This window comes from Rhinoderma darwinii, chromosome 10, assembly GCF_050947455.1.
Source record: "Rhinoderma darwinii isolate aRhiDar2 chromosome 10, aRhiDar2.hap1, whole genome shotgun sequence".
Taxonomy (NCBI): Eukaryota; Metazoa; Chordata; class Amphibia; order Anura; family Rhinodermatidae; genus Rhinoderma; species Rhinoderma darwinii.
Genome location: NC_134696.1, coordinates 17,916,677 through 17,968,996, shown reverse-complemented (window position 1 = coordinate 17,968,996; position 52,320 = coordinate 17,916,677). Strand labels below are relative to the sequence as shown.

The window sequence follows — 52,320 nt, the reverse complement described above, 5'->3', positions numbered from 1 at the left end:
TACTTATCCTGTACTGATCCTGAGTTACAGCCTGTATTATACTCCAGAGCTGCACTCACTATTCTGCTGGTGGAGTCACTGTGTACATACATTACATTATTTATCCTGTACTGATCCTGAGTTACAGCCTGTATTATACTCCAGAGCTGCACTCACTATTCTGCTGGTGGAGTCACTGTGTACATACATTATATTACTTATCCTGTACTGATCCCGAGTTACCTCCTGTATTATACTCCAGAGCTGCACTCACTATTCTGCTGGTGGAGTCACTGTGTACGTACATTACATTACTTATCCTGTACTGATCCGGAGTGACATCCTGTATTATACTCCAGAGCTGCACTCTCTATTCTGCTGGTGGAGTCACTGTGTGCATACATTACTTATCCTGTACTAATCCTGAGTTACATCCTGTATTATACTCCAGAGCTGCACTCACTATTCTGCTGGTGCAGTCACTGTGTACATACATTACTGATCCTGATTTATATCTTGTGCTATAATTCTGCGGGCTTCAGAGATTAAATCTTCCAGCATCCAATGCGGATTCATTGTCTGTACAGAGCTTGCTCTGGTGTTTTGTATTCTGGAAAGTGTTATCTTTGCACTAGACACTGAAGTGATGTTGTTCTTATACATATTAGATGAAAGTTGTCCGCTGATGTCCAGGTAAAGGATTAGGCCTGTGTGATTTCAGCATGCCGATCATTTGTTCCCGCGGGAGGTGTCTTCTTCCTCTCAGACGAGCCAAGTGTGCATGTATATGGGAGAGTCGGGAGGAATAGCTTTCGACTGAACAAGCATTTGGCCTACAGCTATCTACGGGCAGCTTATCTGTTACCTCCTACACTATAAGGGCTCACTTAAGATGCTAGGGGTGTGCTTGACGACCAGCTTGTTGAATTCAGTGACCGCCACCAGAATTGTGAATGCAGCACTGAACGGAAGCCAAGATAGTAGGTTAAAGAAAAACTCAATTTTCCTATTCTTGATGCCTGTGATGCAACCACAACTGTGTGCATGCGCTCGAAGGACATGTTCATATGAACATAGATCAGGGCCATCATTTCTTGCAAAGCTAATCCGGTTTCCCTTGCAGACCAATTGGCTTAGAGGGACAGATTTTTCAACATATAGGGTGCGCCATCTTATGCCCCTCCACCCCCAGGAAGTTGGGGTCCGTTCCTTCACATTTTGTTTTTTATAAGGCGATCTTATAGGAGAGTAATGTAAACTCTGATATTGCCAAATTTGGGGTCTAGAGGGATGGGTGACCACTCCAGTGGATTGTCACCCATCCCACTGTCTCATTATACATTTTTTTTAGAGCCTGCAGAGACTTAGGACCCTCTACAAATTCCCTCCACTATTTGGGTTAAAGGGAACCTGTCACCAGCATTTTACCAATCAAACCAGCAATACCTGGTGAAAAATCATTGTTATGTAACCTATAATTATTTTCTAAGTAGCGCTGTACCATTTAACTTTTTAGTGCTAATGAGCAGAAAAGAGTCAAATCCTCATTTGCAAAGAGTCACATCTTCATTCCTCCAGCGTTTCTCAGTTGCCTCCACCGCCTCCTTTTTAATTGACCGCTCCTCTCCCTCCACAGCACATGAAATCCTGTGGATGTCTACGACCGCGGCGCATGCGCATTGGACGGTTTCAGGGACGAACGAAACCGGCAAGGGTAGTGTAACTCAGATGAAGCCCTTGTGTGATATTTTAAACGAGCTGTCCGGGCCGAACAGGCGGTGGCGGTGGGCGTGGGCAGGCTCTAGAAGCCACACAATAGAGTGAACATTTACCACCATAAAAGGCGCAAAGATTTTAAAGAGCGATATTTACAGGCAGTGGAGGAATTTAGGACCGGGAATAACGGAAATAAACTGGACCGCTGCAGCCATTGAGCGGTGAGGAGAGTTCAACAGATATGTTGATGACCGGTTCCCCTTAAAGCGTCAACCTGAGAGAGGCGCCGATCCGGTTTATGGTCACCTTAGCAGCCTGTGTGTGTGTGTGTGTGTGTGTGTGTGTCACACACCACCCCCCCCCCCTCAAATATTGTATACCATGTACTGCATAGACCTAGGAATATATAGAAACCTGTATGGAAGCTGATGGTGCTATTATTTCCTGAGCCTAAAGTTAGATCTGTGTAATCTGGGCCGGTAGCGATCCATCCTCCACACGTTGTCACCTGTCAGCAGTGAGTTATCATTCCCAGAGGAGTAATGAAGGAGAAGATGAGGCCCGTGTCCAGTAAGAGATTCATTGATCTGGGGTCTAGACATGTGGGATGTAATGATTCTGAGGTTATCAACGTCCCGGGTGCCGTGTTCTACAGATGTAAAGAAATTCTCCGGCCACAACTGATCTTAACATCTGCAGGCAGTAAAAAGCCTTAAATTGGCTTATTTATATGGCCTGTCCAGGTTAGAAAATGAAATTTCCATACACTCTATTAGGGAATTCTGACTTAATAGAGGGGGGTCCTGTGTTCAGAATCCTCATCTTTTGACCGGAGTGGAGAGCGGTTACAAAGAGTGTCTCTATCTCTGGAGGACTTGTCCTGTCCTGCATTACCCAGACAGCCCTTTGATGTGAAGGAGCACCGTGTAATGCTAAATTTCCCCTGTGGTGGCGCTGCAGAAAAACTGTACACTAATGCCTCATGCACATGACCGTTGTGCCACTCGGGCCATTCTTGACAGCATCCAAGTAGCACCTGATAGTCTTCACGGACCCGTTTACTTTAGCGGGTCAATCGGGTCCGTGAAAAATGGTCCGAGTCAACGATCCGAGGAAAGATAGAACATGTCCCATCTTTCCTCGGATCACTGATGGGACTCGGACGGCGCACAGGGTCTTGTCCATGAGGCGTTACAGCCAGGTTCCCCATACAGATTAGACAATCACTGAGGGTCCCAGCAGGAGGACACTTCTAATGAGTAAATAAAGGTAAAAAAAAAATAATAATCCAACAATTTTATGGGATGCTAAAATCTACACGAATTAGGGAGGTCCTCGTATTATAATGAACAGCGGTGTTGGAGATTGATTCATAGATGAACTAAACGTTGGGGAAAAAGGGTAATTCCCGCGGGTCCTCCACAAGGTAGGCTCCAGGTGTGTGGTCCCATAGGCAGCACAGCCACAGTGGATACTCCTCTGTACGTTCGGTTTGGCAAGCATAGAGCATGCATTGGCTGCTGCCTCTGAGCCCAAGTGACCCTGGCATTTTCCCAGTGCTGACGTCAGCCCCCGGCCTCCCCCAAGTACATAGGTTTGCCCCGCTTTCTATTTGGTCACAACTGCAGGGACTGAATGCAGCTTTTCTTAACTTACCTTTCACTTACCCGCTCAGGTGCCCCAACATGCGATGGAGGGTGCCCATAGAGGGCGATGGAAAGTTCCTCAGTGAGTGAGAGAGATATATTACAATGTTATTTTTATATTATATGGGCACAGTGTGGTGGTATTATTTGTGCATTATATGACAGTATTATATGGGCACTATATGGCGTGGCTGTGGGGTTTCCACCAACCTTAATATGGAGCTGCCTCGTTGGCATGAACGCTCTTCACGCATTCCTTTGAAAGCCCTCTGCTGGCAGCCATACATATATATGGCCTCTACCCCGCCGACCTCAGCTGGTGTTGGCCTCATGAACAGGGCAGATCTTGAGACTGACACCTAAACCTCCCTCGGGCTGGGTCTCGTGAGTAGTTGTACAGTCTTTGGCAGGTCGCCGGTGACTTGGGTGCACACCCTAATAATGGGAATGACCGCACTCGACTATTCTCCGTTTCGTTCTTTTATAGGAAATTTAAGTTAATGAGGTTTTATTTTAGCCAATTATTGTAAATGTGAGGCATACGCTCCACCACTGTATGTGATCCACAGGGTTAAGCGCACGCTGGAGGAGCAGCTTATGCAGAACCTATTGGATCATTTGTCTTCCCTGCAGACCTGAGGCGCAGACCCTGTGAACAGGATTTATATGATAATGGGTCTGAAGTGTAGAAATCATGTCAGTGACGGATGCGGGATACCACGAAGATCAATGAAGCCTATATATAACATGGACGTCAGGCATTGATGAACAATTATGGGGGGAATATGTCCGATATCTCCCTGGACCTCATTGAAATGCAGTCTATCAAATTCCAGATGATAATAAAGTTGTTCCAAAAGCTATAGACATGCATTGTGCATATGATTTCTCCTGCAGTGTGTATACAGCAAGAAACGGTATAAAGACGACCAAAAAGAACAAAAAAAACGTATCCTATCCCGTTGGAAATCTAATGTCGTCCATAAACCAATACATAGGTTTTAACCCTACATGAAACCAGATGCAGCTGTATATGATGATGTCACAGGATCCGGTGAGGTAGCCCCAAGTAGTGTGATTACATCATTGTACTATATCTCATTGCCTGCGCCAACACTGCCCATTCTAAAGACCCCCAGCTATAGGGGCCCAGACACAAGCTTATGCCACTGCGGTTCTTAAAAGGGTCTTCTATGTGGTTTTATTGTCCTAGAAAATGTACCGTAAATATTGTCCAAGATATGACAGTGTCTGCATCCGTGCCGCATTCTAGAAAGGACCTCGTTGCAGAGAGGAATAAGGTTAAAGAGGAAATACTGTAATGGGAAGTAGATGTAAAGGATCCATACTACCTGCAAAATAGTCATAGAGTTTAACCAAGTGAGGAAAATGTCATTTTATTATCCATAGGTGCAATAATATAGTAGTTATATTCTTGTATATAGGGGCAGTATTATAATAGTTATATTCTTGTATATAGGGGGCAGTATTATAGTAGTTATATTCTTGTATATATGGGGCAGTATTATAGTAGTTATATTCTTGTATATGGGGGGCAGTATTATAGTAGTTATATTCTTGAATATATGGGGCAGTATTATAGTAGTTATATTCTTGTATATATGGGGCAGTATTATAGTAGTTATATTCTTGTATATGGGGGGCAGTATTATAGTAGTTATATTCTTGTATATAGAAGCAGTATTATAATAGTTATATTCTTGTATATAGGGGGCAGTATTATAGTAGTTATATTCTTGTATATAGGAGCAGTATTATAGTAGTTATATTCTTGTACATAGGGGGCAGTATTATAGTAGTTATATTCTTGTATATAGGAGCAGTATTATAGTAGTTATATTCTTGTATATAGGGGCAGTATTATAGTAGTTATATTCTTGTATATAGGGGACAGTATTATAGTAGTTATATTCTTGTAAATAGGAGGTAGTATTATAGTAGTTATATTCTTGTATAGAGGAGCAGTATTATAGTAGTTATATTCTTGTATATAGGGGCAGTATTATAGTAGTTATATTCTTGTATATAGGGAGCAGTATTATAGTAGTTATATTCTTGTATATAGGGGGCAGTATTATAGTAGTTATATTCTTGTATATAGGGGCAGTATTATAGTAGTTATATTCTTGTATATAGGGGGCAGTATTATAGTAGTTATATTCTTGTATAAAGGGGCAGTATTATAGTAGTTATATTCTTGTATATAGGGGGCAGTATTATAGTAGTTATATTCTTGTATATAGGGGCAGTATTATAGTAGTCATATTCTTGTATATAGGGGGCAGTATTATAGTAGTTATATTCTTGTATATAGGAGCAGTATTATAGTAGTTATATTCTTGTACATAGGGGGAGTATTATAGTAGTTATATTCTTGTATATAGGGGTAGTATTATAGTAGTTATATTCTTTTGTATATAGGAGCAGTATTATAGTAGTTATATTCTTGTATATAGGAGCAGTATTATAGTAGTTATATTCTTGTATATAGGGGGCAGTATTATATTAGTTATATGCTTGTATATAGGGGCAGTATTACAGTAATTATATTCTTGTATATAGGGGCAGTATTATAGTAGTTATATTCTTGTACATAGGGGGAGTATTATAGTAGTTATAGTCTTGTATATAGGAGGCAGTATTATAGTAGTTATATTCTTGTATATAGGAGGTAGTATTATAGTAGTTATATTCTTGTATATAGGAGACAGTATTATAGTAGTTATATTCTTGTATATAGGGGCAGTATTATAGTAGTTATATTCTTGTATATAGGGGGCAGTATTATAGTAGTTATATTCTTGTATATAGGGAGCAGTATTATAGTAGTCATATTCTTGTATATAGGGGGCAGTATTATAGTAGTTATATTCTTGTAAATAGGAGGTAGTATTATAGTAGTTATATTCTTGTATATAGGAGCAGTATTATAGTAGTTATATTCTTGTACATAGGGGGAGTATTATAGTAGTTATATTCTTGTATATAGGGGTAGTATTATAGTAGTTATATTCTTGTATATAGGGGGCAGTATTATATTAGTTATATGCTTGTATATAGGGGGCAGTATTACAGTAGTTATATTCTTGTATATGGGGGCAGTATTATAGTAGTTATATTCTTGTACATAGGGGGAGTATTATAGTAGTTATATTCTTGTACATAGGGGGCAGTATTATAGTAGTTATATTCTTGTATATAGGGGCAGTATTATAGTAGTTATATTCTTGTATATAGGAGGCAGTATTATAGTAGTTATATTTTTGTATATAGGAGGCAGTATTATAGTAGTTATATTCTTGTATATAGGGGCAGTATTATAGTAGTTATATTCTTGTATATAGGGGTCAGTATCATAGTAGTTATATTCTTGTATATAGGGGGCAGTATTATAGTAGTTATATTCTTGTACATAGGGGTCAGTATTATAGTAGTTATATTCTTGTACATAGGGGTCAGTATTATAGTAGTTATATTCTTGTATATAGGGGCAGTATTATAGTAGTTATATTCTTGTACATAGGGGGCAGTATTATAGTAGTTATATTCTTGTATATAGGGGCAGTATTATAGTAGTTATATTCTTGTACATAGGGGCAGTATTATAGTAGTTATATTCTTGTATATAGGGGGCAGTATTATAGTAGTTATATTCTTGTATATAGGGGGCAGTATTATAGTAGTTATATTCTTGTATATAGCGGCAGTATTACAGTAGTTATATTCTTGTACATAGGGGGCAGTATTATAGTAGTTATATTCTTGTATATAGGGGCAGTATTATAGTAGTTATATTCTTGTATATAGGGGCAGTATTATAGTAGTTATATTCTTGTATATAGGGGGCAGTATTATAGTAGTTATATTCTTGTATATAGGGGGCAGTATTATAGTAGTTATATTCTTGTATATAGGAGGCAGTATTATAGTAGTTATATTCTTGGATATAGGGGCAGTATTATAGTAGTTATATTCTTGGATATAGGGGCAGTATTATAGTAATTATATTCTTGTATATAGGGGCAGTATTATAGTAGTTATATTCTTGTATATAGGGGGCAGTATTATAGTAGTTATATTCTTGTATATAGGGAGCAGTATTATAGTAGTTATATTCTTGTATATAGGGGGCAGTATTATAGTAGTTATATTCTTGTATATAGGGGGCAGTATTATAGTAGTTATATTCTTGTATATAGGAGGCAGTATTATAGTAGTTATATTCTTGTATATATGGGGCTGTATTATAGTAGTTATATTCTTGGATATAGGGGCAGTATTATAGTAGATATATTCTTGTGATACAGGAGGCAGTATAAGTACCGTACGAATATTCTTGTAGATAGAAGAGAGTATTATAAATGTTATATATTTCTGTCTATGGATGGAACTATTATAGTGAGATCACTTATTTGAGCAAAATTAAATTGAGCCATTGTTCTCCTCCAGCCACCAGGTCTCTGACCATTGTCTAGTTGCCCAAATGCTTTGGTACTCTCCATTAAGTAGTAGAAAAATAAAGGAGAAATAATGTGGGCGGGGCCTTGATACAGAGGGACCAATTTTAATGGGACATGAGCATTTTTTTAATTTGTGATGTATCATTTTAAACCCCTACCAGGGCGATATTTTCATGTTTGTCCTATTTGTCGTTATAATTTTAATATTTATTCACCATACGCATCTTGAAATAATTTGATATTCCACATATTATTGTCATTATTACTTTTATTAAATCGCTTCCATTGAAGAAAAGAAAACTTATACCAAATATAAGCAGAACAGAAAATACTCTTTTGAAATTTAAAAGAAACTATTTTGCAGAGTTCGTTTTTATATCCGTTATTCCGTCGTGTGTTGAGATGAGGCGTCATTGTAAATACAGGGGTGTATAAATAAGCAGAACTCCTATAGATATTTCCCAATCTTCACATTCAGACACAGTATTTCCAGAAACATTCAGATAAATTCCCTGCTCTCTTCTTATAAGGTTTGCGCTCTTTTCTTTGAAGTCGACTCAATAGTGATATCTGTGGCTTCTTGTCAAACAACTCCTGAAATAAAAAAAATGTTTTTATTATTCTGAATTTCACCTTTGCCATGCCCAAGATGTTGCCCCCGGCTGAGTATTAGAATTTGTGCAAGCTGCCAAAATAAGTGGGGATACTGCCCCCTATATACAAGAATATAACTACTATAATACTGCTCCTATATACAAGAATATAACTACTATAATACTGCCCCCTATATACAAGAATATAACTACTATAATACTGCTCCTATATACAAGAATATAACTACTATAATACTGCCCCCTATATAAAAGAATATAACTACTATAACACTGCCCCCTATATACAAGAATATAACTACTATAATACTGCCCCCTATATACAAGAATAGAACTACTATAATACTGCCCCCTATATACAAGAATAGAACTACTATAATACTGCTCCTATATACAAGAATATAACTACTATAATACTGCCTCCTATATATAAGACTATAACTACTATAATACTGCTCCTATGTACAAGAATATAACTACCATAATACTGCCCCCTATATACAAGAATATAACTACTATAATACTGCCCCCTATATACAAGAATATAACTACTATAATACTGCCCCCTATGTACAAGAATATAACTAATATAATACTGGTCCTATATACAAGAATATAACTACTATAATACTGCCCCCTATATACAAGAATAGAACTACTATAATACTGCCCCCTATATACAAGAATATAACTACTATAATACTGCTCCTATATACAAGAATATAACTACTATAATACTGCCTCCTATATATAAGACTATAACTACTATAATACTGCTCCTATGTACAAGAATATAACTACTATAATACTGCCCCTATATACAAGAATATAACTACTATAATACTGCCCCCTATATACAAGAATATAACTACTATAATACTGCCCCCTATGTACAAGAATATAACTAATATAATACTGCTCCTATATACAAGAATATAACTACTATAATACTGCTCCTATATACAAGAATATAACTACTATAATACTGCCCCTATATACAAGAATATAACTACTATAATACTGACCCCTATATACAAGAATATAACTACTATAATACTGACCCCTATATACACGAATATAACTACTATAATACTGCTCCTATATACAAGAATATAACTACTATAATACTGCCCCTATATACAAGAATATAACTACTATAATACTGCCCCCTATATACAAGAATATAACTAGTATAATACTGTCCCCTATATACAAGAATATAACTACTACAATACTGCCCCTATGTACAAGAATATAACTACTATAATACTGCCCCCTATATACAAGAATATAACTACTATAATACTGTCCCCTATATACAAGAATATAACTACTATAATACTGCCCCTATATACAAGAATATAACTACTATAATACTGCCCCTATGTACAAGAATATAACTACTATAATACTGCTCCTATGTACAAGAATATAACTACTATAATACTGCTCCTATATACACGAATATAACTACTATAATACTGCTCCTATATACAAGAATATAACTACTATAATACTGTCCCCTATATACAAGAATATAACTAGTATAATACTGTCCCCTATATACAAGAATATAACTACTATAATACTGCCCCCTATATACAAGAATATAACTAACTATAATACTGCCCCTATATACAAGAATATAACTACTATAATACTGCCCCCTACATACAAGAATATAACTACTATAATACTGCCCCTATGTACAAGAATATAACTACTATAATACTGCCCCCTATATACAAGAATATAACTACTATAATACTGCCCCTATGTACAAGAATATAACTACTATAATACTGCCCCCTATGTACAAGAATATAACTACTATAATACTGCTCCTATTTACACGAATATAACTACTATAATACTGCTCCTATATACAAGAATATAACTACTATAATACTGCTCCTATGTACAAGAATATAACTACTATAAGGGCGGGTTCACACATAGCGGAATTTCACTTAAATTCCGCTGCGGACACTCCGCAGCGTTAATCCGCAGCGGAGCCGTTTCTCCATTGACTTTCACTTTAATTTAGCAGTGTTCGTTTACACGATGCGTACAATTCCGCTGCGGAGCATAGGCTGCGGAGCGGAATTTGGTGTCCGCAGCATGCTCTGTCTTTTGCGGAGCAGTGGCGGACTGGTTGCGGACTCATGGCGGAATTTCTCCATTGACTTCAATGGAGATTCAAAGTTCCGCAATGAAGTCCGCAGCTGTCATGCACATGTCATGTGTGCTGCGGATACGTCTTGCTTTTTTAACTTGACATTTCTTCATTCTGGCTGGACCTATGTATTTCTAGGTCTACAGCCAGACTGAGGAAGTCAATGGGGCTCCCGTAATGACGGGAGCGTTGCTAGGAGACGTCAGTAAATAGTCACTGTCCAGGGTGCTGAAAGAGTTAAGCGATCGGCAGTAACTGTTTCTGCACCCGGGACAGTGACTACCGATCCCAATATACATGTATCTGTAAAAAAAAATGAAGTTCGTACTTACCGAGAACTCCTTGCTTCTGTCTCCAGTCCGGCCTCCCAGGATGACGTTTCATCCCATGTGACGGCTGCAGCCAATCACAGGCCAAGCACAGGCTGCAGCGGTCACATGGACTGGCGCGTCATCCAGGGAGGTCGGGCTGGATGCCGAAAGAGGGACGCGTCACCAAGACAACGGCCGGTAAGTATGAAAGTCGTTTACTTTCACTAGGGAAAGTGCTGTCCCTTCTCTCTATCCTGCACTGATAGGGAGAAGGGAAGCACTTTTCCCGCAGTCCGCAGCAGCTAGTCCGCATCAATTTTCTGCACATTTTGTGCAGATCCGCAGCCGTAATCCGCAACCCGGATTAGGTGCGGCATTGATGCGGACAGTTGCGGAGGAATTCCGCCATGTGTGGGCATGCCCTTATACTGCTCCTATATACACACGAATATAACTACTATAATACTGCTCCTATATACAAGAATATAACTACTATAATACTGTCCCCTATATACAAGAATATAACTACTATAATACTGCCCCTATATACAAGAATATAACTACTATAATACTGCCCCTATATACAAGAATATAACTACTATAATACTGCCCCCTATATACAAGAATATAACTACTATAATACTGCTCCTATGTACAAGAATATAACTACTATAATACTGCTCCTATATACACGAATATAACTACTATAATACTGCTCCTATATACAAGAATATAACTACTATAATACTGTCCCCTATATACAAGAATATAACTAGTATAATACTGTCCCCTATGTACAAGAATATAACTACTATAATACTTGTCAGTTTATCAGTTTATACAGTGACTGGAACTTACCTCTTTTATGACATCGTCCATATTATAAGTTCCAAGACTGATGCCTAATAAAAAGAGAAATATATTTATCCTGCGACAATTCAGTAAAAGTACAAATGATTCAGTTTTTTTATATGTAGGTCTGTTTGCCTAGTTCTATTTGTTTGTATGAGAAAAACTATGCTGTACACTCAGCTGGGGACTTGTACTAATGTAACTACATAATACATTTTGTGGACAGCGCTGCAGAATATGTTGGAGCTTTATAACATGAGATAATAGTTTGTATTATATTTTATATGTTTCCAGGATCAGGTTTATTCTGATTACCAAAAGTATAAACAAATCACATGGCTCACTCTGACTTCTAATGTGGAAAGTTGGTGGAGATTCCTCATGATGCATCTATGCCAGCATCTGTAGAATTAGGGGTCTCGCAGATGGACACAGGGACTGCTCCACCTAACCACTAAACATCAGGGACTACTCCACCAAATCACTGAATATTAGGTATTGCTCCTTTAAACCACTCAATAATGAGGACCTCTCTACTAAACAGGGCTGCCCCAACAAGCCCCTGAAAACCAGACCCTCCTCCACCAAACTACTAAATACTTGGACGTCTTCGCCAAAACACTGACTATCAGAGACTGCTCCAACAAAAAATTGTGCACCACAAACTTCTCCATTAAATCACTGAAGACCAGAGGCAGCTCCACCAAATCACTGAAAACCAGAGGCAGCTCCACCAAACTACTGAAGAGCAGAGACAGCTCCACCAAACCACTGAAGACCAGAGACAGCTCCACCAAAACACTGAAGAGCAGAGACAGCTCCACCAAACCACTGAAGACCAGAGACAGCTCCACTAAACCACTGAAGACTAGAGACAACTCCACCAAACCACTGAAGACCAGAGACAGCTCCACCAAACCACTGAAGACCAGAGACAGCTCCACCAAACCACTGAAGAGCAGAGACAGCTCCACCAAACCACTGAAGACCAGAGACAGCTCCACTAAACCACTGAAGACTAGAGACAACTCCACCAAACCACTGAAGACCTGAGGCAGCTTCACCAAACTACTGAAGACTAGAGACAACTCCACCAAACCACTGAAGACCAGAGACAGCTCCACCAAACCACTGAAAAGCAGAGACAACTCCACCAAACCACTGAAGGCTAGGGACTTCTCAACTGGACCTTGGAATACCTGGAGCTTCTTCCTCAAATTACTGAACACGAGGGACTGCTTAACTAATGACTTTCATTTCTACTTCGGTGTATGTGTGCCTTCCCCTTTTGGAAAGCGACATTCACTTGAATCGTTTCGTGTACTGTACCTTCTTTGCTGAAAATGTCATCTGTATTAATATCTGTGTCTCTGCCCTTGTCCAGAAATGAAGGCAGATTCTGTAATAAGTGAGTGTCGACCCAACTGCTCACATCTCCAAAATCCATCTTTGAATCTGTCAAAAGGAAAACGGAATAATAAACGACTGTAAAGCAAGCATCGCCGCAAAATAATAATAAGCTAAGACATAAGTGCGGAGAAAATGTGCGCAAAACCTGCGATAACCAATGGCAACCAATCAAATATCAGCTTTCTAAACCAGTACAAAATAGAACTAGAAATGGTGCATCAGCAGAATACGACCCAGAATGAATGAAATTATAATTCTTAAAGGAATACTTCTACAGTGAGTGAGGGGGCGGAGCATGACACAAAGGTTCAAAGAACATCAAAGAGAGAATTTCTTTGTCATGCTCCTCCTCCTTTAGTTTGTGACTGTGGTTTCACAAAGTGACCAAGAAGATTAAGAAATGATCCATGCAGCAACAAATAATAAAGCGAAGATAGAAGCGTAAAATTATTTTGATAGTGAATGACAATCTTTATACAAATGTACGAGGTTGATAACAAAGAGCAGTAGTTAGCCATTATGTTTTATATATGAAGTTTAATCATTGCATAATTAAAAAGTTTTGCAATTTTCTAATAGACGTTGTGCATCAGTTCCTTACAGCTTTAAAGATCTCTTCTTGCTGTCAGTGAATGGAAACATTCCTATTTACTTCCAGAGGTTAAGAACAACAAAAGTTAAATACAAAACAATATAATAGAAGAAATGCAACATATAGTGTAAGGAGCAGAAAACAAGAAACGTAAAGGTGTGTCATGTGACCACACACATGATGGAGGTACTGCCAGGTGCGGTCTATGTGCAGTCACATGACATGAACATTGAGGGACACCGCACCTGTGGCTATATTGTTCCTTCACAAATCAAGAGGGAGGAATTTTGGCTACATGACCCCTCCCGCCACTATTTATAATGAAGGATGACTTTGCTGTTGCAGTGAATGAGTCACAATTATTAGTACGTCTGAGTTAATGGGGTCGAGGATGTGATAGAACTTAATCAGTTTTATTAGATGATACTTCATTCAGTTTCCCTTTTGTCTGATAACAGAAAGCAATAGCATATAGTAACCTTTGTAAAAATGTAGAAAATTTAAAGGGGTTTTCCTACAAACAAAACGTATCAGCTACACCTAGGACAGGTGATAAATGTTAAAACACCCGGACCCCCACGAGCACTAGTCGCCCGTTCCTCTCATTCGATGGCTTCCATAACTCCTATATGGTTGTATGGAGAGAAAATGTGTTTGTGCTACCACCGCGTCATACAATCTGGGGAACCCCTTCAAATCTGCCGGGAGATTTATGGGTATGTGTCTGCAGGGGGTTTCCTCCAGGTACCCACTCCACCCACACTCCAAAGACGTAGTCATAGGTTAGTTGGCTTCCCCTTAATATGATCCCATGTGTGTGTAGGAAATTAGATTGTGACCTCTATTGGGGAACGGGACTAATGTGAGTGGTGACAATCTCTGTACAGCGCTGCGGAATATGTTGGTGTCATATAGGCAATAAAAATAAATATGTGAAATCTGCCTGATTTTGAATGCAAAAAATAAATACTTAATTAAATTAATAAAAAATTATAATACAGTAAAGAAAAAAGTAATTTGGCATCAAAAGGGACATAATTGGATTATCAAATATTCTGGATTACTTGACCGTCATAGGAAAGTATATAAAACACTTCAATAAGGGGGGAGAACCTCCTGGATGACCCCCCCCCCCCCCCCCCCCCAAGAAAACATGTTCTGTACTGGAAACAATTATTGGATTACAGAATAAAGGATTTTTTTTTTTAATTATTATTATTATTATTATTATCATAATTATATATATATTCTTCACTTATTATTATTATTATTAGTATATATTATTTTTTTCTATATATATTCTCCACTTATTATTTTTATTATTATCATAATTATATATATATTCTACACTTATTATTAGTATATATTATTTTTTTCTATATATATTCTTCACTTATTATTATTATTATTATTATTATATATTATTTTTTTCTATATATATTCTCCACTTATTATTTTTATTATTATCATAATTATATATATATTCTACACTTATTATTAGTATATATTATTTTTTTCTATATATATTCTCCACTTATTATTATTTTTATTATTATTAATAATATTAGTTACATTTGTACGATGCTAATTATTGGATTATGGATGTTTGAAAGTATTTATTACAGAGCATATGAATAAATCAGATAAATGCAGAAATGAATTTAAAAAAATTCAAGATCAATAGTTAGAAATAAATATAAAAAATAACATAAAAAACTTAATAAATATATAAAATAAAAAAGAATAATATGTTAATAATTCAGCAAATAATAAATACAGAAATGTAAAATTTGAATGCAAGTTTTACAGTAAAATATTTTTAGCAACTTTGTTGCTATGCTGTTTCCTACCATTTATTGTCAAGAGAAAAAAATCTAAACTAGTAATAAAAAAAAAAAAGGAAAGTGACTTTGTTATTCCAACTCCTTAAATTATCCATCACTTATACAGTCTGGAATATTCACTTGATTTCTTATTACTGTAATATCTTAAAAAAGTAAGTACCCTCAGCATAAAAAAAAAATAATGAAAATTACGTGAATATATTCCTTAAATACGAGGCTAATGGAGATATTTAATTCCAGACTATAAAGCAATTTATTTTCGGCATTTAAAACGTCCTTGACCCTTCTGTAGGATTAATCATTAGGAATTGGCTGCAGGATATCAAGACGTTTAGTGGTTTAACCTTCATTTGGGGGAAAGGTATAATAAAGATATAATTATTCTTACCTGGTATTCGGAAGGAGATCTCATTGGGGTCCAGGATCGGAAGTGATCGGAGTGGGCTGAAGACAATGGCAAGGATGAGCCCGCAGGACAGGAGCTTGTGCATGGCTGCTGGACCCGGGAGCTGATATAGCAGGAGGCAGCTTCTCTGATTCTCCTTTGGTTGCCAGGTTTATCATTAAAGCGTCAAATCTTATATAGCGTTGTATGACGACATAGGAAACATCGCTCCCCTCCAAGAAGACAGATGACGAGCCAATGGTTCCATCCCCACTGAATTCCTAATGCGAGACACTTTGCATTGATGTCATTCTTCAAGGTTCATAGGCAAGAAATTGACTGTCTCCCAGGCCCTCGCTACAAACTGTTACAGCAAATGTGGCATAGCCAATGAAAGAAAGTAACTCAAGGAGTTAGGAAAGGGTCAACTCTTGGTGGAGGAGATGACCGAGGCAACGAGGCCGGTGATTTATGGGCTCGCACCTAATTTGACGTAAGACACCGGGGCTTTGAAAGGTGGATTTTTTACTGAGGTGGATGGATGAGGTGTCAGGTGGTGTTTGGGGGGGGGGTGTCATATACACCGAGAAGATGAAATGGTTGTCGATCACGTTTGGTGGATCCGATGAACATGTAATTAATAGATTTTACTTTTTTTTACGCTTTTGGAATAATCAACCGGTGTATAAAATGATACTGATTAACCCTTTCTTTCCTACAAAGACCAGAATAAAGTTTAGGCAGGGGTGTTAGCAGGCTCGAATTATAGGGTGAGAACAAGGAGTAGACACGTTCCCCCCCACCACCTTGGGGACCTCCATCACCCAGTTCCCTCCAGTAATTCTAAGACACTCCCAGCAGCAAGACTTGGATGTTTGGAAAGAATTAAAGTGCACCTTCAACAATACACAAATTTTAAGATGTTAAAGGGGATCTCCCTACTTGTTAGAAGGGTCCCCTGATGATAAGCAGATCACAAAGTGTCCCCCTGATGGGACCCCCGGCGATCAGCTGTAATCTGTGGGGGAACCTGACAGTAAGTGTTCAGTTTCCCTGCAGCCACCACCACAGGAGAAATGAAGCATTACACAGTGTCCATTCCTATGAATGTGTTGTTTGTGTAATGTAAGAAAGGACAGGTCCTCCAGAGCGAGTGATGTTGTTCTTTGTGATCACTTTCCACTCCGGCCAAGAAATGAGGATCCTGAACAGAGGACCCCCCCCCCCGCTATTAGCTCAGAATTCCCTAATAGGGTGTATGGAAATGGGTTTTCTAAACTGGACAACTCCTTTCATATGTGTGGACAGCACTGTTCTTCGTGTATATACAGTGAAGGAAATAAGTATTTGATCCCTTGCTGATTTTGTAAGTTTGCCCACTGTCAAAGACATGAACAGTCTAGAATTTTTAGGCTAGGTTAATTTTACCAGTGAGAGATAGATTATATATATAAAAAAAAAAGAAAATCACATAGTCAAAATTATATATATTTATTTGCATTGTGCACAGAGAAATAAGTATTTGATCCCTTTGGCAAACAAGACTTAATACTTGGTGGCAAAACCCTTGTTGGCAAGCACAGCAGTCAGACGTTTTTTGTAGTTGATGATGAGGTTTGCACACATGTTAGATGCAATTTTGGCCCACTCCTCTTTGCAGATCATCTGTAAATCATTAAGATTTCGAGGCTGTCGCTTGGCAACTCGGATCTTCAGCTCCCTCCATAAGTTTTCGATGGGATTAAGGTCTGGAGACTGGCTAGGCCACTCCATGACCTTAATGTGCTTCTTTTTGAGCCACTCCTTTGTTGCCTTGGCTGTATGTTTCGGGTCATTGTCGTGCTGGAAGACCCAGCCACGAACCATTTTTAATGTCCTGGTGGAGGGAAGGAGGTTGTCACTCAGGATTTGACAGTACATGGCTCCATCCATTCTCCCATTGATGCGGTGAAGTAGTCCTGTGCCCTTAGCAGAGAAACACCCCCAAAACATAATGTTTCCACCTCCATGCTTGACAGTGGGGACGGTGTTCTTTGGGTCATAGGCAGCATTTCTCTTCCTCCAAAAACGGCGAGTTGAGTTAATGCCAAAGAGCTAAATTTTAGTCTCATCTGACCACAGCACCTTCTCCCATTCACTCTCAGAATCATCCAGATGTTCATTTGCAAACTTCAGACGGGCCTGTACATGTGCCTTCTTGAGCAGGGGGACCTTGCGGGCACTGCAGGATTTTAGTCCATTACGGCGTAATGTGTTACCAATGGTTTTCTTGGTGACTGTGGTCCCAGCTGCCTTGAGATCATTAACAAGTTCCCCCCGTGTAGTTTTCAGCTGAGCTCTCACCTTCCTCAGGATCAAGGATACCCCACGAGGTGAGATTTTGCATGGAGCCCCAGATCGATGTCGATTGACAGTCATTTTGTATGTCTTCCATTTTCTTACTATTGCACCAACAGTTGTCTCCTTCTCACCCAGCGTCTTACTTATGGTTTTGTAGCCCATTCCAGCCTTGTGCAGGTCTATGATCTTGTCCCTGACATCCTTAGAAAGCTCTTTGGTCTTGCCCATGTTGTAGAGGTCAGAGTCAGACTGATTAATTGAGTCTGTGGACAGGAGTCTTTTATACAGGTGACCATGTAAGAGCTGTCTTTAATGCAGGCACCAAGTTGATTTGGAGCGTGTAACTGGTCTGGAGGAGGCTGAACTCTTAATGGTTGGTAGGGGATCAAATACGTATTTCTCTGTGCACAATGCAAATAAATATATATCATTTTGACTATGTGATTTTCTGTTTTTTTTTAATATAATCTATCTCTCACTGGTAAAATTAACCTAGCCTAGAAATTCTAGACTGTTCATGACTTTGACAGTGGGCAAACTTACAAAATCAGCAAGGGATCAAATACTTATTTCCTTCACTGTAGCTCCAATAAACTGGATGCACTGCTAACTAGAAACAATTTAGTGGTGCATTTTTATTGCCATAGGAATTTGGAGATAAGCAGCAGACAGACATATCTGGCTCCGCTTATCTCTCAGATGAACAAATGATCTGGTATGTTAGAATCCATCATGGCAATTCCTGTTTACACCAGGACATGCGTTGGCTGTCCTCATACACATTTGGCTGCGGTTAGACGCTGTTGACATGTCTAGCATAATTCAGCCATCAATTATATGATACTACTACTGGAGAAGGGGGTTCCACCAAGCTTAATCCATCCCTAGGAGTCAGGATAAAGGAATCAGTGAATGAAACAGGGCAAGGCATGAAGCAAAAGATAAAGAAATGAGCGGAAAAGGCAAAAGAGTTAATGAGGTTGTCTAGTTTTGCTTACCCCATATCAAATTGCAGGCCCCCCACTGATACATGGGGGTATTGCTGGTGCCTTACTGACACAGGGAGGGGGGGGGGGGCACATGTAAGGGCTGCTATTCAGGAACAGATTATCACATAGGTGAAAGAGGTATTTGCCCTGTAGTAGTGGCATACATAAAGGATGGTGGGTCTTAGAGCAAAGACAAAAATGTGGCTGCTTTCAGGTGCTGCCTGACACCACCACACTTTTAAGCACTTGTAACAGGAGGTCCTGCTGCCAAGATTGCCGTTTTCTTGAGATAAGTACATTTTCCACTTTCCTGTGCAAGTTCTTACCACCCATTTAAATAGGACAACAACAGCCCAGGGTGTGCCCCACCTCTCTATGGGCCCCGTAACAGCTGCATGGGCGGTCTCTGTGGTATGTAGACCCTTGCCCTGAGCCGCCATCATTTAACGGCCTCCCCCACACATTGTGGTCAAAGAGCATTTTTTGACACGAACCTTGGCAAAACCCGTACCATTTTGTCTGAAATTTTGCCAAAAAATCGTGGCAAAATGCAGCAGTTTTGCTATTGTTCAAGGGAGAAAATGCCCTTTAACTGCAATGTGAGGACCGAGCTTTAGGTGACGGGTTTACCATTGCTACATCTGTGTAGAAGATAGATAGATAGATAGATAGATAGATAGATAGATAGATAGATAGATAGATAGATAGATAGATAGATAGATAGATAGATAGATAGATAGATAGATAGATAGATAGATATGAGATAGATAGATAGATAGATAGATAGATAGATAGATAGATAGATAGATAGATAGATAGATAGATATGAGAGAGATAGATAGATAGATAGATAGATAGATAGATAGATAGATAGATAGATATGAGATAGATAGATAGATAGATAGATAGATAGATAGATAGATAGATAGATAGATAGATAGATAGATAGTAGGGGTGTAGAGGAGTGAATCACTTTCTGTCGCTGGGTAAGAGAGCACAGAATGTGCCTATTTATCAAGCATCACTTCAAATTACTCCGTCCAGCTGAGTGGAAATTGGTCCATTTTTGGCCTTGTCAGGTGCATTTATCATACACAGTTTGGACTATAAATTGTTCTCCTCCATGGACGGATGCACCAGGATCACTGCTGGATTTCAAGCAAAATGTAAAGTGGTTTCTATCTTATAACATTCGCAGGCACGTGGATGAAGAAGGCGGCGGGGGCGGGGGGGGGGGGGGGGGGGGGGGTTTGCTACGAAAATCAAGAAAAGTAAGACTTTTATCTTAGTAATAATATAATAATGAAACCATTTATATTTCTACCTTGTATGAATATAGAAGTGATAATTCAACCATCATTTTAAAAGTGTCAGTGGGAGATGCAGCGTCAGACAGGGCCCAGCGGTCATCCGGGCTCCTGCAGATCTGTCAGAGTGGCAGGAGGACAAATCACTGGAGTCGGGGGAGGTGATTAAAATGAAAAATTAAACCCGTCTTCTACCGAAGACCCTTTAAAACTACCACTGCCCTAGACCACGAAGGAAGCAAACAATGATTCCTCTACTGCCCAGACCACCAAGAATGGTGGCATTTACCCCTCCACTACCCTAGCCCAACAGGTAAGCAGAAATTAACCCCTCCACTACGCTAGACCACCAGAGAATGAGACATTAGCCTCAGACCACCAGGGAAGCCTTCCATCTATTACCCTAGACCACGAAGGATGGCGGCATTCATCCCTCCACTACCCTAGATCATCAGGGAAGCAGTCATTAACCCCACCAATACCCCAGACCACCAGGGAAGCAGGGGTTAATTCCTTCACTTTCCTAGACCACCAGGGAAGATAGAATTGGTCTGAAATATATAAAGCAAACATTGACCCCTCTTCTGCCCTAGAACACAAGGAATGGTGGCATTTACCCCTACCCTAGACCACCAGGGAAGCAGACATTAACCCCTGCACTACCATAGAGCACCAGGGAAGCAGACATTAACCCCTCCACTACCATAGAGCACCAGGGAAGCAGACATTAAACCCTCCACTACAATAGACCACCAGGGAAGCAGACATTATTCCCTCCACTACCCTAGACCACCAGGGAAGCAGACATTAACCCCTGCACTACCCTAGACCACCAGGAAAGCAGACATTAACCGCTCCACCACGCTAGACCACCAGGGAAGCAGACATTAACCCCCCCCCCCCCCCACTACCCTAGACCACCAGCAAAACAGACATTAACCTTAAACCACCAGGGAAGCCTCCTTCCATCCATTACCCTAGACCACGAAGGATGGCGGCATTCATCCCTCCACTACCCTAGATCCCCAGGGAAGCAGACATTAACCCCACCAATACCCTAGACCACCAGGGAAGCAGACATTAACCCCTCCACAAGCCTAGACCATGAGAAAAGCAGACATTAACCCCTCCACTACCATAGACCACCAGGGAAGCAGACATTAACCCCTCCACTACTCTGGGCCACCAGGGAAGCAGACATTAACTCCTTCACTACCCTAGACCACCAGGGAAATTTGAATTAGTCTGAAATATTTTCATCTTATAGTCCAGTGTGTTTTATAGTCTGAAAAATATGGTGAATCTGGACCTTTAGCAAGTGAGTTTAGGGTTAAAAAAAATAGAATGCAGAATGCAAGTTTGGGCTAGAAGTAGGTGCTGGATTGTCAGACTTTCTGGATCATCAGATGCTGGATTTAAGTCATTTTATACAAAAATCCACACTGTCTTTTATGTGATATTATGCAATATTATGGCTCTTTTCTCACCCCATAATAAGTATTTATATTTTCTCACCACAAAGAGCCTCTTTCAGCTACTCCCTCCTACGATAAACTCTTCCCTAATGGTGCAAATCCTCTCCGTTTCCACAGATCACTGCCCGCTGGCTTGGGATAATGTTATATTTGGCAGAGATAAGCTGTTTGTATGCACTCTCTATCTATTCCATGAAAACCTACAGGACTAGTAGGGTGGCGCCGTGTGTGCCCCCCTTGTTCTCTACAACCAGAGCCTGTCATACGAGCCTATTATGTCATTACTAGCTGATTAGTAGGAGGCTGAGATACAAATGTGTTGTCTTTATCTTGTTTATGTTCTTTATGAGCCAAAGTCGATTTGGCATGACCTGAACGTAATGCCCACATGGGCCATGGTCAGGGTGCCAGGTCTCATGAAGATAAAATGCTATCAGATGTGTTGGAGCTACATAGGACGCACGCTGAGATCTGGCGGTCATGCATTTGCTGACGGTCTCGCCATATGTTACAACACTTGTAATCACAAAAACAGAAATAATTGCACAGACCCCAGCGCCAAAGAATGGAGTTACCTCCCCTGCACCATATGCAGAGATGCGGTGTTAAAAGTAGTCATTATCAGGCATTATCGTGAGACAGCCCTGGGGGTCGAGCTGCTTGTAATAAAGTGTGAACCCAGGTGACATAAAGATGGTTTCCTTCCTTATTTTGCTTAGGAGCTTCAATCAGCATTGATCGCCGTGTCTGAGGGGTTAAATGGCCGGAATGTGAGGTTTTTAGCCCTGTCCTTGCGATCACCATGTATACATATACTATATGGCCAAAGTATGTGGACACCCTTCCTTATTATTGAGTTCAGGTGTTTCTGCCACATCCATTGCAAACAGGTGCATAAAATCAAGCACACAACCATGCAATTTCCGTAGACAAACAATGCTAGTAGAATAGATTGTACTGAAGAGCAGTGACTTTATATCTGGGATTGTCATAGGACGTCATCTATTTATTATTTTCAGAAATGTCTCATCTGCTAGATCTGCCTCGATCACCTGTAAGTGGTATTATTATCTGCTAGATCTGCCCTGGTCACTTATAAGTGCTATTGTGATCTGCTAGATTTGCCCTGGGCACCTGTAAGCATTATATTTATCTGCTAGATCTGCCCCGGTCACATGTAAATGTTGTTATTATTATCAAGAAGATCTGCCCTGATCAACTGTAAGTGTTATTTTTACCTGTTAGATCTGCCCTGGTCACCTGTAAGTGTTGTTATTATGATCTGCTAGATCTGCCCCGGTCACCTGTAAGTGCTATTATTATCTGCTAGATCTCCCTCGGTCACCAGTAAGTGCTATTATCTGCTAGATCTCCCCCGATCACCTGTAAGTGCTATTATTATCTGCTAGACCTGCCCCGGTCACCTGTAAGTGCTATTATTACCTTTTAGATCTGCCCTGGTCACCTGTAATTGTTATTATTATCTGCTTGATCTTCCCCAGTCACATGTAAGTGTTATTATCTGCTAGATCTGCCCCGATCATCTGTAAATGCTATTATTATCTACTAGATCTGCCCGATCATCTGTAAGGGCTATTATTATCTGCTAGATCTGCCCTGGTCACCTGTAAGTGCTATTATTATCTGCTAGATCTGCCTCGATCACCTGTAAGTGCTATTATTATCTGCTAGATCTGCCCCGGTCACCTATAAGTGCTATTGTTATCTGTTAGATTTGCCCTAGGCACCTGTAAGCGTTATATTTATCTGCTAGATCTGCCCCGGTCACATGTAAGTGTTGTTATTAATAGCTGCTAGATCTGCCCCGGTCACCTGTAAGTGCTATTATTTCCTTTTAGATCCGCCCCGGTCACCTGTAAGTGCTATTATTACCTTTTAGATCTGCGCTGGTCACCTGTAATTGTTATTATTATCTGCTTGATCTGCCCCAGTCACATGTAAGTGTTATTATTATCTGCTAGATTTGCCCCGATCATCTGTAAGTGCTATTATTATCTGCTAGATCTCCCCACGGTCACCTGTAAGTGCTATTATTGTCTACTAGATCTGCCCTGGTCACTTGTAAGTGCTATTATTATCTACTCAATCTGCCCGGTCACCTGTAAGTGTTATTATTATCTGCCAGATCTGCCCCCTATCACCTGTAAGTGTTATTATTATCTGCCAGATCTTCCCCCGATCACCTGCAAGTGCTATTATTATCTGCTAGATCTGCCTCTGGTTACCTGTAAGTGTTATAATCTGCTAGATATGCCCGGACACCTGTAAGGCCCCATGCACACGACCGTGCCTGCAATCACAGCCCGCGATTGCGGGCACGGCCAGCCGCCACCCGCATTTTCGGGCCGTGCCCCCGTACAAAGTATGGGAGCACGGCCCGCAAAATGCAAAAGAACGGACATGTTCCATAATTTTCGGAACATTTCTACGGCACGGACACCCTTCCGTAGCACTACGGAAAGGTGTCCGCGTCGTTCAATGAAAGTGAATGGGTCTGTTTTTGCGGACTGCAATTGCGGTCCGCAAAAACTGTTTTTTTTTTACGGTCGTGTGCATGGGGCCTGAGTGTTATTATTATCTGCTAGATCTGCCCCGGTCACCTATGAGTGTTATTATTATCTGGTAGATCTGGCTCGATCACCTGCAAGTGCTATTATTATCTGGTAGATTTGCCCATGTCATCTGTGTTGTTGTTGTTATTATTATCTGCTAAATCTGCCCCGGTCACCGGTAAGTGTTTTTTATTGTGAAGTGGAAGCATTTAGGAGTAACAACAGCTCAGCCATGAATTGGTAAACCATTCAAACTCACACACCGGGGCCGCCGAGTGCTGAAGAGTGTGGCACGTAAAAATCACCTATCCTCTGTTGTATCACTCACTAGAGACATCCACACTGCCTCTGGAAGCGACATCAGCACCAGAACTGTGCGTCCGGAGCTTCATGAAATGGGTTTCCATGGTGCTGCACACGAGTCTAGGATCACTACGCACAATGGCAAGCGGCGGCCGTAGTAGTGTAAAGCACGCCGCCACGAAACTTTGGCACAGCGTGTTCTACATAGTGACTACTGTAACATTTGGTGGAGGAGGGGTAATAGTCGTGACTGTATTTCAGGGTTTAGCCCCTTATTTCCATTAAAGGGTTAATACTACAGCATACATAGACATTTTACACAATTGCAGCTTCCAACTTGTTGATAACAGTTTGGGGTTTGTCCCTTTCTGGTTTCAGCATCACTGTGCCCCAGTGCGCACAGCGAGCTCCATAAAGACATGGGGTGAGGAGTTTGGTGTGGAGGATCTCGAGTGGATGCACAGAGCCTGGACCCTTACCCCATCAAACACCCTGATGAAATAGAACACCACTGGTTTATGGGGCCTGGGTCTGTATTTAGGGGGTCTAGTCTATTATCTGTATAGGGGTCTGATCTGGGGTGTGTAGTAATTTTGGGGTGTAATGAAGGGGGTTGCTTATTACATATCTTCTCGGAATATCCCTGATGTAGTTTCTCAAAAGTTGGCAAGTATGTTTGAAGATGTACCTTGTGGAGGCCAGTGCTTTTTGCAGATCCGATGAAACCTCAAGGGAAGGAGTCCAGGATGTTCGTAGCTTCTTATCTTTATTCTCTAAATCTACAAGAAGCTCTTTGATGAAGAATAACAGAAAGGGTTAAATAATCTTAATAGGATGATGAAGAAGCGGGGAGGTGACGGTGAGCCTCGGGGGTAGATGAAGGGGAATTAGACATAGGACGGGATGAATCAGGTGATAATTGGTGCAATTTGATACAATAACTTTGGATGTGATGATATCCTCTCATTGATCTGTGGCAGCCGCTCATTGCCGCCTTCCATTGAATGAATCACTTCACTACTATGATTGCCAGGACTGGAGAATTCCAAAGTGCAGACATTAATATACTCAACAGGTTTGTCCGACGAGATTTATCCGCTGCATCGTCCAACTTTATGACTAAATGACATCATGTTCTGTGAATGAGGGCTCCCGTATATGCAAATCAATGATGTCTCTGACTCATAACTCTACATAATATCATCATGTAGCAAGGGCAAAACCATTACAACGTCTCAGCTTATCACCGCCCGGAAGTTCAGAACTTCTTATTTTTTAGAGATCCTAAAACATATTTGCCCCTTAAAATTAAAAAGAGTCTTCTGTCAAATTGTTAAAGGAGTGTTCCCATCTCAGACATTTATGGCATATCCACCGGATAGGTGCGGGTCCCACCTCTGCCTCCTCCACCTATCGGGAGAATGGGGGGAACCCTGACGGGCAACGTGACAATCAATGGCTGCATCCAAACACGGAAAGTCTTCTGTATTTGTTTAGGGGTCTGGGACTGTATTTGTTTAAGGGATCGGGGTCTGTATTTATTTAGGGGGTCTGGTCTGTATTTGTTTATTGAATCTGGTCTGAGTCTGTATTTGTTTAAGGGGTCTGGGATCTGTTTTTAGGTAGGGGGTCTGGGGTCTATTAGTTTAGGGGGTCTGGTCTGGGATCTGTATTTGTTTTAGGGATCTGGTCTGGGTTTGTATTTATTTAGGGGGTCTGTATTTATAGGGGGGTTTTGTCTGGTGGTCTGTATTTGTTTAGGGGATTTGGTCTGAGTCTGTTTTTGTTTAAGGGGTCTGGGATCTGTATTGAGTTAGAGGGTTTAGGGTCGGATTAATTTAAGGGATCTGGCCTGGGGTGTGTATTAGCTTAAGAGATCTTGTCTGTGATCTGTATTTATTTAGGGGGACTGGTTTGGGGTCTATATTTGTTTAAGCTATCTGGTTTGGGATCTTTATTTATTTAAGGGATTTGGTCTGTGATCTGTATTTGTGTAGGCGCTCTGGTCTGGCTTCTGTATTTGTATAGGGGGTCTAGTCTGAGGTCTCTATTGAGGGGGTCTGTATTTTTTCAGGGGGTCCGGGTCCTTGTTTATGGGTGTGTAATCTATAATTCTCGGCATCGGAATGAAAGACTCTAACTGCACATTAGTGTTCTTCCTTTCAGCAACGTGACCTTGATGGTCTGAGCCTCATTTCCAATACATGAGTCCAGATCTTCCGTCGGGTTAATGAAATCTCCTCTGAGAGTGTCCTGCCTGCCTAGAGATAGCGTTTAATCATTCCTCCCATTTGGAAGCATTACAATAAACAGATTTGTACCTGCCTTTAATTGTAGCTAGAAAAAAAAAATCTAATATTTTATTACAGAAGCAATAAATATATTGGACCACAATGCTGAACCGAGAGACGTAGATGATGGCCTTTGGCTGCGACATCCCAATCAATAAGGTCTCTAATGAAAGTATAGATTGACTGCTGACGTCAAGACTTGTAAAATCTCCCCAAGATTGATGGCCGGCTGCACTTTTTTGTCAAAGTGGACAAAGTGAAGTTTCATTGTCAGGGCTGCAAAATACTCAGGAGGATGGAATAGATGTAATCAGGGTAGAAATAGACAACCAGTTTTATATTACCTGGTGATCACACTGCTTACCATGAAACATTCATCAACCTGCACTCCACCCGATTATTCAAGGTTTGCAGTATGTTTCTGAAAGGACCATCTCATCTTATGAAAGAACTTTAAAGGGGTTTTTCACCATTTTGTAAGACCCCAATGCTATACTGATCAATGTTTGTCCTACTACAAGGACCCCTGGAAATCAGCTGTAATCTGTGGGGGAACTTGGCAAGTGTACAATTTCTCTGCAGCACCTCCAGAGGGGAAATTAAGTATTACACAGATCTCATTTTTACAATGGGCTGTCCATGTAATGCAAAACGTTCTGGGTCCTCCACTTTGAAGCAGCTCCTATCTATGGAGAGTAGAGGTGGGTTCTAAATGGGGGACCCTCTTAATTAACTCGGAATTCCCTATATTCCTAAACCAAATAACCACTTTACAAAAATGCATTACTCTAAATGTACTTTTACACCAACCCATGTTGGAGACAACTCGTTGATCGGCGCTTATTTGCTCCTTTCACAAGGTGCTAGTATGGGGACGAGCGCTCCTTACTACAATCACTCGTCCTCATATGTTTCTATCATGTCGGCAGCATGTCTCTGTTTACACAGGGAGACGTGCAGCTGACATCGATAATATTTTGGGTATTTAAAACTACACAATCAGCCGATGGACGAGCGTTTGGCAATTATCACATTCTGTGAACGCTCCTTTGCCTGATAATTGCTCGGTGTAAAAGGACCTCATGGGGGTACTTTGTTTTTAGTCATTATCTCTAGGTGAGTCTACTACACAAAAGTAAACCAACTGTGTAGAGTTTGTTGTTGCACATCCCACTACACCATAGCACCACCCTGTGGAGTCTTCGCCTCATCAAGGACACCGCTCCTTGTAGTGAGGCCTTCAGTGAAGGTTAGGCTGGACATTCATGGTACAATATGTTGGACCAATGCAAAAAAAAAAAATCGGGCCAACAGTACAATCCTGCTCAAGAAGTAGCTGCTGACCTCACTGTCCATATGTGTGACACATACCTCCCACCTTTTAAGTATTACAAAGAGGGACAACCTGTTTTTTTCCTAGTTAAGCCACACCTCTAACCCCACCGATACACACCCGGTCCAGCCCACACAGTATAATGCTTCCATAGTGCCTCCCCACAGTATAATGACCCCATAGAATGTACCACACAGAATAATGCCCCTATAGCTGCCCCCCACACTTTATAATGCGCCTATAGCTGCCACAACACAATATAATGCCCCTAAAGCTGTCCCCACACAGTATAAAACCTCATAGTGCCTGTCACACAGTATAATGCCCCCATAGCTGCCCCATACAGAATAACACCCCCATAAATGCACCCATACAGTATAATGCCAACACAGATGCCCCCATGCAGTATAATGCCCACACAAATTCTGCCATACCGTATAATGCCCCATAGCTGCCCTCATACAGCATAATGTACCCAAAGCTTCCCCATACAGTATAATACCCACACAGATGCCACTATACATTGCCCCTATGTGGTATAATGCCCCATAGCTGTCCAATACAGCATAATGCCCCCATACAGTATAATGCCCCATAGCTGCCCCATACAGTATAATGCCCCACAACTGCCCTATACAGTATAATGTCCCTATAACTGCCCAATACAGTATAATGCCCCTATAGCTGCCCCATACAGTAGAATGCCCCCTTAGCTGCCACCATACAGTATAATGATCCATAGCTGCCCCCATACAGTATAATGCCCGCTCAGCTGCCACCACACAATATAATGCCCCATAATGTCTAATAAATAATAAGATACTTACCTATCTCCGTTCCCACGATGATTGGAGCAGATTCCCCCAGGTTTAACCCCTTCCCTCTTTGGCCACTTTTGACCTTCCTGACAGAGCCTCGTTTTTCAAATCTGACATGTTTCACTTTATGTGGTAATAACTTCGGAATGCTTTTACCTATCCAAGCAATTCTGAGACTGTTTTCTCATGACACATTGGACTTTATGTTACTGGCAAAATTTGCTCGGTACATTTAGTATTTCATTGAGAAAAACACCATAATTTTGCGAAAAATTGCAAAAATTAGCATTTTTCTAAATTTAAATGTATCTGCTTGTAAGACAGGCAGTTATACCACACAAAATAGTCGCTCCTTTTATTTTTCTAGGACATTACAAGGCTTTGAACTTTAGCAGCAATTTCTCACATTTTCAAGAAAATTTCAAAAGGCTATTTTTACAGGGGCCAGTTCAGTTGTGAAGTGGCTTTTAGGGCCGTATATATTAGAAACCCCCAAAAAGTCACCCCATTTTAAAAACTTCTCCCCTCAAAGTATTCAAAACAGCATTTAGAAAGTTTCTTAATGCTTTAGACGTTTCACAGGAATTAAACCAAAGTAGAGGTGAAATTTACAAATTTCATTTTTTGTTGTTGCAGCAATTCATTTTTAATCCTTTTTTTTGTAACACAAAGTTTTACCAGAGAAACGCAACTCAATATTTATTGCCCAGGTTCTTCAGTTTTTAGAAATATCCCACATGTGGCCCTAGTGTGGTAATGCACTGCAGCGCCGGCCTCAGAAGCAAAGGAGAACCTAGAGGATTTTGGGCCTCCTTTTTATTAGAATATTTTTTAGGCACCATGTCGGGTTTGATGGGCTCTTGACGTGCCAAAACAGTGGAAATCCCCCAAAAGTGACCCCATTTGGGAAACTACACCCCTTAAGGAAATTATCTAGGGGTATATTGAGCATTTTGACCACACAGGTTTGTTGCAGAAATTATTGGAATTAGGCCATGAAAATGGAAATCTACATTTTTTCAAAGAAAATGTAGGTTTAGTTCATTTTTTCTCATTTTCACAAGGGCTAAAGGAGAAAAAGCACCGCAAAATTTATAAAGAAACTTCTCCCTAGTAAAACAATACCCCACATGTGGTCATAAATTGCTGTTTGGACACATGGCAGGGCTTAGAAGGGAAGGAGCGCTATTTGGCTTTTGGAGAAAATTTAGCAGGAATATTTTGCGGAGGCCATGTCACATTTGCAAAGCCCCTGAGGGACCAAAACAGTGGAAACCCCCCCCACAAGTGACTCCATTTTGGAAACTACACTCCTTGAGGAAATTATCTAGGGGTATAGTGAGCATTTTGACCACACAGGTTTTTTGCAGATATTATTGGAAATAGGCCGTGAAAATGAAAATCTACATTCTTTCAAAGAAAATGTAGGTTTAGCTAATTTTTTCTAATTTCCACAAGGAATAAAGGAGAAAAAGCACCACAAAATTTATAAAGTAATTTCTCCCGAGTAAAACAATACCCCACATGTGGTCATAAACGGCTGTTTGGACACACAGCAGGGCTTAGAAGGGAAAGAGCGCCATTTTGGAGCTCAAATTTAGCAGGAATGGTTTGCGGAGGCCAGGTCGCATTTGCAAAGCCCCTGAGGGACCAAAACAGTGAAAACAACCAAAAAGTTACTCCATTTAGGAAACTTCATCCCTTGAGGAATTCATCTAGGGGTATAGTGAGCATTTTGACCCCACAGGTGTTTCATAGAATTGGGCAGTGAAAATAAAAACATTCCTTTTTCTTCAATAAGACGTAGATTTAGCTCAAAATGTTTCATTTTCTCAACAAATAAAGGAAAAAAAGAACCCCAACATTTGTAAAGCAACTTCTCTGGAGTACGGAAATACCCCATGTGTGGTCATAAACTGCTGTTTGGGTACACGGCAAGGATCAGAAGAGAAGGAGCGCCATTTGGCTTTTGGAGCACAGATTTTGATGGATTGGTTTCTTGACACTATGTCGCTATTACAAAGCCCCTAAGGTACCAGTACAGTGGAAATGACCCAAAAGGGACTCCATTTGGGATCCTACACCCCGTGAGGAGTTAATCTAAGGGTGTAGTGAGCATTTTGACCCCACAGGTGTTTCAGAGATTTTATTTGAATTGGGCAGTGAAAATAAAAATTACGTATTTTTCCAATAAATTTTTCATTTTCTCAAAAAATAAAGGAGAAAAGGAACCCCAACATTTGTAAAGCAATTTCTCCCAAGTACGGCAATACCCCATATGTGGTCATAAACTGCTGTTTGGGCACACAGTAGGGCTCAGAATGGAAGGGGCACCATTTGGCTTTCGGAGTACAGATTTTGCTGGATTGGTTTATGGTCGCTATGTCGCATTTGCAAAACCCCTGAGGGACCAAAACAGTGGAAACCCCCCAGAAGTGACCACATTTTGGAAACTACACCCCTCAAGGTATTCACATAGGGGTTTAGTGAGGATGTTAACCCCGCAGGTGTTTTGCATAAATTAGTGTGCACTCGATATTGCAGAGTCAAAATGGGATTTTTTTCCATAGATATGCCAATATGTGGTGCCCAGCTTGTGCCACCATAACAAGTCAGCTCTCTAATTATTATGCGGTGTTTCCCGGGTTTAGAATCACCCTACATGGGGCACTAATCTTTTGCCTGGACAGGGCTCAGGAGTGAAAGAGTACCATGCGAAATTGAGGCCTAATTTGGCGACATATAAAGTATTCACAATTGCAGAGGCTCTGATGTGAAGTAATAAAAGAAAGCAATGAGAAGTGATCCCATTTTAGAAACGACACCCCCTCAAGGCATTTATTAAGGGGTGTAGTGAGCATTTTCACCCCACAGATCTTTTCCATAAATAGATGCGCTGCGGATGGTGCAAAGTAAAAATTTTCATTTTTCCCCAGATATGCCTGTTCAGTGGCAAATATGTTGTGCCCAGCTTATGCCACTGGAGACACACACCCCAAAAATTGTTAAAAGGGTTCTCCTGGGTATGGCGGTGCCATATATGTGGAAGTAAGCTGCTGTTTGGGCACGCTGTAGGGCTCAGAGGGGAGGGAGCGCCATTTGGCTTTTGAAGCTTAGATTTTGCTTGGTAGTAGTTTTGTTTCAGTATTGCTGATGTTTCCGCTTATAATGTGGGGGCACATGTAAGCTGAGCAGAGTACATCAGGGCAGTGGCAGATTAAGTAGACCATGGGCTGTTACCCAAACTTGGGCCCCCCTTCCGCACCGCCGCCCTGCCGCGCCATAACTATTTTTAACACTACCTTTTTGGGCAAGCATTAACAAATGGGTGTTACGATTCCCCTCGTCACAGGGCTGTGTCCCTACATACTGACAGTTTCACACTGTGCTGGGACACGTCCTCCTGACATTGTCTATCAGTCCTGGACTGCAGAAAGACTTTTTGTGAAATACAAGGATTTCCTATAATAAACATGTCAAGAGAGGTGACAGATTATCTATAAATCTAGTGACTCACAGGTGAAGACGTCTCAGATTCAAGTAGTTTTTTTCCTCTTTTCTTCTCCATCCGGTCCAGAGCTCATGACGACTTCTCCCGGCCATGACCCATTTCTGCAGAATTTGCTACTCAGATGTCTTCGGCTCCTCACTTTTCCAACATTTCCACACCTATAAACGAAAATAAAGTTATCATGGTGCCACATACTGTGCCCCTAAATATAATAGCACCAAACACTGTGCGCCTGAATATAATAATACCATACACTGTAAAATACCACATACACAGCCCCCTGTATATAGTGTCACACACCACCCCCTGTACATAGTGCCACACACAGCCCCGTTAGATATTACACACCCCCATAAATAGTGCCACACATCCCCCGTAGAGAGCGTTACACACAGCCCTTATAGATAGTGCCATACAGCCCCGCTATAGAGAGCGCCACACAGCCCTCCCCCTCTTGTAAATAGCGCCAAAAAGCCCCCCTATAAAGAGCGCCACACACATACCTCTGTGGATAGCGCTACACAGCCCCCCCTTGTATATAGTGCTACACAGCCCTCCCCCTTTGTACATAATGTCACACAGCGCTACCCCCTTGTATATAGTGTCACACAGCGCTCCCACTTTGTATATAGTGTCACACAGCACTCCCCCTTTGTATATAGGGCCACACAGTGCTCCCCCTTGCATATAGGGCCACATAGCGCTCCCCCTTGCATATAGTGCACACAGCGCTCCCCCCTTTTTATATAGTGCCACACAGCACTCCCCCATAGTATATAGTGTCACAGAGCACTCCCCCCCTTTGTATACAGGCCCACACAGCGCTACCCTCCCCCTTGTATATAGGGCCACCTAGCACTCCCCCTTGTATATAGTGTAAAGGAGCAATCCCCCCCTCCTTGAATATATACACAGCGATAGTCCCCACCTAAAAAAAATATATAGTTTACTTACCTTACCCTGTGGCGGCCGCTCCCGCTAGACGCATGCGCAGACCGGCGTGATGCAGTACCTCATCACGCCGGCCTGCGCAGGGAGTCTTCCCAGCGCCTTATAGGCTGCAAGCCGAACGTGACCGGCTGCAGCCTATAGTATTAATTTGTATCTAAATCCTGAGGACTCAGATACAAATGAATGTGGCTGCCGCCGCTAGCACCGGGGTCCCCTCCGGTGCTAGCGACGCCACTGGGCGTGAGGGGGCCCGTGCGATCATGTGCGGTTCGGCTGGCCTTGGGCCCCCCGGGAGCCTTGGGCCCTGGGCGGCCGCCCAAACCGCCCTAATGATAATCTGCCACTGCATCAGGGGCATAGTCAGGTGGTATAATAATGGGGTAAACGATAAAATAATCCATAGATGTGTGTTACGCTGTGAAGCAATCATTTCTGCACAGGCCGGTGTCGCACTGATTAACGGTGTCTTTACTTATCCCACTTTTGGTCCACACTCTGCACCTTTGCAGTTTGGGGAATTTTGCTGGGAAGTGTTGTCCTGGTATAATACGGGCACCCTCGCTTCTAGCAGATATGTTTGGGCTCTCCCCTTCCTGGTTCCCTAATTTTAGGGCCCCGATAAATCGCCTCTTGAAACAGATGAAATGTTCCCCTCTGATCTGCACAATTGCATATTTTTATTTCCTGACTTATTGGAGCCTTAACCAATTTGATTTTTTCATAGACTTAGTGGTATGAGGGCTGGTTTGTTGCGGAACGAGCTGTTGTTATTATAGGTACCATTTTTGGATACATGCGACTTTTTGATCACTTTTTATTTCAATTTTTGTAGGGCAAAGTGACCAAAAAACACAAATTCTGGCATTGTTTTTTACGGTTTTTTTTAGGCCATTCACCGCGTGGAATAAATAACGTAATATTTTTATAGTTCAGACCGTTGTGGTCGCAGCGATACCAAATATGTATGTTTTTTGTTTTTTTTTCAATAATAAAGGACTTGATAAGGGAAAAAGGGTGATTGTGTTTTATTTTATTACCTATTATTATATTTTTTGCAACTTTTTTTTACACTTTTCTTTAGTCCCACTAGGGGACTTGAAGTTTCAACCTACGTAGTGCACTGTATTAGATCTGCCAGTCATTCACTGACAGAAAGTAGATTAGGCTTCACCTCCGGACGGGGCCTAATCGGCTTCCGTAATGGCAGACAGGAGGCCATTGTTAGGTCTCCTGTTGCCATAATAGCAGTTGTGCGATTGCAGGGCACAGCTGCCGATCTGCTAACAACCAAGCATCTGAGGGGTTAATGGCAGGGATCGAAGTTAACTTTGGTCCCTGCCATTACAGCAGGATGTCAGCTGTCAGATACAGCTGACATCCGGGGATGATGGCACCGACTCAGCTTCTGAGCCGGTGCCATGCATTTGTCGTAAGTGTACAACATTTTGCGGGAAGCACTGGCTTTCCACGACGTATACTTACGACAAATGTCGTGAAGGGGTTAACAGTCTGTAACGGAAATAGACGTTTATCCCAGTCACCCCCTCTAGGATGAGGACGTACCCATTCAATCCCCTCTAATCTCAGATGGTCAGGGTTACCCTGATACCATTCGCAGAAATGGCGCGCGATCGGAGTATCAGCTCGTTTAACCGTATCATTTATATGGTCTCTGATACGTCTGCAAAATTCGCGAATGGTTTTCTCCACATATTGGATATCACAGCTGCATGTCATCACATATATGACACCTTGAGGCCGGATTCACACGAGCGCGTGCGTTTTGCGCGCGCAAAAAACGCACGCAAACGGTACTTAACAGCTTTGTGTGTCACCCTCGTATGATTCGTGGCTGTGTGATTTTCGCGCAGCCGCCATCACTCTGTTTGTATGTTTGTAGCACGTGGTGCTTTTCTGTTTTCATTCATACTTTTGACAGCTGTTGCGCGAATCACGCGCGTCCCACGGAAGTCCTTCCGTGTGTTGCGCGAGATTTTCACGCACCCATTGACTTCAATGGGTGCGCGATGCGCGAACAACGCACAAATAACGGGCATGTCGTGAGTTTTACACAGTGGACACACGCTTCGTAAAACTCACGGACAGTCTGCACGGCTCCATAGACTAACATAGGTCCGTGCGAGGCGCGTGAAAATCACGCGCGTTGCACGGACGTATATCACGTTCGTCTAAATAAGCCCTGAGACTTACAATTGATGAAGTCAGAATTCTCGTATGAACGACCGGATGTGGTGCTACAATATGATTATAAATGCAAAAAAGCCAAGGTCTGAACATGTAGGACCCCTAGATAATGGTAATGGGGAGTTGATCACAGGGGATCAAGAGAAGGCAGAGTTACTAAATGGGTTCTTTAGCTCTGTATATACAACAGAAGAAAGAGCAGCTGATGTAGCCGGTGCCAGTGCTGTTAATATATCAGTTGATATACTGAATTGGATGAATGTAGAGATGGTCCAAGCTAAATTAAATAAAATAAATGTGCACAAGGCTCCGGGACCAGATGGGTTACACCCTAGAATTCTTAAAGAGCTTAGTTCAGTTATTTCTGTCCCCCTTTTCATAATATTCAGAGAATCTCTAGTGACTGGTATAGTGCCAAGGGACTGGCGCAGGGCAAATGTGGTGCCTATTTTCAAAAAGGGCTCTAGGTCTTCCCCGGGTAATTATAGACCAGTAAGCTTAACATCCATCGTGGGGAAAATGTTTGAGCGGCTATTGAGGGACTATATACAGGATTATGTGACAATAAATAACATTATAAGTGACAGCCAGCACGGTTTTACTAAGGACAGAAGTTGTCAAACTAACCTAATCTGTTTTTATGAAGAGGTGAGCAGAAGTCTAGACAGAGGGGCCGCTGTGGATTTAGTGTTTTTGGACTTTGCAAAGGCATTTGACACTGTCCCCCATAGACGCCTAATGGGTAAATTAAGGACTATAGGTTTAGAAAATATAGTTTGTAATTGGATTGAGAATTGGCTCAAGGACCGTATCCAGAGGGTTGTGGTCAATGATTCCTTCTCTGAATGGTCCCCGGTTATAAGTGGTGTACCCCAGGGTTCAGTGCTGGGACCACTATTATTCAACTTATTTATTAATGATATAGAGGAAGGGATTAATAGCACTATTTCTATTTTTGCAGATGACACCAAGCTATGTAATATAGTTCAGACTATGGAAGATGTTCATGAATTACAGGCAGATTTAAACAAACTAAGTGTTTGGGCGTCCACTTGGCAAATGAAGTTTAATGTAGATAAATGTAAAGTTATGCATCTTGGTACCAACAACCTGCATGCATCATATGTCCTAGGGGGCGCTACACTGGCGGATTCACTTGTTGAGAAGGATCTGGGTGTACTTGTAAATCATAAACTCAATAACAGCATGCAGTGTCAATCAGCTGCTTCAAAGGCCAGCAGGATATTGTCGTGTATTAAAAGAGGCATGGACTCGCGGGACAGGGATGTAATAATGCCACTTTACAAAGCATTAGTGAGGCCTCATCTAGAATATGCAGTTCAGTTCTGGGCTCCAGTTCATAGAAAGGATGCCCTGGAGTTGGAAAAAATACAAAGAAGAGCAACGAAGCTAATAAGGGGCATGGAGAATTTAAGTTATGAGGAAAGATTGAAAGAATTAAACCTATTTAGCCTTGAAAAAAGAAGACTAAGGGGGGACATGATTAACTTATATAAATATATTAATGGCACATACAAAAAATATGGTGAAATCCTGTTCCTTGTAAAACCCCCTCAAAAAACAAGGGGGCACTCCCTCCGTCTGGAGAAAAAAAGGTTCAAGCTGCAGAGGCGACAAGGCTTCTTTACAGTGAGAACTGTGAATTTATGGAATAGCCTACCGCAGGAGCTGGTCACAGCAGGGACAGTAGATGGCTTTAAAAAAGGGTTAGATAATTTCCTAGAACAAAAAAATATTAGCTCCTATGTGTAGAAATTTTTCCTTCCCTTTTCCCTTCCCTTGGTTGAACTTGATGGACATGTGTCTTTTTTCAGCCGTACTAACTATGTAACTATGTAACTATGTAACTATGTTATAGGGTATGTTCACACGAGGTCATTACGTCCGTAATCATGATTACAGTATGGGACAGTTGTCCTGCAGCGAGGCAGGGACTCCTAGCGTCGTACATAACTATGATGCTAGGAGCCCGGCTCCCTGCACTCTGTTCGGTCCGGGACTTGCGGCCGAAATACGTCCGTCAATTACGGACGTAATGACCTCGTGTGAACATACCCTCAGAATTGATCTACACGCTTTGCAGGTACCACAACTATATGTGCATATTTGCTTCTCCTATATATACACGCCATTATTTAGAATTACAGCCGCTTGGTGATTCCCATATAGTTATATGACAGTAAGTGTCGTTTAACCCCTTCCCGTCGTAAAGAACTTTCAGATTTGAATTTTAGTTTTTTTCCTCCCCGCCTTCCAAAAGCCAGAACTTTTGTTTTTTTCCGTCGCACTGAAAGCTTGATTTTTGCGGGACGAGTTGTAGTTTTTGTAGCACCATTTATTGTGCCATATAATGTACTAGGAAACGGGGAAAAAATTATTTGTGGGGTAGAAAATGAAAAAAACAGCGACTCCTCCATTGTTTTTTTGCGCATAGTTTTTATGGAATTCCCCGTGCAATTAAAACAACATGTTAACTTCATTCTGTGGGTCAATACGATTACGGAAATACCAAATCTATAGAGTTTTTCCTATATTTTACTACTTTTACAAGTAAAAACCTAAGTGTAAAAAATAAAATTAATTTTGTGTCGCCAAATTCCGAGAGCCGTAACTTTTTTTTATTTTTCCGTCGATTAAGTGATATGAGGGCTTATTTTTTGCGGGATAAGCTGTAGTTTTTAATAATACCATTTTGGGGTACATGCGACGTTTTGATCACTTTTTATTTAATTTTTTGTAGGAGATGAGGTGACCAAAAAATAGAGATTCTGGCGTTTACAATTTTTTTTTTTTATGGCGTTCACCGTGCCGGTTAAATAATGATATATTGTAATAGTTCAGACTTTTACGGACGCGGCTATACCAATTATGTTTATTTATTTATTTATTTATTACTATGCTCTAGGGGGGAAATGGGAAAAGGGGGGTTTTCTGAACTTTTAATTTTAAATTTATTTTTTTTACATGAAAAAAAAAACAACTTTATTTTACTCATTTTTACTTTTTTTATTAGTCCCCCTAGGGGACTTCAACCAGCGATCGTTACATCGCTTGCACGATATACTGCAAGACTAATGTATTGCAGTATATTGTGATTCTGACAGGCAACTATTAAGCCCTGCCGGAGACAGCGCTTAATAAGAGCACAAAGATGGCGGACCTGGGGGCCTTCGTTAGACCCCCAGGCAGCCATAGCAACCATCAATTGCGTTGCGGGGGGCGCGATGAGCTATTAGAGGGGGTCGCCCCCTCTTTCTAACGATTTAAATGCTGCGGTCGGTATTGACCGCATCATTTAACGAGTTAAACGAGCGATGCCGCTCGTTACTCTGAAGTGTCGGCTGTAACATACAGCCGACACCGGCATTGTATAAAGCGGGTTCACTCCGTGAGCCCGTTCCATACTTCCCCTACCCGACTTTGGCGTATGGATACGTCAAATGTCGGGAAGGGGTTAAAATGCCCAGGGAGGAGTGATTTGGATGAGCTCTTGAATGGGCGCGGCGTCTGATGACGTGGCACGCTCTGCTTGGATGTTTGAGGTAATCGTCCAGCCTCCCAAAGGGCAGGGCTAAAAGCTTAAATAGCCGGCGTTCTGTCGCATCGCTGCGGTCAGATACCAGAGCCTGCTGTGCGGAGAAAAGCTCCAGCAGACACAGAGCGGACAGACAATACTGTACGAGAAACCGATGTGCTAATCTGCCCCGTCTCACTATACATGATACACGTGCCTCTGAAGAAACTTTCTATATAAAATAAGGACGTGGAAACGCGTTAGGCGTACAATCGTTGTTCAGTGTGAATGCGCACGTATTATCAGTTGGACAATATTTATCAGGTGTGAATGCCACTACTACTATAGGTGTTACGCTGCTACTGAATTTAACTAGCTATTTGGAGTAGTTCCATAACAATTTAAACCAATCTATTGGCACCCTTATCTATTCCTACCTAGCAGGTTAGCCGGGTATCTATAGGAATTATAGGCTCGAATAGCGCATTTTAAAGATTTAATAAAAATAAAAATGTTTTTTAAGCGTTCTTGTCCAGGCGATGCCTTCTACTTTGAGTTACGTGAACGCATAAATTTCAAAAACTATACTTTATCTACTTCTGCACTATTTTGTCCAGCAAAAACAACTAAATCTATAACGGAAGCCTCTAACGGCGCCTCTGCCACAGATGTGAACAGCCCTGAACAGTAAATCTGGCCTAGATACCCATAGCAACCAATCAGAGCTCAGATTTAAATTCTTAACCTGCTCTGGCAAAATGAAAGCTGCGCTGTAATTGGTTGCTAGGAGAATCAAAGACTGTTTTACTTAGTGAGTTCTGATAAATCTGCCACCATCTGTACATATTGTACACACAGCGCTGTAATGCGGTCAGCCACCGCTAGATGTCGCTAGTCATTAACTACATTCTAATCACAGCACTGAACCGCCCGTCTCTGATACTCATTCACTTCCTGTTCATCTATCGCTCCATTTCCGGGTCAGCTGAGTGTTATATTTGGGAGCAGTAAACTCGACAAGAAGTGCCTGGGAGTCCTGAGCTGTGTGCGGGGAAGACATAAGAGGTTGCACCGGCCCGGTGATAGCAGTGTAGTCGGCATGTGGAGCCCCTATATATACAGTATATAATTGATATAGTTCATAGACAGCATTGGGATAAGGGAGGAGGGGGGCAGTATCTCTGTATCGTCAGGTATTGAATAGTGCTGCCCCCCTTCATACACCCACTAGAGGAATACATAGGGTTAAAGCTAATTTATCACCATGGTTACTTGTCTATTATAGGAGACTTGGGCAAGAACTAGAAATCCCCTCCCCCATACAGAGTATTATAAGCTCATTATAGCGGTCTCTGGACGTCTAATAATAATATCTGATACTAATTATTTATATTAAGGTTTAATAATTACAAATTGCTCCCGATATGAGAAGAGGGGAGACCTGCAAATCCCAAAAGGTGGGCCGATGTAGCTAGGGAGGGTTTTACGTTTTTAGAGAGAAGAACAATAAAAGTAAATACAATGTTATTTATGTAATTTAATAATAAATTGGAAGATAGGGGGCGACAGTGAGAAGACATAGAAATTTGGATTATGTCATATATGAGCTGTAAAGTCACGTGTTCTTCCGTGCATTAAACAATTTCAGTGATTGGATTAGTATAGACGCCGGTGTGTGAGAGGTACACGTACATATGTGAGGTATGAGAACGCAGCGTCCGGAGTATACGGACACCCCCCCCAACCCCCGCACCGACACCTGTTTTACTGAACTTTTCTAGACTTTGATTTTTCCCATTGTCATGGGAAGGAAAAAGAAGACGCTGCACGACTACGCGGCGGAGTTCAGCGACTTGGCTGTGAGGAGACGCGTCGTGGAACATGATGACACGGGAGAGACCTCTGTGGTAGAGACTCTGTACTGTATATCCTGCGAGCTGCCCATGCGGGTGAGACGGGATCGGATTTTGGAGCACTTGGCCTCAGGAAGGCATTACAGGAACGGGAGATTCATCAAACAGCCCTGGAACCGATCCCCGGTGCTCCTGTAAGTGACTGGCGGCTATCACCGTCCATAATATAATAGGGATACTGTATAACGGCATAAAATGCTGCTAATACTTTAGTTCTCTTGTATTGGGTCACTTCATGTATTTGCACAGATTTCTATTGGTATCTACTTGGAATCAGTCAGCACTGTGCTGACAGACACGCCCCCTTATTCAGGATACAGTTGGCTAATGTATCTATTTTTTGCCCCTTTATATTCTATAAGTCAGTGCGGACTCCGTGCATTGCGGGAGATGTAGTAGAGAGATTTGAGGTCAGGCAACCTGGGTGCTGTCAGAAAATTAGCAAAATTCTGATGCAGGTTTGGAAGTGACTGGAGTATTAGACACAGTGTAACTTAGCGCATGTTAAAGGGGTTGTCCGCTTTGGATTGTCCTTGTTTGTTAAAAGGGCCCCATAATGATGATCTGATCACAGACTGTCCCGCTGCTGGGACCACCAGTGATCAGATATAATCTGCAGAGGAACCTGGCAACAAACGTTTAATTTCCCTGCAGCGCCGCCACAGGGGAAATGAAGCATTACACAGTTCTCATTAAAATCTGTGGGCTGTCCATGTAATGCAGGACATGTGCAATTGCAAGGGGCATTTCTTGTAGCTTCTGGTTAAGAAGACAGTCCTGAATGGGGACCATAAGCAAAGCATTGTATGTAGATGTAACCAATCAAATGATGTTCATTCTTGGAGCGATGATGGCCGGATCTGTGTACTCGTCATGGAAACAGACATATGTATGTGTTGTCCTGGATCCTGCCATGTAAAGGAGATGGATGTGTGTATATAGTGTAGGCCTCAATGTATGTTGCTTTGCTTTTTTTATAGAACGACTGGTGCAGACCACAGTGAAGACCTCTCGCTGCCTCTGGACTCTTCTCTTCATCGTCCGCCCTCCTTTATACTGCAGGCCAACTCTATCACTAATACTATGAGCACCAGTAGCCCAGGGCCATCACCTCCACTCAACCGTTATCTTCAGACCTCTCTTTCTGGTCATCCATATATCAGTTCCACCACCAACATCATGTCTGGAAGAGAAGATCCAGCACCGTCAACCTCCTCCTCGCTGCCGTCATCATTCGGAATCATCCACATCCAGAATCCGTCCATTTCTTCTAAACAAACCAACCAAAGGCACGTCATCTCCGAAGCTTCCAACAGCATTGTCCCTGGAGGTCTTTACAGCAGAGATGGCTCTCGGGAGAGTAATATTGGGCTGGCTGTCATAGGGGTGAGCCACGGCAGCCATGCTTTGCTTCAATGCTTAGCAGAAGAAAACGGCTGCCGCCTGTACTACATTGTAGAAAATCAGCGTTTGGCGGTGGAGACGGCTTTTAGCGAAGGACTCTTAGCCAAGACGAAAGTGCTGCAGGAGCAGGATGTGGACATCGCCCTCAGTGACCAAAGGTAAGATAGAACCGCATGTGTTAAAGGAGTTGTTCCAGAATAGACAATCGTCACCTATCCACAGAATAAGTGATAATTGTGTATTCACTGGGGGCCCCATCGATCCTCACTGCACCCCCTACAGTGTAGAGGAGCTTGAATAGAGTGACGGTCAAGCATGCGCCCGCCGCTCCATACATTGTCTATGAGAATGCCGGAAACAGCTGAGCGCTGTACTCTGCTGTTTCCATCAGTCCCATAGACTGTAGTGCAGCACGCATGCTCGACTACCGCTCCATTTAATGTCCTCCTCACTGCAGTCTAGCAGTGAGGAGGAACGGGAGAGTTCGGGACGATTTAAAGACTGAGAGAGCGTTAGGCTGTTTCAGTCCCATAGGCATTGAATGGAGCAGCTCATCCTCTCCATTTAAGCCCCTCCTCACTGCAATCTTGTAGTGAGGAGGAATGGGGGGGGGGTTCAGGACCCCCCGTTCTAGAGATCTGTGGGATCTACAGCCATCAGACGTTTATTACCTGTCCTGTGAAAGTTCACAAATCTTAATCTTGGGACAACTCCTTTTAAAGGTATTGTGACTTTTACCACAACTCCAAATCCCCCAACCTGTCACCCCAAAATAAGATCTAATGAAAATGAAAGAAAAATGGCAGATAACTTATACAGATAAAGTAATTATATATATATATATACACACCAGTAAGGAAGAGCCGGGGAGTCCCAGAGAGTCCTGTACAGTGCACAGTATACATAAGATAGATCCGCCTTCACGTGGTGTCCAGAGGAGCAGCTTGTCCGGCGCAGGTACATCCCAGTCCAGTACAACAGGGAGGCCCTACCAGACAGTCAATCAGCCCATGCACATCAATAATATAGTCGTTTCTGATTGGTTTAACTTGCCCCTAAGTCATGCTGTAATTGGCTGTAGCCAATCACAGGCATATCACTAGTGCATGCTGATGGGCTAGGCGTTCCAGCCAATCGCGTGTGTCTGTAGCAGATGCACAATGCGGTGTCCAGTGTAACGTGTCAGCTGTTCCTCCGGGTATCCGCGTAGCTGCTGCTTATATCTTGTATGGTTTGTGCTTTGGATTAATCTTTGGACTTTATTTGCAGAGTGTCCGGGGTTGTGATTTGTTCTCCACCAGAAGTTGCTGCTGTCATGACCCTGGAGACATTAAAAGCTGGTAAGTGATTGGTGTCTAATCTACCGGTACTGAAAAAACAACTCCCAGCATGTCCTGAGAGCCGCAGGCCAAGTGTGAGGCCCGTCTGGTACATGTTGGGACTTTTTCCTGACATCATTGGACATATTTTATATTTGCAGGAAATTGTGATGTCGTTTGTCACTTTTTGGTAACCGATGCTTTTCTGCTGTAGAATCCAAATGCAAAAGGAGTTGACAAATATTTGCACAGATCTCTGTGTGTTTATTTCTAGGGAAGGCCGTGCTGTGTGAGAAGCTGCTGAGCACGAGCAGGCGCACCGTTGAAGCGTGCTTCGATGAGGCCGAGAAACACGGGAAGCCTCTGGTGTGCGGCTTCTACAAGTAAGTTATAGGAGGGGAGGTGGGCTTCACGTAGATGATGTGAGACGCCGTGGAGCAGTTACTGGACACATCCACCTAATCTTCACTATAAAACACTGTAACATTGATTACATATTGCTGGGGTGTGGCGGGTGAGGGGCCATCCGATTGGACCCCACTGATCGTGAGAACAATGAAGGCGCTGACCTGCAGCTGAACCTCACATGTATATTCACGAAGAAAGGGGAATTTAATTGCCTGTTTCTATCCTTTATTAAGTTTGTTGGATTAGTGGAAGCTCATTGTCCCTTTTGGACCGCAGTGGTCTGCAATCTATGGCTGTCCGCACGCCCTGACAGCCCAAGGTATGGTGGGAGTTGTAGTTACCCAACAGCCGGAGAGCGACAGGTTAGAGATCTATTTTATGTTGTGTCTACACAGGCGCTTTGATCCAGCCTTAAAATACCTATTTAAGAAGATTCAACAGAAAAATGCCCTGGGCCGAATACAGAAACTGTCTACAGTCAGCCGCACCTTCCCCTGCTCTTCTGTCGGCAAGATCAAGACGTCAGGTACAGTTAGCTGAGCAAACGGTCTAAGCAATCGTGTGAACGTAACGGAGAGTTAGGCTGGGTTCACACGAGCATGTTCGGTCCGTAAAGGACGGAACGTATTTCGGCCGCAAGTCCCGGACCGAACACAGTGCAGGGAGCCGGGCTCCTAGCACCATAGTTATGTACGACGCTAGGAGTCCCTGCCTCTCCGTGGAACTACTGTCCCGTACTGAAAACATGATTATAGTACAGGAGAGGCAGGGACTCCTAGCGTCGTACATAACTATGATGCTAGGAGCCCGGCTCCCTGCACTGTGTTCGGTCCGGGACTTGCGGCCGAAATACGTTCCGTCCTTTACGGACCGAACATGCTCGTGTGAATCCAGCCTTAGGGCTTATGTGTGCGGACCTGCCGCGCTGGGGTTGTGGATGCAAATCTGACCACAGAACTATCTCTATATAACAAAACTACAGTCTGTGTGTTGACTCGAGTGCACATTCACTGACATACGGGATTTGCGGGTATCATTTGACCTGACTTAGACTTTAGGAGGTCGACTCTCTCTCTTCATGTCACCAGCTATTTGAAGAAAACAATAACCTCTTTTATTTTTTACCAGGAGGTATTTTTTACAACTCTGCCTTACATGATATAGACATTGTCACCTGGTTACTGGGAGAAAACCTGCCGGACACGGTCTTCTCCCTCGGACATGCGTTCTGTTCAGGTAGGTCTTAGAACACCATGAACACCGTCTTCATGAACAGAAGTGCAGATCCCATATGTTTCTACCTACTGTCCCGGTATGAGGTTCAGGTGTCCTGGTTTTAGGGTGCATGATTGGCATTCACTATGCAGATACCTCCTCGCTGTATGTTGATAGGGGAAATAACTCATATCTGACTTAACAAAGTGGATTCTGCCTTAAAGTTGTTCACATACAAGATTTGATGCATAAATCTCTACAACTGAAAATCTGGGCCGTACGTCCGGTTTTTGCAGCGTCCGCATGATTTTTTTTTACCAACACCAATCACATACATGGACGTTTCTGCAGCAAATCGGCTGCTTGTGAACTTACCTACAGAGCCTCGTCGTAAAATCAGAAATAATACAGGAGAGGACTGATTGCTCATCATGTAATGTAAGAAATGCTTTTTGCCCCCAGACATGATTACCTTCAGGGACGCGGACACCGTCAACATCAGCATGAAGTTTTCCAGTGGAGCCGTCGTGAACTTGGACGTCAGTCAGCACTGCACCAAATCCTGCGATCAGAGATTAGAGGTGATTTTACCTAATGATTGTCACATGGAGTGTAGAGACAAAACCGCACAAGTAAAACACCTCTGCCATACACAGGACGGCTTTATCTTCTGTCCTAGCTGATTTATAGGGACTGGTATCCCTGTCCTCCAACTAACAAAGTGTTGGACTAATTACCTGTCATGGTCCTGCAGGATGAATGTACCCCTCGTGTCATGAATCGCTTCACACTCTTTATCCAAAAGAACATTACCCCCTAAAAACACACACAATATTATATATAAGTCCTTGATTGGTCTTCTCTTAAAAAAAATTATATTTCTCTCTTTTTTTTGTGATAATCAGAAGTCCCACAGGAATTGCCACCCAGCTTTCCCAGGCTCCTGGACAACAACTCCGCCTACGTAATAATGCGTTCTTTCACATCTGAATCTTTGCAAGAAGTAGGCAGAATTGCCATTCAGGAGTCTAAGAAAAGTTAGAGACAACTCCTGTGGAAATTGTATTTGCATTCATACTGGTTGTCACCCAGTCCCTATCATCTGTTTGGGGTTGGGTACAGCCCCTGTTCAGGATCCTCATCTCTTGGTCAGAGCGGTTACAAAGAACGTCTTTGGCTCTGGAGGACCCGTCCTGTCCTGCATTACACAGACTACACATTGATATGAATGGAGACGGTGTAATGCTTCATTTCTCCTGTGGTGGCGCCGCAGGGAAACTGAACACTTACTGCCAGGTTTCCTCACAGATTACAGCTGATCGCGGGGATCCCTGCAGGACGACACTTCATGATCCGTTTACTGTCACCTTCTTCCTTCTAGTTATATGGCTTGCAAGGATCATTACGTTTAGACAATCAGAATCCACTGTGCATTATAGAGAACGGTTCATCTCTCCCGACGCCCTCCCAGACACACAACGAAAGATACAGAGAGGCCTACAAAGAGCTCTTCCGCCATTTTATACGTACCATCAAAGGTCAGTGGTGATGCCTTTCTGCTGTGCTCTTGACTGTCCCTGATTCGGTTTCCAAAATTTAACGTGGTCATTGACTGAACCACTCTGAATATATATGGCTAGTACTGACATTATAGACTGATCCCCCATCTAATAGAGGGAATCTATTGTTCAGAGCTCTGTACTGTAACGAGCTGTGCATCTCTAGAAAAATCATAAAGGGAATCTTTATAAACACATTGCTTATCTTTTAGCAATTTACATCCTGTATTCTCCTCTAGAGCTGCATTCACTATTCTCCAGGATTCACAGTTGAAATCTCTCAGCATTTTATGTTGGTTTACTGTTTTAACTGACCTTGTAGTCTATAGACCGGGCACTGTACAGTAACCTGATGTAAAACTAACATAGATTATAGAATCACAGCTATGGTGTTAGTGGTGTCTGCTTACCATGCTTATCTACACTGACAACCAGCAGAATAGTGAGTGCAGCTCTGGAGTATAATACAGGATGTAACTCAGGATTAGTGCAGGATAAGTAATGTAATGTATGTACACAGTGACTCCACCAGCAGAATAGTGAGTGCAGCTCTGGAGTATAATACAGGATGTAACTCAGGATCAGTACAGGATAAGTAATGTAATGTATGTACACAGTGACTCCACCAGCAGAATAGTGACTGCAGCTCTGGAGTATAATACAGGATGTAACTCAGGATCAGTACAGGATAAGTAATGTAATGTATGTACACAGTGACTCCACCAGCAGAATAGTGAGTGCAGCTCTGGAGTATAATACAGGATGTAACCCTGGATCAGTACAAGATAAGTAATGTAATGTATGTACACAGTGACTCCACCAGCAGAATAGTGAGTGCAGCTCTGGAGTATAATACAGGCTGTAACTCAGGATCAGTACAGGATAAGTAATGTAATGTATGTACACAGTGACTTCACCAGCAGAATAGTGAGTGCAGCTCTGGAGTATAATACAGGATGTAACTCAGGATCAGTACAGGATAAGTAATGTAATGTATGTACACAGTGACTCCACCAGCAGAATAGTGAGTGCAGCTCTGGAGTATAATACAGGATATACCTCAGGATCAGTACAGGAGAAGTATTGTACGGTATATACAAAGTGACACATTTTTTATGTAGATTCATTCTATGTATAAACTTTAAAATGGTCTTCGCTGTGGACGTATGTTTTAAACCATGTCCTATATCTGTTATGTCTTGTGTGAACAGTGTTGTGGTTGTATTCGTAACAAATATCATGATGTTGTATATGATCCTCTGCACCCCAGCGGAGATTACAGAACTTGGTATCTTTTTTATTTTGCAGGAATATCACATCCAGTTATTACCAAAGAGCAGTATATCTGCGCACTCCAGGTGGCGGCAGCCGCTGAACAGTCCTGGCAGAGCGGCTCCGCCGTAGACTTGACGGATGAAGCCTTGGATGTGTCCATGATCAAGTCTGAAGTTCTATGAGAGAACGGCTCCGCTCCAGAGGGAAGATATTGGCTGAGAACTCATTGCGTTTACCCCCAGGTATTGGCGTTCTTCCTGCACGGTCTCTGGAATCACTAACTTGCACTCGACTCTCTGTATGGCCCTTTTCACAGATATCGTGTTCCAGGTTTATACAGAACAATGAGGTCCTGAATCCAGATGAAATATTTGCTGCTCTTATAAAAGGTGCATTATATGTGTTTATCCTGCACCTCGGGAATAAGACACAAATCGATACCTCACATCTAGGTCTGCAATAGGAAACATTGTGTGTAGGGCACGAGTGCTTCCCCTCAGGGTATGTCCACGCGCAGCGTAAATACTGCAGATTTTCCACAAATTATTTAATTGCGGACAATTGGCAGTATAATACAGTATCCATTTGAACAAATCTCATCCAAACGCTGTGCAAGAAAATAAGCCGAAAAAACGTTCATAAATTGACCTGCGGTGCGTTTTTTTTAACCTGCAGCATGTCAATTTATGCTGCGGAATCGCTGCTTTTCTATTGCGTGTTTTCCCCATTGAATTCAATGCGAAGGTAAAACCTGCAACAAAGAGCAGATGTTGCGATTTTTGCAGCGGCTAAGCTGCACTTCTGCCGCAAAAAATCCTACGTCCAGACCGGCTTCTCGGGATGACGTTGCATTCCATGTGACCGCTGCAGCTGTGATTGGCTGCAGCGGTCTCATGGAATGAAACATCCCAGGAGTCTGGGCCACAGGACATCAGAGGGATGTGTCGCCATGACGACGGGTAAGTATATTCACTGCTGTTTCTCCAGAGCGAACCTTCCGGCCTAAAAATTTGGTGCGGTTTTTCGTCCGGAAAATCCTTGCGGGGTCCAGGGTGGATACGCTGTGTATTTTTTTTTAAGCAGCATATACACCCTGTGTGAACATACCCTTAAAGTGACTGTCCATCCTTAAAATCGTTTTTTATTTAAATAGGTCCAAAATAGGGGTCGGTGACCCTAGCCCCGATATAGGTAGAGGTCCCAGAGCTGGAACCCACATCTGTCAGACATTTTTACCATATCCTATGTCTAAGTTGGAAATAACCCTTTACTGCAAATAGAAGTTCAGTGGTTACACTTTCTTATCTTTGCCTTTGATTAACCAGATTGGCCTCAGGTTGACTTAAGGGGATTTTAAACCGGGCAATTATCAGGCAAACTCTCGATCATCTGCGGATCGTAACGTTTTAAAATATTATCGTTGTCGGCAGCACATCCTGGTGTGTAAACAGAGAGAAGCGCTGCCAACGTGATAATAATGTATGGGGACGAGCGATCAGAGTAACAACCGCTCGTCCCCATCCATAGCTCCGTGTGACAGGAGCAAACGAGCGCCGATCAACAAGCTGTCTTGCCGCACCGACCAAAATCGACCGGTATAATAGGGCCTTAAAGGCTTATTCACACGAACGAGTGCAAACTCGGACGTTAAAAACTCCAATATTTTCACGGATCCCTCACAGACTTGAGGAAGAAAATAGGAGTATTTCTTCAATAGACCCTTCACATGGTCTGTTGAAACAACGGCCGCGTGAACGGCCCCATTGAAATACGTGCGTCCTGTTTTAATGGCCGTCACACGGACGTATATAATGTTCGTGTGAATAAGCCCTTAAGGACATTGTACCCGGGCCGATGATCGGTGAGCGAGCATTTGTATATATTTGCATTCACGATCATTGTCCTGTATAATGAACAAGGAAATGCGTTAATACGTTATTGCTCTTTTAGTGAGAGATCGTTCTGCCGCTATAGAGGAACGTTCAGACCTGTAGGAGATGGAGGACGGGTGCAGTGGGTGCAGCGGGTGCACGGACAAGGCATTTCCATGACGCCAAATTTATGTAAACGTTTTTGACATATTTGACAAGGTGACTCCTACTCCATTATTTACTTTTCTGTTGTAAAGGGAAATTCTAACCTCCATGGATCCCCGGCTGTGTGATGGGAGGGGAGAGACAACTTCTATAGTCACCGCTCTTGTGTTGGGATGTAGAAGTGACAACCTCTATGGGAGTTATTGCAGGGTGGGGGTTGGGAAGCAACAAGCCCTACTGATGCCAGTCCTGTGTTAGGAAGGGCAAGTGACAACCCCTACGGGGGTCACTGCTGTGTGGGAAGGGAAATGACAACTCTTAAGGGACCCACTCCGATATGTAAGAAGTACCAACATGTGAGGGGGGGGGGGGGGAGAACCCCTAAAGGTAATCCAAAATGGCACCTGGGACATTTCGTATTATTTATCCGTGACGACGGGTCCAGTTTAAACCACCGTGACCTCGTCCGCCTCCGGACTGACCCTGTCCACACATAAAAATATATCACTAAAACCGTGTTGTTATTTGCGCCTTGGCTTTTCCGTGGATCCCGGCGCAGGTGAGGACTGACCCGGGCCCGTACTGTAGCCTATATATGAGCTGTATATAATGTATACATTATTTATGAAATATAAAAGATTCTGCTGTCTCTTTATTAGTGTGCGGTGTTACTCCATTCACTACGGCAGCTCCACAATAGCCGCAGTCACCTCGCGTCCTCGGCGCTGCGCGTTGTCACCATGTTTATTCAAAACTCCATGACTATAAATGACTGGGCCATAAGTAATCTAGGAAATCGCTGTGTCTGAGGGTGAGATCAGTACCGGTAATGTGTGAACTATGTCCCTAGTCTAAGCTCCTTCTTGCCAGCGATATGACCTGTATATGGTGACGTAATACGGTATACAGTCTATATATACTGTAGTATGAAGTATTAATTATGGGCAGCAAAAATAATTTTTGCTAATATTCTTGATAAGACGCAGGGACTCTGTTTCTTCAGCGCAGAGCAGCGTTACTCTGTTCTGCCCTCTTACACATTCTGGAAAAAATTCAATTCATTTGCCTCTTGTCACCACTAGGGGGAGATCTATATTCAGGTCAATAGGATCCATATACATCTGTTTGCAGATGCCCCCTAGTGGCAGCAACAGGGTAACCGAGCACCACAGCCTAAGGCCTCATTTACACGAGCGTGTGCGTTTTGCGCGCGCAAAAAACGCTGCGTTTTGCGCGCGCAAAAGGCACTTGGCAGCTCCGTGTGTCATCCGTGTATGATGCGCGGCTGCGTGATTTTCGCGCAGCCGCCATCATAGAGATGAGACTAGTCGACGCCCGTCACTGTCCAAGGTGCTGAAAGAGCTAACTGATCGGCAGTAACTCTTTCAGCACCCTCGACAGTGAATGCCGAACACAATATACACCAACCTGTGAATAAAAAAAGACTTTCACACTTACCAAGAACTTCCTGCTTCCCCCAGTCCGGGCTCCCGGCCGTTGCCTTGGTGACGCGTCCCTCTCTTGTCATCCGGCCCCACCTCCCAGGATGACGCCGCA

General features: G+C 42.3%; 2 protein-coding genes across 2 annotated transcripts; one reads left to right on the top strand and one right to left on the bottom strand.

Moving 5' to 3' along the window:
• Positions 1-8,083: 8,083 nt before the first annotated feature.
• Positions 8,084-22,237, bottom strand: UTS2 (urotensin 2). The gene is made up of 5 exons (XM_075840732.1): positions 22,155-22,237; positions 16,007-16,284; positions 13,102-13,227; positions 11,779-11,822; positions 8,084-8,416 (listed from the first exon to the last, which is right to left on the bottom strand). The coding sequence occupies exons 2-5, from the start codon at positions 16,107-16,109 to the stop codon at positions 8,297-8,299; spliced, it is 393 nt and encodes a 130-aa protein (XP_075696847.1). The 5' UTR covers positions 16,110-16,284; positions 22,155-22,237; the 3' UTR covers positions 8,084-8,296.
• Positions 22,238-40,622: 18,385 nt separating this feature from the next.
• Positions 40,623-51,418, top strand: LOC142661817 (myo-inositol 2-dehydrogenase-like). The gene is made up of 10 exons (XM_075839413.1): positions 40,623-40,699; positions 41,445-41,681; positions 42,528-43,109; positions 44,221-44,291; positions 44,545-44,653; positions 45,074-45,204; positions 45,807-45,914; positions 46,356-46,474; positions 47,275-47,431; positions 48,761-51,418. Exons 2-10 carry the CDS (start codon positions 41,578-41,580, stop codon positions 48,907-48,909), a joined length of 1,530 nt encoding a protein of 509 aa, XP_075695528.1. The 5' UTR covers positions 40,623-40,699; positions 41,445-41,577; the 3' UTR covers positions 48,910-51,418.
• The last annotated feature ends 902 nt before the right edge of the window (positions 51,419-52,320 follow it).

Coding starts and splice junctions, on each gene's coding strand:
- UTS2 (XM_075840732.1), bottom strand. CDS start 16,109: ATGCACAAGCTCCTGTCCTGCGGGCTCATCCTTGCCATTGTCTTCAGC. Junction 13,228..16,006: donor GATCTCCTTCCGAATACCAG/GTAAGAATAATT, acceptor TCCTTTTGACAG/ATTCAAAGATGGATTTTGGA. Junction 8,417..11,778: donor TGGACGATGTCATAAAAGAG/GTAAGTTCCAGT, acceptor TTTTTATTTCAG/GAGTTGTTTGACAAGAAGCC.
- LOC142661817 (XM_075839413.1), top strand. CDS start 41,578: ATGCGGGTGAGACGGGATCGGATTTTGGAGCACTTGGCCTCAGGAAGG. Junction 44,292..44,544: donor CCTGGAGACATTAAAAGCTG/GTAAGTGATTGG, acceptor GTTTATTTCTAG/GGAAGGCCGTGCTGTGTGAG. Junction 45,205..45,806: donor CGGCAAGATCAAGACGTCAG/GTACAGTTAGCT, acceptor ATTTTTTACCAG/GAGGTATTTTTTACAACTCT.